The 72,089-nt window shown below is 34.1% G+C and overlaps 3 protein-coding genes and 1 pseudogene across 3 annotated transcripts in view; all 4 read right to left on the reverse strand.

Moving 5' to 3' along the window:
- Positions 1-2,241, reverse strand: part of LOC142630733 (uncharacterized) — a 5,423-nt gene extending 3,182 nt beyond the window's left edge. The window contains exons 1-2 of the mRNA XM_075804772.1: positions 1,948-2,241; positions 1,306-1,624 (exon numbers count right to left, since the gene is read on the reverse strand). Of these exons, the coding sequence (XP_075660887.1) occupies positions 1,306-1,624; positions 1,948-2,127 (499 nt within the window). The 5' untranslated portion in view covers positions 2,128-2,241. The remainder of the gene's footprint in view (positions 1-1,305; positions 1,625-1,947) is intronic.
- Positions 2,242-22,151: 19,910 nt separating this feature from the next.
- Positions 22,152-23,391, reverse strand: LOC142631737 (glutathione S-transferase U9). The gene is made up of 2 exons (XM_075806027.1): positions 23,001-23,391; positions 22,152-22,769 (listed from the first exon to the last, which is right to left on the reverse strand). Exons 1-2 carry the CDS (start codon positions 23,319-23,321, stop codon positions 22,392-22,394), a joined length of 699 nt encoding a protein of 232 aa, XP_075662142.1. The 5' UTR covers positions 23,322-23,391; the 3' UTR covers positions 22,152-22,391.
- An 18,376-nt stretch (positions 23,392-41,767) lies between these two features.
- LOC142632819 (glutathione S-transferase U10-like) lies at positions 41,768-43,032 on the reverse strand (annotated as a pseudogene).
- Positions 43,033-60,969: 17,937 nt separating this feature from the next.
- LOC142630378 (glutathione S-transferase U9-like) lies at positions 60,970-72,065 on the reverse strand. The gene is made up of 3 exons (XM_075804365.1): positions 71,901-72,065; positions 66,829-66,984; positions 60,970-61,491 (listed from the first exon to the last, which is right to left on the reverse strand). The coding sequence occupies exons 1-3, from the start codon at positions 72,063-72,065 to the stop codon at positions 61,117-61,119; spliced, it is 696 nt and encodes a 231-aa protein (XP_075660480.1). The 3' UTR covers positions 60,970-61,116.
- Between the last annotated feature and the right edge of the window lie 24 nt (positions 72,066-72,089).

Raw genomic sequence — 72,089 nt, forward strand, 5'->3', positions numbered from 1 at the left:
ACCTATGGTGTGGGAATCAATCATTGAAAGAGCTTTACATGAAATTATATGCACTTGCAATTAACAAGCATACCTCAGTTAATTCTTACTCAGGTAAGCAGAATGAATGGGGTTCTTGCTCTTCGAATATCAGGTTTATTTTTGCTTATAATGATTGGGAGTTGGAATTAGTAGACTTTGTGTTTAATACTCTGTACTCCAACATTCCAAGTGGTGCATGAGATGGAGGCTGCATGGTACCGTGTTTGATGTCCATTCATATTTAGAGGATTTAGGAGGCTAGTGTGGTGTGTCTTTTCCTTGAAAGACCATTTGGTGCACTAAGGCACCAAGAAAAGTTATATTCTTTGCGTGGATGCCACCATGGGGGAAAATCTTAACAACTGCAACAAAAACAACAACAACAACAACAATCAAGTCTTCATCTCAGGTTTTTGAGGACGTTATAGATTTTTAATAGATTAGTTAGGGTCAGCCCCATCTATTTTTTTCCTTAAGGGAAATCTTATAACTTGGTAGATTAATGTTGTATGTGTTAAAGTGGATGGTGAAATTGGGGTCATATATTGATGCATTGTGATGTGGCCCATGAGTTGTGGTTTTTTGTAATTGCGTTGTTTGGGTTTCATTGGGTAATGCCTAACTCTCCATTTGGATTGAGGGGGAAGGAGGGGGAGTAGAGTAGAGTTGGCCCAAAATTAGCCTATTTTCAGCAAACTCTATTCTTACTCCCCTCCACTCCCCCTCCCTCCCCAGTCCCCCTCAATCCAAATGGGCCCTAAGAGTGTAGTGGTTTACAATTTTGATGGAGAAATAGTTTTGGTAACTAGAAAGGTCATTTGTTTGGTATATAGCCACTTTATGCTTAGCGTGGGTAATATGGAGGGAGGGAAACAATCGAACATTTGATGGAGAGGGTTCGATTGATGGAGTGGAGGTCTCCATTATTGAGATGAAATTTTTATTTGTGATCATTGTTTGAATGGTCATGTGTTCTTGGCTCTAATGAGAATCGCATGCATTGTAAAATTTTTAGACTATCTGTTTCACATTGTAATTCTCGTACAATGTAAAGAGAACTTCCTGCACACACCCTGTGTACACTAGGATCTCCTCCTTATCAATAAAACTTAAAAAATACTATAAATCATGATCTTTGTAATATTTACAGTTAAAAGGTGCATTATTCAACCTTCTATGATAAAAATCTATTGAAAACAAAGGCCAAGCTCTTCAGAAACTGAGAAATGTTTTAAGAAAAGTAAAACATCAGGTGATGAATATCTTCAAAACAGCCATACCAACCTGAATCACTAATTGGGCCATTGGGAGCGTTGATTAAGTCAACAAGGAATTTCTCTAGAACATCGGCATTGTATTCTATCTTCGGCCTATCCGAGTATCCCAGACCAGGCCAATCAACAATAGTGGCTCGCCAATTGACTTCACCGACTCGCTCAACAATGTCTCTAGCCACTGATCTCCATTCTTCAACAGTACTAACATCAGAAATGGTTGGCATCATAAGGATATTCTTAGGAGGATCAGAGCTTTGCCGGTTCACATGTTCCTCATAATATATGTTAATATAATTGTCCTTGAATTTCCACTGCCAATTACTAGTCTGAAACAGAAACACATAATTTGTGATACAAACAGATGGGTAGGACTAGTAGAAATCCTATATTTGTTACAAGCAATGGCAAACAAGAGCAACACTGTTAAATAAGTTTCAGTAACACAGTGAACATATGTTCAAAGACAAATACTTTCATTTCCCAATGGTTTCCACAAATTGTCTAAAACGATTAATTTAAATTCAATCAGCATTATAAACAACTAAATTGGACCTTCATATATATATATATATATATAATACTTTGAGAAAACTAAGAAACAAAGAGAAAACCAATTTCAATTACAGTAAAAGGCATAGTTTGGCCTCACCTTTGATGGGCTGGGAGTCTTATCTCCAACAGAGACCTTGGAGTAATCCAACGTGGTTGAAGCCTTAACTGTTAAGGGTTTAAGAAAATGAACACTCTGAGAGTAAAAGGGTTTGTGAATTTTGCAAGGAAGAGTGAGGGAAGGTGATGAAGATGTGAAGAATGCTGCAGAAATCGCCATGGATTGCGCAGAAATAGAGGGAGGTAAAGGGTGTATGTAACTGTGTCTTGTGTTAGTCCTAGTATTGTAATGTATTGACTGACTCCAATGGTTTGTGTCTCGCAGTTCCCACAGTTCACACGGTCATACAATGTATCTGTGAAAACAAACTGAACCGTCGTCGTTTTTGCCTTCCCACGTAGAAAATCTAGGACCACCACTTTTTTGGCAAAAAAAATCTATGGACATGTACTTGTCCTTCAAAATTTAGCCAGCAAAAATAAGGGTGGGCTCCCCCAACTATTTGTATTAGTCTAGTAATGCTCTTAAAAAAAATTTGGTTTAATAGTTATAGAGACAAAACTTTATTTTTCACAATTTTATTTTTTATTGTAAAATGTGCTCTTATATCTGTTAAATATTTGATAAAATTTGGCACCATACATGTTTGGATCTATCTTTTTCAACATGTTATGTGACGATTAACAAGTCATTAACTTATTAAAAAAAATTTGTCACTAACACTACACATGAAATATCTCTTTAATTACCACATAATAGGTTAGAGCAAGATAGTTTCAAATATGTTTGGAACATACTTATTATTCCACGTTTTAGATCATTCATATTTTTGAAAATTTCATTAGTTCAATTGAATGATTTTCTTACTTACTTTAGTATAAAATTTGATAATTTGTAATAAAAATAAAATTTTTAAGAATTTCACTATGAAAATAGTAAATATGATTTTTATTATGAAAGATCGCCATCAACCATAATTTTGACTGAGAATACTAAAACTCTTTTTTTTTTTTTTTGGTATGTATATATATTCTACTAGCCTTGTCACACGTGCTTCGCGCGTGCGATGAAATTTTTTTTTTAGTGGTCATAACAAAAAAAAAATCTGTGTTTTTTTTTATAGGAAAAAAAAGTAGCAAACGTGGGTTGTTTAACTTATTTTTCAATTTAAAAAAATAAATAAACGTACAGTTACTTTGAAGAAGTGAGTTATTGAAAGTGTGTTTCTATTTTATAGGCAATGTTCTAATGGAAGTTAGAGTTTTATTTTTACCGGATTGTCCTTTAGTTTTGTCTCTACTTAAACATAGGAATGTAAGGGTATTTTAGAACAAAAACAATCTGGATTGTCCTTTAGTTTTATATATATATATTTGTTTTTGGATAAACGTTGGGTGATTAACTTATTTTTCTATTTAAAAAAAAAAAAACAATAAACGTATAGTTACTTTGAAGAAGTGGGTTAGTGGAAAAGTGTTCCTATTTTGTAGGCAATATTTTAGTGCAACTTAGACATGTATTGAGATTACTACATTATAATTTATTGAGATTACTACGCATAATAAGAGTGTTCCTATCTTTGCTTCAGATTTCACTACAAACGACAACAACACCAGCATAGATTTGAGGTAAGCTTTTTCTTAGATCAAATCTCAGCCCTCTCTCTCTCTGATCTCACTTTTTTGTCTTTAATGATGACTGCACGAACTGATTTTGGGCCACATGGAACAGTTTTTATTTTTGTATGCATGAAGTTTGTTTCCCTCATGTTCATTTTTTAAGTCTGATTTTTTTTTTTTTTTTGGGCCACATCGAACAGGTTCTATTATATGTACAGATTTTTTTTTTGCCACCAAGCTTAATGCCTTGCCATCATAGCACTCAGGGTTGAAGGTTGTTTCCCTCAGGTTAGTAACGTTTTTTTTTTTTGAAAGTCTTGGATTATGGTTTAATTTGTAAAAAAAGGGTTGTTTTATCTCCAAAAAAATATATATATATATATATTATCTTATCGTGATTTAGATACTAAAAGGACTCCACTTTGTTAACATTATCATTTTCATATCATTATCTTATCTTTTCTTGTATTTTTTTATTTTTCTTTTCTTTTATTATATCCTTATCTTACCTTATCTTCTCCTTTTTTCTTTTTTTTTTGCTTGAAGTTGCAAAAAAATAGGAAACCAATGTTGATGGATTTTTTTTTTCTTCTATTTTATTTGGACAGTTTGATGGGTGTTTAAGTATTTTCTCTAATTAATGACTATTTTTTAAAGAATAGGAATGATATATATTGATTTGTTTTTTTTTTTTTATCAGGTTTGACTCATTATTTTAGTGTATGTGTTCTAAGTGGTGCCCTCTCTTCCTCTTATTATTTTTGTTTGTTGTTTTTCTTCCATTTAAACCTTACTCTCTCTTTTTTTGTATTTGTTTTAGGGTGACATATCAACAATTTGGTTAGATTGTGTCACAGACACATTGAATGAATTCGGGTGAGCGAAGTGGTATAAATATCCTACCTTATGAAATTTAATATTGTTCTTTTTTGTGCCTTTCATTGCACATTTGATGACTTTGTAAGCAATTTTCATATATGCAAATTTGCTAAAGCAAGAATAATACTGGATAATTTATCTTTAAAGATAAAATTTTAAAATTGTGGTGAAAATTGCCAATATAAATTTGCATCAACTTTTTTTTTTTTTTTAGGGTGGTCAGTCCTTTAACGTTGCTTTCTTATTTTTTTGCAACTTCAAAAAAAAAAAAAAATCCATCAACGTTGGTTTCCTATTTTTTTGCAACTTCAAGCAAAAAAAAAAAAAACCCCTATTTTTTAAGTATTTTAATAATATGCCAGCACTGTTTTACATTTAAATTTTTTTTTAAAATGTTTTAAGTATTTTTATTCCTAAAATTTTGCCTATTATTTAGATACTAGCCTCTGAGCACGCGCTCATACTCGTGCTCAGAGTCTCTTCTAATTTTTGGGTAAGGGTTAATTTTAAACATTTATTATAATTTGGGATCACTACATTTTCCAATTACAAAAAAACCTAGAGGTGTGATGAGTATTATGTGTGGTGAAATAATTTTTCATCACTACATTTTTCAATCACAAAAAAACCTAGAAGTGTGATGAGTATTATGTGTGGCAACAATCCATAGGTTTAAGTAGAGACAAAACTAAAAGATAGTTTGGTAAAAATACATGTCTAAGTTGCACTAAAACCTTGCCTACAAAATAGGAACACTCTTCCACAAACCCACTTCTTCAAAGCAACTATACGTTTATTGCTTTTTTTTAAAATAGAAAAATAAGTTAAACACCACACATTTATCCAAAAACAAATCTAAATATATATAAAAAAAACTAAATAGTTATTAAAAAAAACTAAACTAAATAAATATATACACCTTTTTTTATTATTATATATGCTAGCCTCTGAGCATGCACTTACGCGCGTACTCAGAGACTCTTCTATTTTTTGGGTAATTACGCGCGTACTTAGAGGCTCTTCTATTTTTTTGGGTAAGAGTTAATTTAGAGCATTTATTATAATTTGGGATTACTACATTTTCCAATCACCAAAAAAAAAAAAAAAAAAACCTAGGGGTGTGATGAAAAATTATTTCACCACATATGATACTCATCAAACCCCTATTTTTTTATATTAGAAAATGTAGTAATTCCAAATTATAATAAATGCTTTAAATTAACTCTTACTCAAAAAATAGAAGAGCCTTTGAGCAGCGCGTGCTCAGAGGCTAGTTTAATCTTAAAAGTTAGCTGCTTACTACACATCTATACTAATAGTTAAAAAGAGCTTAAATTTAAAATTTACCAACTATCTTTAAAACCAAGAAAGAAAAGGCTAATAGCCTTCTCAAAAAAAGAAAGAAAAAGAAAAGGCTAATAGTGTTCATTCATCATAATTTGAAGACATTTTCAAATCATAAAATATCAAGGGAGTGTGATGATATTTGTAGCAAAAGATTATTTCACTCGTTGCAAAACTTCCAAATATTTAGACCCAAATTCAATATATTATACAATTCAATAGATTATAGTTAGAGTAAACAAAAGTCATGAAAAAAAAATAGGAATTATGAAAATGAATAACAAAATATTAACCAAACTACAATATGTCTTCAATCAATGCTAGCAAAAAAAAAAACCCTACTAAAAACCATGTTGACGAAACACTTTGTTCCACGAATTCCCACCCATTCAAACAAAAAATGTAAAATACCAAATCCAATGAATGTAAAGGATATAGAAATCTAAACAACATATTAGGGGAAAAAAAGTACTCATCCAATGGGGTATTTTGTTGAATAACTTCCGGGCCTCCTTAATTACAAATAGCAAGTAGTAATCTAAGGAGCCAATAATAACATGAAATTAAAAACAAATAAGAAATGTGCATATATCTTACCCAAAAAAAGAAGAAGAAGAAATGTACATATCTGTTCACAAAATGTACCCACGAAAACCCATTACTATAACAAAAAAAAAAAAAAAAAAATCATACTCAGAGTGAGAGAGATACATTTATTGCAAACCACTTTCTTAATCTCCACTGATGGTGACTCGATGCCCAAAACAGAATCTCCATTGTTGAAGACTAAGGATGACCTTGAAATATTCAATTTTTAAGGAAAAGAGAAGAAAATGAAAAAGGAAGGTGCACTATTGTTCTTGTGCTGTAAATTAATATCACAAAATTGCAAAAAGAATTTCGGAAACAACCCAAATGAATTTTATTAAAAAACTAAAAAAGCACAGATTTTTACAACCCCATATGATATTAAAACACAAACACGTTTTTTAATGTATAACACAGTTTCTTACAACTGAATAAAAAAGAAAAGGTAAACCTTCAAATGGGTAGCAACCTTTTCCTTTTGCAAAAAAACAGTAGTGGACTCAACCACAAAGTCGGCTCCAGCCTGACCCATGGGATCTCTTTCTAGGTTCCTGAAAAATTTGTGTCTTTTAAGCAACAACACTCAAATGGTAAAACCCATTTTCAATCTTCAAACTACAAAATGAAATAAGAAAAGAAATGCAGTGATGGGTTTCTCACGGAAGAGAAGGGTTTGAGTGTGTGTGTGTGCGTGTGTTTTTTTTTTTTAATCTAATTGATAAGTGGATAAAAGCAATTTGAAAACTAATAAGAGAGTGGTCCTATTTTATAGGCAACGTTTTAGTAGGAGTTTGATAAATATTTTTATTAGATTATCCTTTAATTTTGTCTCTACTTAAACTTAGGATATAGTGATCTTTTATATATATATATATATATATATATATATATATATATATATATTTTTTTTTTTTTTTTCTTTTGAATGCCCTTAAAGTATTTGTTAACAGGTTATTTTAGAAAAATTTTAATACTACTTTCATAGAAAATATAAAAAAACTATCCAAAAAATTAGTTACTTTTTTCATAATTAAAAAAAAAATTAATTCATAAACCAATGCCTTAGACATCGGCTAACTTTTCCCTTTATTAATTGCTAGAAGAACTCTCTTAAATTATTCTCTCAATATTCAATAATTGAAAAAATACTTGGAATGTATATCCAAGTGTCACACATAGCATGCAAGTTGGGAGCACAAGATAAGTTAGTATATATAAACTAGCCTCTGAGCACGCGCTCACGTGCATGCTCAGAGGCTATTCTATTTTTTGGGTAAATGTTAATTTAGAGTATTTATTATAATTTGGGATTACTACACTTTCTAATCATAAAAAAACTTAGGGATGTGATGAGTAATATGTGTGTTGAAATAATTTTTTATCACAAAAAAACCTAGGGGTGTGATGAAAAATTATTTTAACACACATTATTTCACCACACAAAATACTCATCACACCCCTAGGTTTTATTGTGATGAAAAATTATTTCAACACACATATTACTCATCACACCCCTAGGTTTTTTTGTGATTAGAAAATGTAATAATCCCAAATTATAATAAATGCTCTAAATTAACCTTTACCCAAAAAATAGAAGAACCTCGCGCGTGCTCAGAGGTTAGTATTCCGTAACTATTATCCATTTTTGCCAATTTTATTTATGCAGTAATCAATGTGTTATTGATTGGAAGATGATGCAATAATTTAGTATTAACCTTTAGGGGGAGGAAAAAAAGATCCTCTGAATAAATCTTATAAATAGTGCATATATTGAAAATGCATAATAAAATTGTAACAATAAAACTACTTACAAAATACATGTGATGACCTTTACAAAAGCTATTATGAAGAAGTTGATGAATCAATGTAGAAAACTAAAATATTTACATCAGGTAAAATTGTAAAATAATGCATTACATCTGAAACATGGAATAGGTGAACTTATTAATATAATGCCGGCTACGGTGGAGAAGTTGGTGGAGCAATGCTATTTGTTCCACATTCTAATTGCTTTCCAGCAGCATTTGCCATGAACCTATGATACAAAATGTGTTGGTTTGTGTTATTAATAAAGACTTTAAAACGTATATAATAATAATAAGCACAATAAATATCAAGCATAAACTTGTAAAATGAAATATTTGAACTAACCTTGTGATGATATTGCATAGCTCTATGTATGTGAAATGGTCTAGTTCAGCTTGGGACTTGAAGAACTATCATTTAATTACCAAACATTTAAAAAAAATTTATATAAAAACTATGTAATTAAGTTTTTTTTTTTTTAAAGTAGACGTGGTAATGATTTGTACCTGCTTTATTATCGCATCGTCCTTGACTCTCATTTTCTGTTTTTCTTTACTATTTTGGGTCTTGAAAATTGCATCGTCTTTGGTTTTTTTTCTTTGTATCTTTTTTTTCTCTTGGATGTTGGAAACCACATTGTCCTTGATTTTCATTCTCCGTTTGTCTCTGTTGGCATGAGTGTTAGAGACCACATCGTCCTTCATTTTTCCTTTGTCTTTATTCTTATGGATGTTGCGCACCTCATTGCTCTTCTTGACATTGATTTGTTGTTTGTCTTTGTTCTTGGAACTTCAAAATGAAGAAAAAAAATTGTTTGTATATTAAGATTATCAATTAGTTATTTTCCTATTTTAAAAAACACCATAACAAACCTTTCCAATTTTTGTGAATCTAAAACTCGTTTCACTTCTTTCCAAAGCTCTTTCTTGTCAACTTGAATAGTGAATCCCCAACCAGGTGAATAAATTTCCAATTTGCGAACCTAACCCATACGCAACATGACATTTTTAATATTAATTTTGATAAAACAATAGAAAGGGATGCTGATTAAAGATTTCATTAAAAAGAAATATACCTTGTTATCAATGGCCTCCATGTTTAATAATGATTGATCATCCTTCCAATTCTCTCAATGAGTAGTAGGAACAACATGCACTCCATTATTTAGCATAGTGGATTCGATCCTCACATTTGAGTTGGGCATCCTTCCTGTTACCAATTAATTGTATACATAAAAAAGATCAAGAAATAAAATATTAAAACGTAGACCGCATAACCATTAAAATTTGTAAATTATTAAAATAAATTTATATGTAAGACAATTCTTTCCCATTGTTAATTAATACCTATGATGAAGGGAACAAAACATCTTTATACACAATATTTCCACAACACTTAAATAACATTACTATAAATTTCTTACCAAATAGACCTTTAGACATTACATTTGATGTTGTTGAGGTGACAAAATAAATCTCGACTTAACAATTTTTTTTTGACAGCATGATAAAGATAAAGTGCATTATATCAAAATACTGTATATGTTATGGCGGCCCCTTAATTAAAACGTTTCAACAGACAAATGTGCAATGAAAACTGAAAAGAGAGTAGAAACTTGTTAAGGCGAAAAATAGTTTCTTTTTGTGGGGACTAATAGAGAAATTGGGCTTTTGCCCTTATTTTTTTTAAAAATCTAGCAATATGTCCTTATTTTGAAACTATTTAGGTATGTGTTCCTGTTTTGAAACTTGATTTTTTCAAAATCGAGTTTCAATATAAAACTCGATTTGTAGAAATCGAGTATAGGCGATCAAACTTTAAAAAAAAAAAAAAATTATGGAACTCGAGCTCCATGAACTCAAGTTCCTTGAATGGAACTCGAGCTCTATGAAATCGAGTTCCACAATTTTTTTTTTTTAATTTTGATTTTGCATAACTCGATTTTCTACACATTGAGTTTTACATTGAAACTCGATTTTGAGAAAATCGAGTTTCAAAATAAGGACATGAACCTAAATAATTTCTAAACAGGGACTTATTGCTAGATTTTTTGCAAAATAAGGGCAAAAACCCAATTTCCCCGAGACTAATTCCATCACGGTTCAGAAAACAAATAAAAAAAAGGGTAAACTACGTATTTGGTCCCTATTCTATACACCATATTTCAATTTGATCTCTAACTTTTTAATTATGTCAATTTGGTCCCTAACCTTTCTTTACCGTGTCAATTTGGTCCCTAACCTTTCTTTACCATGTCAATTTAATCCTTACAGTTATCTTTTGGATGAAAATTAATGACACGTCTAATGACCAAAATAAAAAATTAGTTTCTGTTGATGTGATAATAAACTAAAATTTTATTTTGGCTATTTGCTATGTAAACAATTTTCATCTAATATATAATGGCAAAGACTAAATTGACACGACATTAAAAGGTTAATGACCAAATTGACACAATTGAAAGGTTAAAGACCAAATTGAAATATGGTGTAAAGGCTAGGGACTAAATATGTAGTTTACCCTAAAAAAAATTGCATACCACCACACCTTCAATGGCTATACCTTTGGTCTAAGTTGTTCATGTGATATGATTTTAAATTTCAAGTTTAGGAAAAAATTTTAGATGTTCGAGTTCGAAAATCATTGTCTTTAAAATAAATTAGAGATAATAAGCATGCCTACTCTTTACTCTTCAAAAGTGTACACCGATTAATTAGTAATAACCAAAATTCCCAGTATCATATCAATTTTTGTTAAGTTTTCTTCTTTGGCCACTACATATTGAGTTATACACCCTTCTCTATCACCTACCAGCACTACCCTGAAGGACTACCATCTACGAACTCAAGGTCATTTACCATCTACGAAAGGAATTCTAAAACTCACAATTTTCGTTCTTTATATGTAACTTAGAATTTTGTTCTTAATTTATACATCTAAATTTTTATTACTGATTAGTAGTATGTAATTACAATTTAATTGGAATGAAAGCCAAATGTTATGTATCATTAATTCGTTCAATCACTGATTTGCAGATCAAAATTGTTGTTCTTAATCTATTCACAAGATTTCCCCCCTTATTTCATGTTTATTTATTTTTGATGCATGAAGCAAGTTTAAGAGTGTAAATTCAAAAAATAAAATTTCTTGAATAGTTGAATTTATACTTTTTCTTCTAATTTTTAACTGATTGATTTGGAGGGTGAAATTAATTTGAATTCCAAAATGGTGTGTTGTAAAGTGTGAGAAAAATAAAAAATGCTTGGAACCCTGTTTGGAATTGTTACGCGCATACAACAAGAGGAGGAATTTGAAGGTGGCAGAGAGAGAGAGAGAGAGAGAGAGAGAGCTCTTTGTTATCACTACTTTCATCTCTGGGCTTCAGAATGCTATTAATCTCAAGTGGCTAAGGGTTTTGTTTTTGAAGTTATGGTTTTTTGAGGCTGAACGTGAATGAATTTCCTTGAATTGATAAGGGGCTTTATACTGACCTTTGGGTGTTCTTAGCGACTGGTTTTTGGTTAATGGCTGAGGCTTTGCACCCCCAAAGTGTTGAGCACTGGGTAATCTGCTCTTGGTCTTTGTTTTGGTAAAACAGAGACTTTACTTTTAGCACAATTAGGGAAAATAATTGACTAATTCTAATTGATTGTGTTTTTTTCCCAGTCATCTCAGCTTCTTCGGAAGCTACTCTTTGTGGTAGCCAGTAGCACAAGCTAGCTAAGGTGGCTAGCCATGATTTAGAATCTAAGAGCATAAGAGCGTGCTAAAATTTTTAACTTTTAGCATCTCAAAAAGTCATTTTATTTATTTTAATACATTATTTTACAATACACATAATACTCAATATCAATAGTTCTATTTTTTTTAGCACTTTATTTAAATATTATTATTTTTATTATTTCCTGTCTCTTTTTCTCTCTTGCACTCCGTCTCTCTCCCTTCTCTTCTCTAAGCCCTCATTTGGAAGGAGAGAATAGAATGAAATGAAAAAGAATGAAAGAATAATTTTAGAATATTCATCACTTCCTTTATTTGAGAGTTTTAATGGAGGGAATGGAAAGTTCATTCTGTTATTTGAGAGTTTAAGTGGGAGGGAATGAAATGAGTAGGAGAGAACATTCATTCCCGTTTATTGTCTTAAAACCTCAAATTTTCATTTCCCTCAAAATTGGGAGGAATTGGAGAGAATGAAATTAGATTTAGTGAATTTTTTACTATAACTCCTAAAAGACCCCTATATATTTAACCATTTATTTTAAAATAGAGGTCTAATAGTAATATTGTCATAAAATAATTCCATTCCATTCCCTCTATGTTACTCCCAACAAGATTACTTACATTCCATTCATTTCCATTCCTTTATTTTAAAACATCCAATTAAGATTACTTAATTTCATTACATTCCATTCTTTTCCCTTACTTAAATAAATTACATTCATTTCCATTCTCTTATAATCATTTTATTCAATTCTATTCCATTCCCTTATGAACTCCCAAACAAAGCGTAAAGCAAACCCACACTCATAATACAAATGCAACCTTCCAAAGACACCCGCCCAAAATCAACATAGGCACCATCAACACTATGAAGCAAACATAAGCCCAAATCACCATAATCAACATAAGCCCATGAATCAACATAAGCACCCAGTCTACCAGTTGCAACGAACACCATGAAGCAAAGCCACCCAAATGAAAAACAAAACCCAATAATCCAAAACCAAGCTCAGAAAAATCCAACCCTGACCCAGGAATAAGTCCAAATCAGCCATCAATTTCACAAATGATAAAAAAATCCCACCTTCCTAACGCACCACAAAATCCCACCGTTCAAACCCAAACCCAAACCCAAATCTCCAATCCCTAACAAAATCAAACAAATAAATAGGAAAGAGATAGATTTTTAGCCATAGATAAAACAAAAGAAATAAAAAAAATAACAAAGAGATAGAGATGGAAAACATGATCTTCGGCCCTCTCATGGGTCTTGGTGTTGGTGGTGGTGGAGGCGCCACCACCGCATGTTGCTAGTGGCCCTTTCATAACCAACTGGGTTAAGTCCCAGAGAGAGAGAGAGAGAGAGAGAGAGAGAGAGAGAGAGAGAGAGAGAGAGAGAGAGAGAGAGAGAGAGAGAGAGAGAGAGAGAGAGAGAGAGAGAGAGAGAGAGAGAGAGAGAGAGAGAGAGAGAGAGAGAGACTCAGCAAAGAATGAATAAAAAAAATAATTTTTAGTTTTACCTTGCAGCTACAATGAACTAGTATTGATACCATTTTATTGTAGCTTAGTTGCTAAAAATTTTAACTTTATCACAATCAATTTAACATGTTTTTGGTTGTGTTGATTGCTAAAATTAACAATTTGGTGTTTTAGTACCATCAATACTAATGCTCTAAGAATGAGTTTGTTAGGTTCTAAAACTTTAGGAACTAATGTATTAGAATGACACTTTGTATATGTTGGCAAACCATGATCAAAACAATGAGTCTAAGTTTAAACTTGCTCAAAGTTTGTTTAAGTGTAAGTTTGGAATTGAGTAATTGCTAAAAAGTATTGGCCATATTCTGCAAGGGTCGATCGATAGAAAAAAATATTTAATCGATCGAAACTCGCAGAACAAGAACTTTCTGCAGTATTTTCAAACTAGCCCAAGCTCATATGACGTGTAGGGTTAAGTGTTTCACTTCAAGTATAAAAGGAAAAACCTTAGTTACATTTTAGAAGTCTTTGTTGAATTGTGTGTTGAATTTTTTGTGAGATTTGAGAGGTGTTTGCCTTCATACATACACATAGAGCTATCAATCAAGATTTGCATCAAGAACTTGATGGTTGCTTCAGTTGCTGCATAAAGAACTTTTAAGAAGATTTGAAACCTTTGAAAGGTGTCTCAAAGTCATAAGTAAGAGAACTTCTAATTGCAGCAGATCAAGAAAAGAAGTAATCTGTGGACTCGGAGTTGTCACATGGTTGTGATAGTAAGTTTTCTATACGAGGTAGTTATAGGATGTTAGTGGTCTAAATCTTATTGTACAAATTTCAATTCTTTCATAGTGGATCTGTTTTTACCTTAAGGATAGATAGGTTATATCCTCCTAGGTTTTCTACCGGTTAGGTTATCCTGGGTCATCAGATTTTTTTGTTCTTTACTTTTCGCATTATATCTCATTTACACGTATAACCTAGACTTAATTAACAAACTTGTCAATCAATTTGGCTTAATATTAGGTTCAACATATTGTGTTAAGGGGTCTAAAACTTAACAGAGTTGATTAGGACACTCGAACACATGCAATATTAAAAAAGGCCTCCATTTAGGTAAAGTTTAGGGTACTAGATGCTTACCATGGGCCCTAGGTGTTGCTAGTGTCTCCAACTCACTTGGCAACACACACCATTAAGCTCATGTAAAAGGAAAAGAAAAAAAGAAAAAAGAAGGTCTGCTCGTGCTCTTCAAACCACGTTCCCTCAATTCGCCAATTGGTCGCATGGGATTGAACTATGCATTAAAAAAACAAAAACAAAAACAAAAAAAAATTGGATTAGGCTCATTAGGTAGCGGGGCCTTGTCGAATTGAACTTGAACAAATTAACTTATCTCGAAAGCGACCAACAACAAATCTTATAAATATCCCTAACCAAGAGACATATGACTAAAATTTTTTTTTTCAGACGTTGTCATTCTTATTTGACTCTTCATTAAGGTGTTATCAACTTACTGTTCATATCTCTCGAATGTCATTTTTCTTTTAAACTTAGACCACTATTATATCTTATCCTTTCATGGGTTTTAACTCACATAACTCACTTATTTTGTATGAACTTGCCATTTCACATAACCTTTTAGGTCTGATCTAAAATAAAATTAAAGAAACTTATCCTTTTAGGTCCGTTTAAAAAAAAAAAAAAAATCCTTTCAAGCCTATCAAATCAAGGAAGGAAATTGAACTATATAATATTTTACATAATCATATTTACCACATCATAAACAACAAGTTAAAATACAAACTTTATCTATTAAGACAAAATTTAACTACAAAATTGGTTGTAGCTAAACATTATTACATATTTTAAAAATCTAACCGTTGAATTACATGTTCTTTAAACTCTTAATACATGTCAAATTTTGTACTCTCTCTTCCTCAAAAAAAAAAAAAAACTTATGCTCTCTCTCTTTGTAACGAAATAATATATATTCTATGGGTTCCAGTACTAGTAAAGTCTTTAAAGGTTGTATAAGAGATCTGGGGTTCAATTCTCACGTACACCAAAAACTAATTGGTGTTTTGGTCTGATGATAAAGAGCTATCATTAGGAGTGGACGCTATAAGTTGAAAGTCTCTCAAAAAAAAAAAAAATATATTCTAAATAATGTGATTTACGACCCATTATACATTGTTAAATTTTAAGCATCACTCTCAAGTTTTCTCTCTCTCTCTCTCTCTCTCTCTCTCTCTCTCTCTCTCTCTCTCTCTCATTATTATGTAAGATGTGTGAAGAATTTCCTAATATATATATATATATATATATATTAAAAATTTTGGATTAATTTCATATTTTATACTATGAGGTCACTTGAATTTTGTAACATAAATTATAAAAACCTTAATTTTAACAAGCCTATCAATACGAGCATTCAGTGGAGGCGAGTGGCTTCGATATACCTAGACTTGTAAATAGCTTTTAGAGGCTCATAATTTTTATTTTTATTTTTTTTAAGATTATGATTATGGTCATTTTGAAGAAAATATATCTTATGAAATGGTTTCATGAGACATCACTTTCACAGGATGTAAGGGTCCATTTAGATACCGCTTATTTTGCTGTAAACGGAAAACAATAAAAAAAATAATTAAAAAGTTATTGTTCACGCGCTTGGCACTATTTACATGCCTAAAATCACTGTTCATGGACAATGAACAATGCCAAGCGTGCTTAGCTGGAAAAAAAAAAAAAAAAAAAAAAGAAGAAAAAAGGGCAGAAAACGCGACATGGGAAGTGCAAAACGCGCTTCCCAAATGCTCACTAAGACTCACACATGTTATGAGAGGGATGTCTAATAAAACAATCTAAAAGGATAATTTCAACCAGGTCATTTTTTTTTTTTTTGCTATACTAATCTCTCTTTGGTTCCCGAGAAAATATTTCTAATCCCTAGCTGAAACAAGTCTTCAATGTTGTGTTGCGCTGGAACCTTAAAATTTTGACATTGTAGTTGTTCTGGAAAGAAAAAAAAAAGTTTCAATTGTTGTGTTGCTTTGGGAGTTTTAAGAGTGGAGATTGTAATTGATATGAGTTTGTGAATTACTCTAAGATTGGTTCCCGAGAAAATATTACAAATCCATAGCCAAAACAAGTTTTCAAACGTTTGTGTTGCTTTGGAACCGTGAAAATTTAACATTGTAGTTGTTCTGAGTTTGTGATAATATTACAAACCCTTAGGGAAAAAATAAAAAAGTTTCAATTTTTGTGTTGCTTTGGAACTTTTAAGGGTGGAGATTGTAAATGTTATGAGTTTGTGAATTACTCCGTGTTTGGTTCCCAAGAAAATGTACAATGCCGAGTAAAATTTAGTCAGCTTCGCAGTTGTCTTTCAATATGGAGAACCCCCTTGAAACTGATGCAACCCCTCAGGGCGCTCACAAGATTCAAGATTAAAACTAGTTGAAAGAAGAGCTTGATATCATTTGTGAGAAACTAAGCTATGCTAGAGAGAAAAATCTAGATTCAATGTATCTGAAAAGTATTATTCAACTTAATGATATAAAGTTACAGATAATGAGATATTTATACAAGGGAATTTCCCTAACAAACCCTAACTAATTCCCTAACAAACCCTAACTAACACAGTGGGAAACACTCTTGGAGTAACTGAATCTTTAGCATTCAACCAGTATCAGACACTTGTCATACCAGAACTAACACTCACTAAGCTATAGTCACGTGACTCAATTGCTGCACTAACTCCTCGGTCTACACTAAGCCTACTGTGGCTTTACATCCCCCCTCAAGCTAAGGGGAGGAACTCCCATTAGATTGGTGAGTAGAGCATGAAACCGAGGAGAAGGGAGAGCCTTAGTAAACAAGTTAGCCAACTGATCATGTGTAGAGATAAATTTAACAAGCATATCCTTATTAACAACCTTTTCTCGAACAAAATGGTAGTCCACCTCAATGTGTTTGGACCGAGCATGAAAAACAGGATTAGAGGCCAAAGAAAGAGCTGATACATTATCACACCATAAGATAGGAGGGTGATACAAATAAACTCCCAAATCCTTCAAAAGCATCCTTAACCAGTAGAGCTCAACAACAGTGATAGCAAGAGCTCTATATTCAGCCTCTGTAGAACTTCTAGATATAGTAGTTGTTTCTTGGCTGACCAAGTAATGGGAGAATTACCCAAGAACACAACCATGCCAGTGATAGACCTCTTGTCAATAGGGTCCCCTGCCCAATCAGCATCACTATAGGCAGATAATGCAAGAGAACCTTTTTGAAAATGAATGCCAAGATGTAAAGACCCTTTGATATATCTCAAAATCCGTTTGGCAGCAACAAGATGATGAGAGGTAGGGTGGCTCATAAATTGACAAGCTTGTTGAACAGCATAAGAAAGATCAGGTCGAGTAAAAGTCATATACTGAAGAGCCCCAACTAAACTTCTGTAAATAGTAGGATCAGGTAATAAAGGGCTGCTGTCAGGAATTAAATGGTGAGAAGAAGAACAAGGATTGGAGCAAGGTTTACAATCAAGCAACTTGAACTTGTGGAAAAGGTCCTGAGCATACTTGGATTGATGGACAAAAACACTAGTAGGAGTATATTCAAACTGCAAACCAAGAAAATAGCTCAAAGGACCAAGATCCTTAAGAGCAAAGGCTGCACTAAGCTAATGAATAATGGTAGAAACAAAGGAAGAATTGCTGCCAGTAATGATAATATCATCAACATAGAGTTAAAGGTAAACCACACAAGAAGAGTGGATGAGAATGAACAAGTTACTGTCAGCTCCAAAAGCATGAAAACCAAGATGAAAAAGTTGAGTGGTAAAACTATTAAACCAAGCCCTTGGAGCCTGTTTAAGACCATAGATTGCCTTATGAAGAAGACACACATGATTAGGCCTGGACCGATCTCTAGAGCCAAGAGGTTGAGCCAGGTAAACTTCCTCTTGAAAAACACCATGTAAAAAGGCTTTAGAAATATCTAATTGCCTTAAAGACCACCCAAACTGAACAACCAAAGCCAAAATAATCCTGACAATAGTGGGTTTAACAACAGGACTAAAAGTCTCTCCATAATCCAATCCATACTGCTGAAGATAACCTTTGGCAACCAACCTAGCCTTGTACCTAGCCAGACTGCCATCACTGTGTCTCTGATTTTAAACACCTACTTACAGCCTACCACATTCTTACCAGAAGGTAAAGGAACCAAGGACCAAGTATTCTATTGCAGCAAACTACTGAACTCAGAATCCATAGCTTCAACCCAATGTTTGTGCTTGGAAGCCACAGAAAATGAAGAAGGCTCAATGGTAGTATAATCAGAAGCAACAGCAAGAGCCTTGGGCTTAAATATACCATTTTTGGACCTGGTCACCATAGGATGTATATTGGCAGCAGTGGAAGAAGGCACAGGAACAGAAGAGGGTTGTAAAGAAGGTGAAGAGGAAGTAGAAGAAATAGAATCAGAAGCCAGAGAGGGAAGATTAGTGAGAGGAGGACTAGGCATAGGAGGAACAACAGAAGTGGGACTAGCAGCCATGACAGGACTAACAGAGACCACAGAAGCAGGAGTAGGTAATGTAATACCAACAGACTCAACAGGAAAAGGTAGCAAAGAATTGAACCAAACATTAGTAGAAAGAGGAACTGAAGAAGGCATAGAAGAGACTGAAGAAGCTGACACAGAAGGATAAGTAGGATAAAGTGACTCATGAAAAATAGCCTGACTAGAGATATAAATCTTACCAGAAACAACATCTAAACAAATATAGCCATTGGACATAGGTGGATAACCAAGGAAAATGCATTGATTAGACTTAGGATGAAGTTTATGAGAGGGGTAAGACCTGAGCAAGGGATAGCAGGCACAACCAAAGGATTTTAAAGCCTGCAAGGGTGGTTTCTTATGAAAGAGCTTTTCCCATGGGGAGACAAAATTCAAGACTAAAGAAGGAATCCTATTAATCAAGAAAACAGCAGTGCTAAAGGCATAAGACCAAAAAGACAAAGGAAGATGAGATTGATAAAGCATAGCAAGACCACTCTCAACTAGATGCCTATGTTTCCTCTCAGCAACACCATTCTAATGAGGTGTATATGGACATGAAAACTGGTGCTGAATCCCATTAGACAAACAGAAAGACCTGAATTTATGATTATCATACTCACCACCCCTATCAGACCTCAAAACCTTGATAGTAGTGTTAAGTTGATTCTCAACAAGGGATTTAAAATGAACAAAAACATTGAACACATCAGATTTATGATGAAGTAAAAACATCCATGTGAAACGAGTAAAATCATCCACAGAAAAAGACATAAAACCTATGTCCAAGTTCAGAAATAATAGGAGCAGGACCCCATACATCAGAGTGAATCAATTCTAAAGGAAATGTAGAATCTGATACATGTTTAGGAACAGAAACCTTGTGCATTTTAGCACTTATACAGGCTGGACATTGAGAACAAATGTCATTATTTATAGAAACATGGACAAAATGAAAATTAGATAAAGCAGAATGAAGTATTCTGGAGCAAGGATGACCAAGCCTCTTATGCCAAAGCAAAGCTTGATCAGAGACAGCAACAAAGCCAGTAGAGCTGAATGATGAAGAAGAAAGACTGGACATAGGAGGAATAGGATATACCCCATCCTTACTCAATCCTTGGTAAAGAATTTTTCCCGTAGGTAAATCCTGAATTGAGAACTTGTAGGCATCAAAATAACAAAAAACATTATTTTGAAGGCACAATTTATGAACAGAAAATAAGTTTGATGCAAGGTGAGGAACACAAAGAATATTATCAAGCTTGAAAGCATGAGAGGGAGTAACAAGCTTACCATTGCCAATATGAGTGACTGGTAATTCTTGCCCATTGCCCACTATGACTGAATCATTACCAATAGTTAGCTGTTGATGAAGAGAAAGTTGAGTCAGATCAGGAGTGACATGATCAGATGCCCCAGCATTAGTAAGCCAATGTGAATTCTGAGGAACATTAGCAGCATCAGCCATAGAACTTGCAGCCATTGAAGCAAGCTTGGCTAGAGCATGTCTCCCCTGATAGGAAAAATTCATTCTATGATAACAATCAAGGGCAGTATGACCATTCTTGCCACAGATTTGACAAGTGGGTTGCTGATTCTGTGATGGTAGAGAACTAGACTTAAACTGAAACTATGATGAAGAAGAACTACCAGGAGATCCAAAGAATGAACCTTGACTATTGCCAAAAGATCCATAGACTTGACCATCACCACCAGAAGAAAAATTCCCATGAAATTGAGCATTACCATTACCTCTACCATTACCATGACCTCTTTTACCATTGTTCTTGCCTCTGCCACGATTATTGAAATTATTGGAACCACCATTAAAAGGATTCATAGACATGGCTAGGGATATAGATTCCTTGTAAGCAGAACGCTTCTTGATGGATCTTTCTTTAAAATTCAAAAGAGTATTCAATTCTTCAAGACAACGCACATCATTTCTGGTCCTAATTCCAGAATAGAAAGCATCATTCTCAACAAGAAGTGCTTCAAGTGTTAGATGAATCAGCTTTTCTTCATCTACACAAACAGCAACAGCACTCAATTTGTCACGAATTTCTTTAATCCTCTGAAAGAAAGTATCATTTGTCTCAGGTCCTTTCTTGATACTTATCAACTCATCCCTCAAGCCAAGAATGTGAGAACGAGAGATAGAGGCAAAACGTTTCTCAAGAATCTTCCATACTCCTCTCCCTGATTTCTTCCCCACTGTCAGAACAAGAATTGATGGAGAAAGAGTGGAATTAAGAAACATAAACAGTGCTTGCTCACAATTTTTCCAGTGAACATAATCAGGATTCGCTTCAGTGGTATAATTCCCTGAGCTATCCTTCATGAATGGATCAGGAGCTCCATTTGAATCATCAATGGAGCTGATCAAAGAATAGGCCTCCAAGATTACTTCAATCCGGTGCCTCCAAACCAAGTAGTTATTGAAATCCAGCTTTACAATTACCAATTCGCCATATTAGAGAGAAGCAACAGTGATGGATTGATGCCATGATTAGAAGCAGTAGAACTAGTAGAACTTGAAGTAACAGAGGTTGAACTCGCACTCGCAGAAGACGCCATTAATGGCTCTGATACCATGAGAAACTAAGCTATGCTAGAGAGAAAAATCTAGATTCAATGTATCTGAGAAGTATTATTCAACTCAATGATATAAAGTTACAGATAATGAGATATTTATACAAGGGAATTTCCCTAACAAACCCTAACTAACACAGTGGGAAACACTCTTGGAGTAACCGAATCTTTAGCATTCAACCAGTATTAGACACGTGTCATACCAGAACTAACACTCACTAAGCTATAGTCACGTGACTCAATTGCTGCACTAACTCCTCTGTCTACACTAAGCCTACTGTGGCTTTACAATTTGAAGATATTGCTCATAGCTAGTGACAGATTATAGATGGTCGGTAGTAAAGCTTTGAGTTCTTGAGGGATTAATAATGAAAAGTAAAAGCAATACTAGATATTCGACCAATTTAGGTGTAGTCTCTTATCCACAAACACCATGTAATTACACACAAAAAAAAAAAAAATCTATTTTAGTGGCATCAAAATACTAGTTAGAGGTTTTGAACTCAAGATCTTATAAATCTCGTAGATCTTGAGAACTACTAGACCAAGCACTTGGATTTAGTCTACCTTTTCCATTGCTAGTATATAGTTAGCGGAGATATATATCATCACCAGAAAGAATGTAAATTCTCAAGCAAATTTTTTTGATATTGAAACTAAATTTATTAGACAAAACTCTAAAGTGGCCATATATGCCTTAGAACAACCAGAAAACCGGAAGAAGAGTAGATAAGAAACAAAACAAAACAAAACTCGAAATAGTTTAGTGCTACTAAAACCCAACAACCTACGCAGTTTCTTTGCTGCCACTTAATTGATGCACTTAATGGGCTATAGAGCTAAGAACCAAACCAACATCAATTTGTATTAATTAGAGGGTCAAACTGAAGCAGAGTTGAGAGCATTCTGTCTCATGAATTTGAGAGCTCCCACCACCTTTTCATGAGGGGGGAGTGCCCCTTCCACCACAGGTAACTCAAGAAGAGAATTCAGTCTAGAAAATAGAAGTGGAGAAGTCTTCTCAAGGTCTATAAGCTCCAGACCAAGGACTTCTTCCAGAGCCTTATAGGAGCTAAATGTAGATACTATTACGATGTCCAGGAGTCCCACATTCTCTTGGTCAATGATCGGAATGCCCTCTGGAAAAATGCTCTTAATTCCCTCTTCAAGCAAGCTTAATTTCTCAGACACTTCTTTCACAGCTTTCTCTTGTGCTTCTCCATCAGTTTTGAGTATTAAGACCATGTTCTGAAAAACCTGCGTGCCAGAACTTAGAAGGTTAGTATGTTCCCATATATGGGTCTAGAACAATATATCCTTAAACTGAGTATGTCTGCTTATATACGTAGTTGAAGTAGTCCTATTAAATTTATTGTCACCTCAATTTGTTAACGTTTTGTAATAAAAATTGTATTAACTTTTTATGATATGGAATGGTTATATATACCATATAAAATGGTGAGAATTTAAGCTAACAATTTCACTAACCTGTTGGTGGACAAAGCTAGCCCAGAAGCGAATTTGTGCTCTTTTATATGGATCTTCAGGTAGAAATTGAGGTCCATTCTTCCAGGTTTCGTCAATATATTCGAGGATGACGGGTGACTCAACAATGGGTTTTCCATTATGAACAAGTACTGGCACCTTCTTATGGACAGGGTTATACTTGAGCAACAGTGAGCTCTTATTCTTCAGATCTTCTTCCACGTACTCGTAGGGTATCCCTTTAAATTTGAGGGCTAGTTCCACCCTCCTAACGTAAGGACTAGCAAAAAATCCGTGCAGACTCACTTTGTTTTCTTCTGCCATCTTTCTCTATATGAAAGTTGCTATGTCTATTGTTAACACTGTAAATATCTCTCTCAAACTAATAGTGAGATTCAAAATGTAATGGAGGCTTTATATATAGTTGTTTGTCCCTTCCCCCAAGCTAGCTCCCTTCATCTTTCTTGTACAAAAAGACATTAAAATTAAAATAAAAATAAAAATGGCACGTCATGGATTACATCAGTCACTAGTCAATAGCCTTATACAAACATGTTTTCATTGGCCAAAAGATGCATCTTGTTCTTCAAGAATTCTTTGATCAACCACTTCCTTTTTTCACTTATAAAAATTAAAAAGTAGAGAGAGTCTAACACGGCACCTTAATTTTATGAAATTAAATTGAATGCCTCAATCTACTAAATCATAGCCTAATGAGAATAGTAAAAGTTAAATTTAACTTTTAGAAGGGTTTGGTTTACAATATTTTCACAACAAATTATAGGTGGTTAGTTGTTGTTGGTTCAAATTTGAACTTACCATTTAGATTACTTTTTTACCCCAACAATAACAACCAATAACAACCTGTCACTTAGGCTTTATTGTGAAAATATTTTGGACATAACATTTCTAAAATTTCTACGCAAATTTCACTTCCCCACCCCCTGTTTATAGGAAACCCCTTTATTCATTCATTTATTATTTCCCTTTGTTACTCCCCTGTTTATAGGAAACCTCTTTATTAATTTATTATTTCCCTCTGTTACTGCTTTTAGTTTAAGGAAAAAAATCCATTGTTTCTTATAGTTTGTCAGTAACTATAAGAAATTGACCTTAATAGCCTCTCCACTGTACGAAAAAACAAAAGTCAAGTACTAATGATTTTATGGCAGTCAAGTTAGGCACGAGCAAGCTTATTCCCCTTTATTAACTTATTATTTCCCTCTGTAACTACTTTTAGTTTAAGGAAAAAATCCATTGTTTCTTATAATCTATCAGTAACTATAAGCAATTGACCTTAATAGCCTCTCCACTGTATGAAAAATCACAAGTCAGGTACTAATAATTTTATGGCAGCAGAAAATAAAGTTGACAAGGTGATTTGTTTACGAATGGAGAAAACCTCTAAGACAAAAATCTCACCGAGTGATTTTAAGGTTACCACTCTAGAGAATTCACTATTATCACAACAAGCGGTTACAAGTAAAAGAATCTCAGTACTTATACTAACTTACAGTTGAACCCTTACCCCAATACCCAATTAGAATTGTTCTATAGTGACAATCTCTCCTTTTAATACACGGTTCACAGTACGTGACTAACCAATAGATGCGCGGATTCCAATACGCAACTTAATCACTAACTTAAGAAGGATGTCGGCTGCAAAGTTCATCAGTTTATCACACGATGAAAATCACGAAGCTCCTTGGTCACAAAACCCTACGGTTTACAAACACAGCAACTTCTTCAAAAGAAAGAAAGATTAGGGCAAATTAGATTTCCAGTCACAATTTGCATGAACAACACTTTGCTTCACACTTATGCAACTATGCTCATTGTGACGGCCCTTAAAATAATCCTTATATATGTTTAGGGTTGTGAGAAAAGAATGCCTAAACACATACTCATGGATTGGAATGAAATCAGAACTAAAAATTTGATTTTCATAAATCTTGATAGATACTCTATCTATCGACCAGTGTCGAACATCGGGCTTAAACAACTTTTTAAACCTTGATAAATACTAGCTGTAGAGCTAGCTATCGAGATTTAAAACCTAGCACTTCATCACTAGATTCTTGGACAGACTTGCATGGTTTTAACACTTGAACTTGAAACCTTGTTTCTTGAAGCTTTAAACACATCCTAAATCTACCCAATTATAAGTAAAGTGTATTTTGTCAAAGAATTAGCCAATACATAATGACATATGTTCCAAACATAAATCACATATGTTCTAACAGGAAGGCCCCATAAAGGTCATCTTACCATTTTCAGCCAAACCATGAATTTAATGCTAAATATTTTCCTCCAGTAGAAGATGTCATTTAGATGACACCATCCAGCAGCTACTGCTGTAGAGCTAACATCTCTAACAGTAGCTTCGGCAGTATCAAAGGCTCAAACTTTCTTCTTTTGGCTAAAAAACAAAAGCTCACTAATGAAACCACTTACTTTGTCAAAGACTTTTCCTTATTTGCTAAATTTCCCTTCAACTAATTCTAATCTAGTTATATGCTTGGCTCTATATAAAGAGGTCAAGCCACACAAATATTACAACACTACTACCCATCTCTTCCACACTCTATTATTCTGAAATATCATCATTTAGCTACCCATAAACACATCTCCATCTCTTTCTATATTTCTCTTACAATACCTCTCTTCTTAGAAAGCAACATAGCCCATGACAAAACACAAGAAACCACTTCAGCAGCAACTATAAGCTCATGTATTTACTATATTTAACCTTCATATTATCTATCTCATACTTCCATATATTTTACAAACACTTTCCTCACAAACTAAACATGTATACTTATCACATATATTTCTAATATATCCTACAAACACCATATCTTACAAAACATATATGTTCCTCACCATCCCCATACATCTCAAAAAATACCAATACCTCTTCCAAGAACTTATTACCAAAAACCCTTTCTCATGGAAGGCATATGAACATTAAAGACTAAAAGTTCTTCTCCTAGAAGGCACAATGATCTCATATTAAAGTCATTCTCATGAAAGACATAAATTTCTAATACTAAAAGTCCTTCTTATGGAAGGTAATAACACTTATATTTGATAAAAAACTAAAAGAGTATTACATGAGGAAAATCATTTAAGTGCATGATAAAGGGGATAAACTTACCCAACCTATGCACACAGCTGGAAATATTCTCTCTCCCTCCAGCTGCACTAATTTTTCTCCTTCAATCATGAAGTCACTATGAAAGGACTCATAATATCATATTATACCGCTGGACTCATTTTCTCATACTGCTGAAATGTTAAGTCCACTGATGTCATACGACTAGAGCTACAAACTATGAAGATAAGTCATTATATTTTTATCTCCAAAATTATACTATTGAGTATGTTTTAATTTATTATCATTGTACTGTTGTACTCATATTAATCTACCGCTGGAATGTTATCAGCTCACTAATACCATCCAGCTGGAGTCACAAATCATATGAAAAATAAAGTGATGTTATACGACTGGAGTCAAGAACACACAAGATAAGTCAATATTTCTCTATCTTCAAAATTACATTATTAAGTACATGTTAATTCATTGTTATTGTACCGCTATATGCAAGTTACTTTAATATCATCTCACTATTTAATAAAACATGATCTCACTAATATTTCATTAATGAACATATATATTAATAAATTGATCTACCATCGCTGGACATATTATTCAGACGTAAACCACTGATGGACATATATTATTTGAACATAAATCACCGCCTGGACATATATCATTTGGACATGAACCACGGCTGGATATAAACTATTTGACAAACATAGACCATTGCTAGACATATCTTATTATATTGAACATGAATCATGAACCGCAGCTGGATATGGACTATTTTGGACTCATCCCATTACTAGACATATGACGCTTAATTAATTACTTTCTAATATTGGACATCACTTAATATACATAATAATAACGTTCAACTCACCATTTAATCAAAGCTATTATGTTAAACACATTATTTATTTATTTCAATCATTATCATGATTCTAAGACTTTGGGCTTTATCGATTTTGTAGGCTTAAAAATGCACCGGAAGCCTTCGACCCAATGTCGAGTTCCAGATTGGACTCTCCAAAACAAATCTGAGTCTAGCGAAGTCACATTCCCAACAGAAGACACGAGGCTATGCACAAAATCTGCCCTTGACATTCTGGCAACTTCACTAGGGAGTCATAAAGTATAGCCTTATCATGCCTCTAAAAGTCTAGAATCACATATCATGAACAAGATCTCTACTCCAATATATTACACACTCAATATCTCTTGATCCAGCAACTCACAGAGCTGAGTCATGACATTATTCTGTTCAAGATGTTTGGTGAAATGCCAAGCCACCTATCTCTCAACTATTTGAGCTGCCCTAAGGCTTGTAACCTGCTTATTCTAAGCTTATGGCCCTATGAGGTGAAGAAAAAAAAGAAGCTCTTATCCCTAAAAAAAAAAAAAATTCAAATGTAGCAGCAAAAAAAAGAAGATGTTTAAAGTTCCACAATAGAGTGTCTCATCAACAGAAACCTCACGTTTTGCTGGAATAAATTATTATTATTATCCATTATGCTTGCCACAAGGGGCTCCAGCAGTAGAAACCCAGCTTACCACTGAACATATTTATTTCTCCAGCCACAGAGGGCATCAACAGCAGAAAGCCAGAAACCCCTCTTCTTGTTGGAATAATTTATTATTACCCATTATCCTAGGCACAGGGGGCTCCAGTAGTAGAAACCTCTCTTACTACTGGACATATTTATCTCTCCAGCAGCAAATGGCGTCATTAGCAATAAGCCCTTATGTTGCCAGACAAACACATTGTTATCCATCACTTCAGTATAAAAAAGGGGACCCCATCAACAAAAACCACTCCTATCGCTTGACAATCAATTTTTTTCTCGAGCGGTTCAATCAGATAAATTTCCAACAAAAAACACTTAATCCCCTTCCAAATTATTCCTATCCAATAGTATAAAGATATACACATGCCTATTTGATCCTATTTATCCACTCACCAAAATACTCAAATAGCCCCCATAAATATTTATGATTCCATCACCAAATTAGTCCACAAATATTTACTATCTCATGACCAAATTGGGTCACAATATAAACCATTACCATAAAGCCCAAAAACCACATATCTTGCCCTATTTTTTTTTCTATGCTTGGCAAAGCCCAAAATTGGCCCTATGAGCCCAATGCACATATCTCATTCCTTCAAAGCCCAAGACAACATATACTTGGCAATATTCAAAAAAGCCCATGAGTTTTATCAATGGGATTCAACCCCATAATTAAAGCCCATGATTTAAACCTATGACAATTTATTTATCAAAAACCTAATTCTCATTGGTAACATCAAAAGCCCAAGCTAATTACTTGATACTATCAAAAGCCTAGGCTAACTATTTGGCATTAATTTGTCAAAAACCTAAGCTAAATACTTAGCACTATTTTATCAAAAACCTAAGCTAACTACTTAGCACTATTTTATCAAAAGCCTAAGGTTATTAATACTTGGCAAATATTATATTATAAATATTTTACTAAAAGCTCAAGTATTATTTTTGGCAAACCTTCATTTCAAAAAAATCCAAAATCACTTTACAAAAATATTATATCTTACTCAAAGCCCAAAGTTAAAAACCTTTCACAAAATGGATTTTTCTTTAGCAAACACATTATACTTAAGCTCAATGTTAATAACCTTTGGCAAATTAAATTTCATAGTAAGAATAAGCTCATAAACCTTGACAAATATTTATTCCATATTATCTATCTTATGTAACACCATTCATTTTTCCAAAACTCGTGGCAAACATATATCAAGCCCAGGGAGAAATGTGAGTGTGTGTCAGTAATAATTAAGCCCATAGAAATTATATTAAAAAACTATGGCAATTATATTTATTTTACAAACCCATGGAAAATATTTGTAAAAATCCTTGGAAAATTATATTAATTACTTATTCAATGATTATAATAATCAAAAGCCCATGGTAATCTTAAGCCCCATGGCAATTATTATTTACCTTGATATTGCACAAAAACACTTAAAAGACTCACATAAAATTATATTATTTCATCATGATAATTATTTATCTTATATTACTAACATTTAAAGCCCAAGACCAATAATACTTGGCACCATTTTATCAAAAGCCCAATTGGCAATATTTTAAAAGCACAATATCATTTGGCAAACATTATCGTAAAATCTTAAAAGTCCAAGACTAATAATACTTGGCAAATAAATTATTACAAATATCTTACTAAAGCCCATAACTAATAATATTTGGCAACATAGTTTCTTAACATATATATGTACTTATCTATACCACAAGATTTATATAAAAACATAGTAACTGTTTATCTTATGTAACACTATTCATCTTTCCAAAACTCATGGCAAACATACATCAAGCCCATGGAGAAATATGAACTTGTGTTACTGTAGAGTTTCTTGTAGAGTTTATTTAGACCCCTTAAACCACAATTGGATTAACCTAGTTAACAAGCCAAGTTATTACTTAGTTCAAATTCCAGATCTAGGTTAACACAATCATATAATCATATCAATGCAAAATGCGGAATATAAAAACACAAAGATATGATGACCCATGAAAACCAAACCGGTAAAAAACTTGGGGAGGATTTAACCTAACTATCCTCAAGGTAAACCTGAATCCACTATGAAAGAATCGAAGTTGTACAATAGCGACTTAGACCACTAACATCCTATTGCTACCCACTAGTAGAATTTACTGACACGACCACGTGCAAGCTTTGAGACCACGTGCAAGCTCTGAGACCACGAACTCCTTCTTTCTTGGATTCTTCAGCAAATACAAGCACTCCCGCTTGTATATCTTTAAACTCTTAATGCAGCAACTGAATGATCATCAAGTTCTTGACATAATCTTGATTCTTGATAACCCTAAGTATATGTGATGGCAAACACCTCTAGATCTCACAAGAGATTCACACATACAGCATAAACAAAAAGACTCTAGAGAGCTTTGGGTACAAAACCCTAGATACAAAAAGAGGCACTCTCTTCTCCCTCTTAGAAGTCTTTAAAAACGTGCTTAGGGTTTCCTTTATATAGTGAGAGAAGTAGATCTGAAACCCTAATCCTAAATGGGCTTAAACTGTGTTTGGGCTGACTTAAAATTCTGCAAAAAATTCCTGCTCCACGATTCTCGATCGATCGAGTCTATTCTTCGATTGATCGAGCCGTGCAAAAATAGAACAGTAATTTCCTGCAACTACTCGATTCCAAACTTACATTAAACCAAACTTTGAGCCAGTCTAAACCTAGACTAAATGGTCTTAAAAAAAAACCTAGAATAAATATTTTGATCATGGTTTGCCAACACAATACACATTGAAGTTCTAATACATTAGTCCCTAAGGTCTTAGAACCTAACAATCTCCCCCTTTGGTAATCCGTGACAAAACACATCACAAACATGAAATGCTCAAAGTTACAAAAAGCCCAATCAGATTTTAAAAGCACTAAACTCAATTCAACCTAAGCACTATCTATCAGTTGCAAGTGTAGACAGCAGCACGACTGAATCAACCTGTATATTCCTGTAACACTTAACAAACACATAAACGCATGTGTGGAAAATACAAGTAAACTAATAAGAAACACAATATAAAAAAAAAAGTAAACTAACTCTCCCCCTAAGGTAGATACATCAAAAAGTTTTTATATTCTCCCCTTTCAAAAACAAATTCAACTCCCCCTAAACAAAACAAACAGGATTCCCAAAGACATTTCATCTATTTCTCCCCATTTTTGTCACGAATTGACAAAGACAACTCAATCAAAGAGTAAACAGAAAACATACGCAACAAAAGATAAGAGAAAAAAGAGAATAAAGGGAACACAAAACAATTCAACTCTATAGAAAATAGAGACAAGTCCCCCAATGAAGAGCAACGGTTAAAAACAAGTTTCTCCCCCTATAAAATAGGAAAAACAAAACAAGTTTTGGGAAAAACAGTTTTGGGGAAAATATAGGAGGTGGGGAAAAATAAAAACACACACACCTAACTTTAAAAAATAAAGTTAAGGATACACATGAAGAAAAATATTCTCTCTTTCAATAAATGCAAATTTGACACTATGTGACCTATAAACAGTTGCATGAGTGAGAAAATATTTGTACATTGATTATCCATCATATCTCTTAAGAAAAATATTTTCTGCAATTCACACATAAAAAATAGCATATACTAGAATGTACAAAGGACTCAAAAATTAATCAATCAATTTTTAAATCAAGTTGAGTACCCAATTTAGCAAAGTGTATGCATATTATGTGTGAAAACAATGAGAGATATGACTGCAAAACTGCAAGATGGATACAAAAAACAATGCAATGCATGTGAATCCTAAACACAAATGATGCATGAAAAACAATTTGGTCAAAAACGTAGAAACTGAAAAATTTTCAGTTTCAATCGGTCGAGCATCGATCGAATATCAATCGAGCCAGGCAGAAGCTAACCAAAAATTTTAACGCATTTTCGATCGGTTGAGAAACAGTTTCGATCGATTGAAAATCTGGAAAAATCAAATTTTTTGAAAAACAGAGCATTGTAATGCAAAAACTCCTCAAAGCATAATGTTTCATGAATGAAATGCATAAGTATGAGATTAAAAGTTTTTCAAAAACAATAGAATTCAATCCAGATCTTCAAAACAAAGTTTTTGATCATCAAAAACACAATTTTTTGCCAACTCTTAAACATATTTTACATCAAACACCATGGAAAACATAATCTTGGATGGCCACAACAAGATCACACACAATAACATGTACCAAGTTTAACAAAGAGTAACTTGTGTAGTGTGTGCAACTAACAAAAACTTGAGATACATATGAGGTGATATGTAGATAGTAATCAATCACAATTTCTATAAAATCCATCATATACAGTTAAAAGAGACTATCCCTTAAAGAGTTACATCATATAACTCTCACATCTCCTAGAATAAAAGCTTGCAATCATGTAAGTTTCTTGATTTGCCTCATAATATACACACCAATTTTATTTGATCAGAAACTTATTAAAATAGCCAAGATAATGTATACACCAATTTTAATTTATTGAAATTATTATAGTCCAATAATGTACACACCAATTTTATCATTTAAACTGAGGCTACACCTTATGTTCTTTTTGTGCATGTGCTACACTTTCTCGAGCACAAAATCTTACGATATGCACTAAGGTGTTCTCTCTCCCTCCAGTTGCACCCATTTTTCCCCTTCAATCATGAAGTCACCATGAAAGGACTCATAATATCATATTGTACCGTTGGATTCATTTTTCTCATGCTACTGCAATGTTAAATCCACTGATGTCATACAGTTGGAGTTACAAATTATGAAGATAAGTCATTATATTTTTATCTCCAAAATTATACTATTAAGTATGATTTTAATTTATTATCATTGTACTGTTGCACTCATATTAATCTGCCGCTGGAATGTTTTCAGCTCACTAACACCATCCGGCTGGAGTCACAAATCATATGAAGAATAAAGTGATGCTATACGGCTGGAGTCAGGAACACACAAGATAAGTCAATATTTTTCTATCTTCAAGATTACATTATTAAGTACATGTTAATTCATTGTTATTGTACCGCTAGATGCAAGTTACTTTAATATCATCTCACTATTTAATAAAACATGATCTCTCTAATATTTCATTAATGAACATATATATTAATGAATTGATCTACCATCGCTGGACATATTATTTAGACATAAACCACCGATGGACATATATTATTTGGAAATAAATCATCACTGGACATATATCATTTGGACATGAACCACGGTTGGATATAAACTATTTGACAAACATAGACCATTGCAGGACATACCTTATTGGCGTAAATGCACTTTTGGTCCCTACATTTTGACCTGATTTCTATTTTGGTCCCTACATTTTATTTTTACCATTTTTAGTCCCTAAACCAATTGACGCATGACATTTAAGTCATTACCGTCACCCAACTAACAGAAAATACTGACGTGGCTGATGGCATAGTAAAATAATAATTAAAAAATCTATTTTGGCATTAAAAAATTGCCACGTCAGAATTTAAATTTAAAAAAATCAATTTATTAATTTTAACTAAATGAAAAAAATTAAAAACAAAAAATCAAGCCCACCGATACAGATCAAAACACCACAATCCCAGATCACAACTCTCGGAAACTCTCCTGTCTCAACGGTGCTTGTGGGTTTTGTGTATGATTTTGTTTGTACTTGTTTCTTTTTCTTTCTTTTTTTCTTCTTTCTTTTTCTTTTTCTTCCCCAGATCGGTCTCTCAGTTTCTCCACCTCCATTATTTCCTCTTCTTCTTTCTTTCTTCTTCTTTTTCTTCTTTCTCCCTCTATCTTGGTGCTTAGCCTTCTTGAACTCTCTTTATCTCTTGATTTTGCTCAAACCCAAACCCAAACCCATATGCCTCAAGCTCCTCTCTCAAATCAATGGGTCTTTCTCTTTGAAATTTTTTTTTTGTGGGTTTCTGTGCATATGGTGTTGCCGACTTGCTGTAGTGAGGTGGAGGGCGTGGGTTTATGAGGATCGGCGTGGTGGAGGTATGAGTTTATGGATCGGCGTCATGGATGGTGTGGGTTTGTGGTGATCGGCATTTGTGGTGGAGTTTTGGTGATGGCATAGATCAGGGTTTGGGTCAGTTGATGATGGGTTGCATGATTGTTCGATGGCTGGATTGAAGTTTGGTGGTGGGTTTCAGTGGCTGAGATTGGAGTTTGGTGGTGGGTTTCGGTGATGGCACAGATCGGAGTTTGGTGGTGGGATTCGTTCACAGATTGGAGTTTGGTGATGAGTTTCGTTCTCAGATCGAAGAGGAATGGCGCCTGGACTAGCTGAGTTTTTTTTTTTTTTTTTTTTAATCAGATTTGGGTGGGGTAGTTTGCTCTGATGGGTTTGTGTGGGTAGTGGATGGGTTTATTGTTTTGGATTTGTGGTGGATAGTTGATGGTTTTGTGGCAGATTCCGGTGGATTTGTGGTTGTGATTTGAGGGCAGTCACGAGTCAGGAAAGAAAATTCTGTGTTGAGGTTTGTGTTCTTGAGTTCTTTGATCTGGGTTGGAGTTCTTGTTTTCTTCATGCTCTTCCCGAGTTTTTTTTTTAATTTTTAATTTAGTTAAAATTAATAAATTAATTTTTTTAATTTAAATGTTGATGTGGCAATTTTTTAATGCCAAAATATTTTTTTTTAATTATTATTTTATTGTGCCGTTAGCCACGTCAGCATTTTTTGTTAGTTGGGTGACGGTAAGGACTTAAATGTCACACGTTAATTGGTTTAGGGATTAAAAGTGGTAAAAATAAAATGTAGGGACCAAAATAGAAATCGAGTCAAAATGTAGGGACTAAAAGTGTATTTACCCCTACCTTATTATATTGAACATGGACCATGAACCGCAGCTGGATATGGACTATTTTGAACTCATCCCATTACTGGACATATGACGTTTACTTAATTACTTTCTAATATTGGACATCACTTAATATACATAATAATAACATTCAACTCACCATTTAATCAAAGCTATTATGCTAAACACATTATTTATTTATTTATTTCAATCATTATCATGATTCTAAGACTTTGGGCTTTATCTATTTTGTAGGCTTAAAAATGCACTGGAAGCCATTAGTCTATGCGGCCCAATGTCGAGTTCCGGATTGAACTCCCCAAAACAAATCTGGGTCTAACAAAGTCACACCTCCAACAGAAGACGCGTGGCTATGTGCAAAACTGCCCCCGACTGAGATTAAAGAAGAACCTATTATAGAGAAAGATCTTGAAGTCAAGATGGTAGAAACAATTGAAGAGGAAATTGTCAAGGAGTTTGACAAAATTGAATCAAATGTATCAATATCAAGATTCTTTTATTTTGGTGGTAAGCGATACACCGAAGTTTATTGATTTTATTGGGGTTGATAGATTTGATTCAATTGTCAGTTGTTATTTGATAAATCTCTACAATTACATGATGACCAAGGAAAAAGAAATTTAAGTTGATTTGTTTATTCCATTGATGAGTTGCAAGTATGGAAAGAAGATTAAGGGGCTCAAGTATTTGAAGTAATTGTTTATTTAGAGCAGAAGATTTCAGATTTCAATGATGAACTCAAGGACAAGTTTGTTTCAAGTGGAGGGGTCTGGTGTATGACACAATGTACTATTTAATTCTTGTAATTTATTAATTTTGGTATTTAATTTGTAATTTTCATTATTTTAGGTTTAAGGTTATTATTTCCTTGTTTTTAGGTGCTTTTAATATTTTTCAAGTCAAATTTGGTTCCTGTTATAGTTAGGTATTAATTATGATTTATTTGAGAATATATTTTCTTATTTGTCAAATTTTACAGAGCACATAAATAGGCCCCTAATTTTGTAAACGTTTTCCATATATTATTATTATTAATAAAATATAGACTTGTTGTCGAATTATTTTTTCTAGTGGATTCTAGTTTATTACCTTGTAGATTCAATGAACCCCTTGTAGCACTACAACAAAATGTATTTTTAGTAAGGAAAAAATTCGTCACTAAAAGTCCAATTTTTCGTCACTAAGAACCTTTAGCGACGAAATTGGACTTTTAGTGACGAAACTCATTTCGTCGCTGAAACCCCGTCGCTAAAAGTCCTAGTGACGAAACATGTTTCATCACTAAAAGCATAATTACCAATACCTTTAGCGACGAAATTTTTTTGTCACAAAAAACTAGAACTTTTAGCAACGAAAAAAGTCGTCGCTGTAGATCCATTTTGGTTTCGCACCTGCCCTTTTGCTATGCGCCTCTAATTCAGCATCCCTATAGCAACGAAATCAATTTTTCGTCACTAAAGGTTACCAATTTCTTTTATAAATAGCAACGAAATTTATATTTCGTCGCTATATGGTACTTTTTTGCGACGAAAAAATTTTCCTCACTAAAATTCGTCACTGTAGTTACATTTTGTTGTAGTGTAGATTCGAGATCTACTACCTAAAAACTGATAATTTAGTTTTTATCCATCAAAGAGAGCATCGTGTATTTTTTTTTAGGCTTCTGCAACATCAAGTGACTCTTAATATACTGAGTATACAAACTAATCGTACTGATCCTCTAACTTAAGCACCAGTAACACGTACTGCTAACTTAAGCACCTGTACCACATGCTGTAAAACAATTTTACTGAATCAACACTAGGACTGAAGTATACTATAATGTATAACATGGTGGACTATATATATTAAAGAAGTAACAAATCAAACTTTAATATGTCAAAAAAAAAAACAAATCCATGGAGTTTTAAAAAGTAACATATCAATGTAATTTGAAACTATAAGATTCAATTTGTTACGTCCCTTAAACTATAAAATTTAAAATGTGATTTAAGATTCAATTTCCTCTATAGTTGCTTTATAGTTACTAGTATTTAGTAGACATAATTCTAAAACATTAGACGAACAAAACACTAAGAAGATTATAAATCTGAAATTCTGATATAACAAGGTTAAATACTTATAGAATCATATATGGTTAATGTGATGGAAATTGCTCAAATTGGGGGGGTGTATACATGAATTTATTGATTACTTGAATACCCTCAAAACACCTCAAATTTAACTTATTAGATCTACACCTTCATGGTTGTGTATTTGATTGTCTAGTTTTTTCCACCGAAGGTTCCAATCCTTACCGCGGTGGTTGTTGATGTTGATATTGTTGGAGAATCTCGATCATACACTTCCAACCCGAGAAGGTCTCTAATCACCAGTTCCATCCACTATCCATCAGTTCTCCTAAGGTACTATTTTAGCCCCTACATGCAAATATGATTCACGGTTTCCTATTGTTTGCTTGCGTTCTACTGTTTGCATTAAGCAATTGTGAATTATAGCCCTAATGTCAAAATGGAAAATGAGAGTTTTCTAACTAGTCTGACTAGGATCTAACACAATAATTTTTAAAAGGTAGCAGTATTTTATTATGGGTTGTGTTAACGGGCACGGTGCCCGTTAACAACAACCTTTTACACTTTTCTTTTCTTTTTTACTTTTTATCCTTTTTGATAATTTTTTAGCAATTTTTTTAATATCCTTTTTGGCAATCTTTTTAATAATTTTTTGTCCTTTTTATTGACACAATCTATTAAAGGAAATCTTAACAAGCACCACACGGTGCTTGTTAACATTTCCCTTTTATTATTTGAGAGGACCACTAAGTAAGGGTGACATGTTATCCTCGAGGATTGAATAATTTCTTGAACTCTAGAGAATCCTAGAATAGTTGAAAAAACTAACCCAACTGTAAATGGCAGATTCGTTGGACAAATTGTTTAAGTCATTGTAGAGGAACTACCTGCATATAAATTTAACATTTTCACTAATTGTTTGGTCTCACATTTGTGTGCCCTACAACCAACCTTCAGAGGGATAGATTGAGATTGAAGGTTAAAATTGAATGAAAGAAGAGCTTAATATCATTTGAAGATGTTGTTCATGTGGGCTTAGGCTGCATTTGTTTCAGTGTAAAATATTTTCTGAGTGTAAAATATTTTCAGGTGAAAATACTTTTGAGAAAAGAAAATATTTTCAAGTGTATGGCTGCATTATAAAAATTATTTTAAAAAATATTTTCAAGTATTTGGTTGCATTTTGAAAATGCTATTTTTCTACTAGTTTCTCACATTTTCTCAGCCATTTTCTCAGCTTCCAATCAAATTTCATAATAGAAAATTTCAATGTTTGAACTTAAAAGAAACAAAAATCAAACGGAGAGAGGGAGGAAGAGAGAGTGATCGACGATTGAGGGAAAGGGAGAGGTAGATTGAGAAAGAGAGATCGGGCATGGGTGGGTCATAGGTGTGATCTTGCCGGTGCTAGGGCGTGATCTCAGTGGTGCTTCAGGCGACGCGATCTCGGCGGGGTTTCAGGCGGCGCAATCTCGTCGGTGTTGGGGTGCGACGAGACCGGTGCGATCTGGGGTTAGGGGCGGTGGTGCGATCTGGGAGTGTACGATCTGGGCTGCTCTCTCTCTCTCTCTTTCTCTCTCTCTGTTTTCAGTCTGTAAAATGAGATTTGAAGGTAAAATAAGAACAGAAATAGTTTTACGGGTTAAGAGGCTTATTTTACAATCAATTGTTTTCAGTTTGTAAAATGAGATTTGAAGGTAAAATAAGAACGGAAATAGTTTTACAGGTTAAGAGGCTTATTTTACAGTCAATGAGAAAATAATTTCCGTTTGACCCAATTTTCTGTAGGTACCAAACACATAGGTTGGTGTAAAATAATTTCCCGAAATCCTTTTCAGGCGAAACAAACGCAGCCTTAGTAACAAAAAGCAAAAGAGTACTAGAATATAGATCTAACCAATCTAGGTGTAGTCCCCCACCTACACCACACAAAACATATAATTAAACAGAAAAATCAGTTATAATGATCTTAGGATGCCAATTTGGAGGTTTTGAATCTAAGACCTCATGAATCTCGTTAGACCTTGAGAACTATTAGACCAACCGGGTAGGATTTATTTCAACTTTTCCATTGGTAGTATATGTTGTAAATATAGGTATATACAAGGATATCTAGGTTGTAATAATCATGTTTGAGTTTGAAGAATATGGTTTCATAAAGTGAAAATTCAAGTTTTGGAATTTTCTAAGTGAAAATTCGAAAATTAGTATTTTCAATCGGTCGAAGCTTGGGCTCGATTGATCGAAAATGGTAAGAAAATAATCCTGGAGTCTCTGGATGTTGATCTCTGTTCAATTCCTATTCGACCGATCGAAAAGAGCACTTAATCGATCGAAAGTAATTTTCAACCGATCAAAAATCGTGAAACGAGATTTTCTGCAGAATTTTCTAGTGACTGTTCAAAAAGGTTAAAGATGTTTCAAATCTTGTTAATGGTTTTATGAAACATTTTAACTCTTCATACATGCCTTTTGATGAAACATAACCCTATAGGTACAAATAGAGGCTTACATTTGACAGAAACACAAGAAATCTTGTGGTCATTCTCTAGAATTGCTATCTGTAGAATCCAAAATCTTGGTTGTATCCTGGGACAAATTTGTAATAACCCTTTAGCAACAAAAGTGTGGAGGGCAAATATTGTCTAAGGAAAATGATATAGTGCCTCCAAGTTATCTATTTTCTATTTGTCTTTTGTGTTAACCTTGTTCTTGCATTATTACTTTGTGTAATATCCCCAACAATCTTAGACAATATTTCCTACAATGGAAGGAACAAGTGATGTTTCAACCTTAAAGATTTTGAATCATGAGTTGGTGATATTGGATCGCTTTGATGGAAAAAATTTCTCTCGATGGAAAGACAAGATGAAATTCCTACTTATTGCACTGAAACTTTTCTATATCTTGAACCAGAATTTGATGCATTTTCCTACTACGAGTGATAAAGATACTGATGAGATTAAGGCACAAAGAAATAAACGAGAGGAAGATGAATTGATATGCAAAGGGCACATTCTCAATACTCTTTCAGATCGTCTCTATGATCACTACACATCAATGAAATCACCAAAGGAGATTCGGAATGCTTTGGAGGTAAAGTACAAAACTGAGAAAGTAGGTATGAATAAGTTTATTATTCAAAAGTATTTTGATTATAAAATGCTTGATAATATCTTAGTTTTAGATCAAGTGCATGAGTTACAGATTTTGGTCAATAAACTCCATGATTTGTCAATCAATATTCCTAAATCATTCCAAATGGGTGCAATCATTGCGAAACTCCCACCAAGTTGGAATGATTTTAGGAATAGGCTTGAAAGTGAACAAAAGTGTGAGTGGCTTCAAGAAGAACAACTCCAAGAATCCCAACAAGGACAAGAAGAACCGGGCTTGTTTCCATTGTGGAAAGAAAGGTCATTACATTTGCGAATGTAAACTCTTAAAGAATAAGAAAAAGGATGAAGAAGGCAATGTCATTGAATCAAATGTCATTGAGGACATTGTTGCTATGGTAGGTGACATACATATTGATATGATCACTGAAGTTCATATGGCTGTGATTGCAAATCCTTTTGATTGGTGGTTCGATTCGGGTGCAACGGTGCATGTGTGCAACAACAAAGAGCAATTCAGGACTTATGATGAGTCTTCCATAGAACAACAAGTGCTAATGGGCAACCACAATAAATAGTAACTTTGAGAGAAACACAAGAAATCTTGTGGTCATTCTCCAGAATCGCTATCTGTAGAACCCAACATCTTAATTGTATCCTAGGGACAAATTTGCGATAACTCTTTAGCAACAAAAGTGTAAGGGCAAATATTGTCTAAGGAAAACGATATAGTGCCTCCAAGTTATCTATTTTCTGTTTGTCTTTTGTGTTAACTATTAGGACATATGTGAATCATATTAAGAACATATGTCATTTAGAATTGAATAATCCTATGACAAAACGTACTTTACTTGTAACTGGGTAGATCTAGGATGTGTTTAATACTTCAAGGAATAAGAGTTCAAATCCAAGTATTGAAGCCATGCAAATTTGTCAAAGAAACAAGTGAAGAAGTGTTGGATTTTAAAGCTCAATAGATAGCATCTATCGAGATTTAAAAGGGACCTTCAGCCCGATGCTCGACAGTTACTTGATAGATAACCTATATTTCGAGATTTACGAAAATCGGTTTTTTAGATCTGATTTCACGCATATCCCTGTGTATGTGTTTAGGCTTTCTTTTCTCACAACCCTAAACATATATAAGGATTATTTTAAGGGTTGTCAAAGGTGGTGCAAGTGTGAGACAAAGGTTTTGACCAAGCATATTGTGACCGGAGACATATGTTGTAGTTCATCTTTCTCTTGAAGAAGCTGCTGCATTTGTACTCCGTAAGGTTTTGTAACCAAGGAGCTTCGTGATCTTCATCGTGTTGATGAACTGAAGAAATTTTCAGCCAACATCCTTCTCATGTTGGTGAGTAAGCTGTGTACTGGGATCCGCGCATCGATTGGTTAGTCACGTACTGGGAGCCGTGCATTGAAAATGAGAGATTGTCACTACAGAACAAGTCCAATTGTGTATTAGGGTAAGGGTTCAACTGTAGGTTGGTATAAGGTATTGGGATTCCTTTACTTGTAACCTCTTATTGTGATAACAGTGGATTCTCAGGAGTGGTGACCTTAAAATCACTCGGTAGGGTTTTTGCCTTGGAGGTTTTCCCCCTTCGTAAACAAATCACCATGTCAACTTTATTTTTCGTTGCATTTAACTTAGTTGGTGATTTGTTTGTGCTATCACACTTTTTGCATGTTAATTGAATTAATTAATTAATTTGGCTAAATTAATTGGTTAATTTATTATAAGGGGTCAATACATTCTTGGCCTATCATTAACATTGTTCTTCCCTTATTACTTTATGTAATATCCCCAACAGTATATAGTCAGTGGAGTTATACATTAATTATCACAAGAATGTAAATTTGATAGCAAATTTTTATGATATTGGAACTAAATATATAAGACATAAGTAGCTATATGCCTTAGAACAGCTAGCTTAATTAACAGGAAGAAAGAGTAAATCAGGGGAAAAAAAACTTTAAAAAAAAAAAAACTCTGGAAATAGAAGAATGGTCAGTGAAACCCAACAACCCATCCAGCTCCTTTGCTGCCACTTATTTCATTACAGGGTCAAGCTGAAGTAGATTTGAGAGCCGTCTCTCTCATATGTTTGAGAAACCCCACCACCTTTTCATGAGGGAGGAGTGACTCCTTCACCACAGGTAACTCAAGTAGTGCTGACAGCCAAGAAAATAGAAAGGGGTCTTCTCTGGGTCTATAAGCTTCAGACCAAGGTATTCTTCTCGTGCCTTATAGTAGCCAAATGTAGATACAATTACAAGGTCCAAGAGTCCCACATTCTTCTGATCAATGACTTGAATCCCCTCTGGAAAAATATTCTTAATTTCCTCTTCAAGCTTGATTACTCTCTCGGACACTTCCTTCGCAGCTTTCTCTTGTGCTTCTCTATTGGATTTGAGTACTAACATCATGGTCTCAAATACCTGCATACCATAACTTACAAGCATTAGTTCCTGTACTAACATCGGATTTGAATTCTTTTTTTGAAAATGCGAGATTGCTCATTGTGTTCTGCACTGATTACTGTGTTCCTATAGCTCTAAATTATATATTTTTAAACAAATATTTGTGTTCTTACATATGCATAAGCATGCATCTTGACTAAATAACACAAAAAATCTTCTACACTCTATACTATGAGGTTATACTTAAAACTTGTCCTGATAGTTAAATCAACGTGATTAAATCAATTCCTATGAATCGCAACTTGCAATATTCTATGTTATTTTTTATATACATGTAAAAATTTTAAAAGTAAATATAAATTTTACTTAAATAAATTTACAAATTGATTTGATAAATGTATGCAATTGGTGTCACTTTAATAATATAATAAATAAATGTTATTTGTAAGTGGGGCACTTGAATTTATAAGATTTATATGATAAAAATCGTTTAATATCTCCAATGGTATAAATCCAATCGATAATCCAGGTTATATTTACCATACAAAGAGGCATGAATTCAAAAATGAATTTTTCACTAACGTGTTTATATGAATAAAACTACACCAGAAGCGAAGTTGTGCCCTTTTATATGGATCTTTAGGTAAAAATCGAGGACCATTCTTCCAAGTTTCATCAATATATTCGAGGATGATGAGTGACTCAACAAATGGTTTTCCATTAACAACAAGTACAGGAACCTAGCTCCTTATAGATAGGGTTGTACTTGAGCAGCACTAAGCTGCTGTTCTTCAAATCTTCTTCCACGTACTCATACTGTATACCTTTAATTTCAAGGGCCAGTTTCACAAGTCTAACGAAAGGACTAACCCACGTTCCATGCAGCCTCACTTTGTTTTCCTCCGCCATCTCACTTTCTCTCTGTGATATTGAGATTCAAATTGCAATGGAAGCCTTATTTATAGTTGTTTGTCACCTTCACCAGCTAGCTCTAGTCAACTTTCTTGTAAAAAACGAATAATTAATAAAGAAACCACAATGGTTCGTCATGGATTACATTGGTCAATAGTCCCCTTCTTTCTTTTCTTTTTTTTTTTCTTTTTTTTTTTTTTTTTACAGTACCCAAGCGTAAGGGCGTAAGTAGGAACAAGGATCCTGTGCCATATACTTGTTGTGTGGTGGACTGGGCTTGGTTCATCACAACTATATTGGGTTGATTACGAACCAAGTTGTGCACAAAACATTGATCCTACAACATATGCACATACATACAAAATATATATGTATTGTACAGTAAAGAACAGTAAAGGAGCAGTAAAAAGGCAATTGAAAACGTTAGGTGTAATACCCCAAAATCATAAGCAATAAAATTCTATTTAATCTGAAAAAAAATCCATAAAAATATTAAATAAAAGAATCCAGCAACCTAAAAATTTCATCACAAATGACAGAGCTCTAAATCCACCAAAAATTAAAAGATCCTCAAAATAATTCTCCAGTACAATGTTTAATACCATAAAAATAAAAATAAAATCTTCAGTCCCACAAAATAATTTGTAACTGTTGACTTCCAGGAATCTCTACTCCAATAATTTCTCTTATGTATCTGTAAGGGGAAATAAAGGGGAGTGAGATAACTCAATAAGTGGAATTCACTAACATTGGGGTGTGGGAACAACCTTTCAAAAAAAATAATTCTTTATAGTGTGAGCCATCATAGTGTGTGTGTGTGTGTATCAATACCATCACAAACACAATTTCCTAGGCTTTGCTCATGGTCAATGTTTACGCCCCATTGACAGGGTTATGTTGTCCCCTTTTATTGGACTAGAACCTCCTTTTCATCTTTCTTAAGGATGGCTCCTTTGGAACCTAAAGGTGCACTCCCTTGCTAAGGAGCTTCCTTTTTGGATTCTCAATAGTATACTCCCTTGCTAAAGAGTTATCAAATGTGCACTATCCCTTTTCTGGGACTGTCCCTTGTTAAGGACTAGCTGCAGTATGATTGTCCCTTGCTAAGGACTAATACAATACTGAGCTTTTTAATCACGACTTGCCATAGGTTTTCAAAACATATTCAAGATGCTCACATAAATAATCCATTCAAGATGCTCATATAAAAATATCCCATTCATAATTCTAAAAAATATAAGGATATATTCACACATACAAATTTAAATAAATTTAGGTTGTCCCACAAGTTTTTCATAAAACAAATAATTAATGTGCACATCAAGCAATTATAAAATATCCATTTATATATATAAAATAACAACATATTTTTTTGATATAAAATAGTATAATTAATCAACATTATTTGGGAAAACCCCCAAAATTAGCAAACACCACTTACCTCTTAGTTGCAAATATAAAGGAAATCAACCTCCCTTGAATCACAACAATTCAGTAGAATTAGAACCTAGCAACACCAAAAATAGGTTCATCAATACACAATTTCCCACTTAAAAATCTATTTTCACACTTAAACAGTTTTATATTTTCACGCTTAAATGGTTTTATCCTAGACAATATTGATATATCCAAAATCATTCATTTATTTACTTAACTATCCAATTCACTTTCAGCTTTGATCAGAGTTTTGGACTTAAAAAAATTTATTACTGCCTAATCAGATTTTTCCATTAACGTAATCATAGGTATTCATGAAACTTCAATAGGGCCAAGTAATAAATATCTAACCAACCTGAACGTAACATCCATATTATTTATTCATATCCATTCACTCTAACATTACATCTATCCAATTTAATATTGGAAGCCACGTATAGCCTCAATTTATCCATCTAGTTGCTTAGCATTCCCACTTGATGCTACTGGATATCAATTGACTCTAATATTGGAAGCCACATACAAGCCTTAATTTATCCATCTAGTTGCCTATTGCCCCTTTAAAGCTGCTAGACTACTTTTAGAAAATAATAAAAGGGTGATGGTTGATTCGGTCAACAATGGAGGCTAAGTGTGAATGCATATTAAACAAAAGCACCCTTTTCCCTTTAACATGGTGACAAAGTCCAAGCCTATCACTCTCTTTGGTTCAATTTCAAAGTCTGCTGCTCTTCCTGACATATTGACCATCCTTATCTAATATAATACAATTATAGGAGCTCTTTTCTATTAGTATAATGATAGTCTATGTTCATGACAATTGCTAGCTATTGATTATTCAAACTTCTTAGATTTAGAACAAGACAACCATACCTGAAATTCTGATGCACAGTCGTAGAGAAGAAAAGAGACAACTCAAACGTCTGTTGTGGCTGAAAACAAAAAGGAACCTTCTGATGTATGTACACGTGTAGCTTAAAAGGTGAAAGGCTAAGGTTATTGAGGCCTATATTTTTACTTATGCCACCTCACTTGGGCCTCATATCCCATAGCATTTATCTTATTTTTAATGTCTTAGGCCCAAATCAATTTAATCCATTTAATTTTAGGCCTCCTTTTTAATTTACATATAATAATTAAATAAGTAATAAAATTATGGGTGTTACATCCGCCCGAAGAGGACAATATCATGCACACGGGGGTAGGGTGTGACAGATGGTATCAGAGCTATGCCCTAGCCGGGAGTGTGGGCCCCATATGCGAGGACGCATGTGCCCGTAAGGGGGGTGGATTGTAGTGACCCAATAGGGGGTCTTGCATTTCACATGGAATCCCACATTGCCTAGGGAAGCACATGGGGATGTGCTTATAAGGAATGCCCTCCCTTGTTGTGTATGAGGCATTTTCCCCAGCGCAACCTGGGGAAGAACAAAATCTTGAGGGACTAAGAGAGCCTTCAGGCCGCCCAAAGAGGACAATATCATGCACACGGGGGTGGGGTATGACAGACATATGTAACGACCCAAAGAAAAGCGCTAGCCACATCTGCGCTATACCTCAAAAGGACTAGTCATAATTGAGGCTCCTTGCAGTTGTTAATAAAGCCCAATTCAACCTAGTAAATATCCGATGTGGGACTCATCACACACACACACACATCACACAATCAATCAAATTGGGGCATCACATTAGGGATCCTTAAAATGATAAGTAATACTTCATTATTTCTTGAGTTTTTAAGTAGGCCAAAATGCAAAACTCACCCTTTAAGTTTCATCACTTTTCATTTCAGTCCTCTAAGTTTAGGTTTTGTCATTTCAGTCTTTTAAGTTTCATTCATTCTCAATCAAGTCCTCAGTTAACAATCTGTTAATTGTTGTTGTTATCCCACCCAAACAATACCGTTTTTGCCCTTTATTTAATTTTTAATTAATTATTTATTTATTAAAACAGGTTGATTTAAATTTTTTTTATTTAAAAAAAAAACCCAGAAATTAATGGACGTCGTCCCTCCCATTTGAAAGAGCACAAAATTGCGATCTCACCCACCTGATACCCTAGCCTAGCTCGATACTAAGAGGGAGAAGAAAGACCGAGAGGGAGAAGGAGAGAGAAATAGAGATTGAAGGGGAGAAGTGGGAACTAGAGCCGCCGAATCTGTAGATTCCAAACGGAGTGGAGCCGCCCAAAGTCTTCCCTCTCGGTCTTGGGCACATAGGCCTCCAAGGGCATTAAGTAATCTCCCACTTAAGTTGCTAAATGAGTTGACATGATAGGGTGGCAAGACCGCAAGAAACCTTAACATTGTTTCTATGCACTCTAACATGTAAGGGATAGCAAATCTAAAAGAAAAGCTCTGGAGGAGGAAATCCCCACCAAAAGTTTCTAGGGAATCAATTGCTTTCCACCACCACAATTCTATAATGATCCCACTGCTTTTTTACATACTTAGGATTTGGTTGGATAGAAAATAGAAAACTATGGAAAGAAAATTGGTAGTATTAGGATAGACTAGGGTATAGGTGGGTGGGGTTGCAATTTTGTGTTCTTTTAGATGGGAGGGAGGGGACGACGTTGATTCTTTTTGGTTTTTTATTTTATTTTAACATTTTTTAAATTAATAAATAAATAATAAATATAAAATTAAAAATTAAATAAAGGGAAAAAAATGGTATTTTATGGGTAGGATAACTGCAGCAATTAACAAATTGTTAACAGAGGATTTAATTAAGGATGAATGAAACTTAAAGGATTGAAATGACAAAACCTAAACTTAAAGGACTTAAATGAAAAATGATAAAACTTTAGAGGGTGAGTTTTGCATTTTAGCCTTTTAAGTACATTAGGCCCTCTTTTCACTGAGATGTGTTACAAGGTCCAAATAAGTTCAAAAGTCAAAGACTTAGATAGCTCTTTGAAGCTTCTAAAACTTGTGAGATTTGAATCCCTTTAAATCCAAGTGTATTCTCTAGTGTCTGCCTCAGGATCCCTTACGGAGTTTTCCCTCTTTTTCCTTTTTTTGAATTCTAAAGGGGTTTTCTAAAGGATCTTTTTACTCTAATTCACTATTGCTGAATGGCTTTTGCTAATAACTTCACCCCCTTTTATAGTACCTTCCTAGAGTTTTTGGTGTACCACTGATTCCCTCAATTTGCTGCTCTAAGTACCAGAACCAATGTTATGTCAGCAACATTGGTGGTTGGTCCTTTCCTTATTTTCTCACTATATTCTTCTTTTAAGGTTTCCCTCCAAAAAGTCCCCACCTGACCTTCCTCTTTTAGGGGGTTCTAGGGGCTGACTTTTAACTTCTTTTTTCAAAGCTTCTAAAAAGGCTTTTCAGAACCTCCCTTTTGCATGCCTCATCCTTTGTCTTTTTTCTCTAAATAGACAAATTCCTCATATCAGGTTAAAAGATCTCTAGCCACCTTCCTTTATGGTTCACCTTGCTGCTCTTCCCGAGGTACCAAACTTCCCTTCATAGGTGCTGGGTCCTAAGTTATCAACTGTTTCCAAAGTTTTTTCTTCTAAGTTGCAGGCGGTTGATGGGACATGTCTTTCTTCGTTGCTTATGCCTATGAGCATGCTTCATTGAGCTGTCCAACTACCAACTGATTGTTTCCTACATTTCCCGAGGATCCTGTGGTTCTGACAGTCTCAAGGTATCCTAGTTCAGTCCTTTTCTGGGCTCCTAGAAAACTCTCCTTACAAAGCCTGGACTGAGCTTCGTTTACCTTTTCTTTTCTTTTTAATGCTCCAAAGCTTACCCATTCATAAGCTTGGGCTTCTTTTACCCATTTTAAATGGGCCTTGGCTCATAGATTGGGCTTCTCCTATCCTTGATGGCTCATTAGTTTTTTTTTTTTTCAATACTTGTAATATTTTGGACCTCAGCATTTAGCCCCTCGAGTTCGTGGGTTGCCTGTAGCCCACGCGTGAGTAAAATAAATTGTTCTTGGACACTTTCTCGTTTTGTAGAACCAATGTGTAGAACAAATAATTCTTGAGGGAAACTCCAAAGGAATTGCTACACTTCCTTCAAGGAATGAACTAACATATTGTCAAAGATTAGAATTCACCTTCATGTTAGTATAAAGCTGTAGACTGGTATTCAATTTTCCATAAAACATATCAACTTTGTCAACCGACAATGATATATGCACACACACACAACCAAATTATATTGGCATTGCATTTTATACTAAGAGTATATTTCTAGCATTAGTGTTTGTTTGTAATTCTAAGGTATACCTTTTTTTTTTTAAAGTAGCATACAAAAATAGTGTTGAATGCATATCAAATCTCAGTATAAGATAGCATTGCTTTGTCAACTAGATTTTGTTTGTTTTACAAAATAGGTTGAGTGAGGGAAGCCCCCATGAACTTTGCCAAAAAATATTCTATGCATTGTAGTACATGCTTACTATGGCTAGGGTGAATAACTCCAAGATGTTTGCCACATGAGAATTTTTAGTCCATGGATAGTGACTTACCAATGGGACCATGATATCATAAATCATTGAATCGTATAAACATGCTAATTTAGAATCCAAGAATGTCATATAATTAAGGCTAGCTACTCTTCTCAAAATGTATTAAGAGATTAAAAACTTCCCTGAGGACATGGCTTAGAAGGCTTAAGAACATCCCCACGCCTTGCTTTAGCTACAGACCTTGCTCTTCTGGTGGATGCTCTCGATCTTTGCCTTATACTTTTCCCAGATTGTGAGAGATTGTATAGTATTTTAGATTGCAACAAATTATTCACATATCATGCCACTAGTTATATTGTTGTTGAATTGCTACATACCATATAGTTCATGAGCCAAAGAAAATAATAATGGCTGAACCTATGTACGGTAAAGTTTGCACTAGACTTCCCAATTTTCATTAAGTGAAAGATATATCTAAGGAAAAAAAATTTAATCTTATTTCTGCCCCTGGTGTATGCACTCGAAAAAAGACAACTGCCAAATAAATCATAGCAGTAAGGATTACTTCATGTTTATGAAACCATGTGGGGGTCTCAACCTGTAAGAATTTCAAACTTTGATTTTTTGATAATTGGTCATGTAAGAAGATCAAAATATTAGGATTTTCATTTCAATCTGCATGAATAAATTACTAGTGCATTGTTGATACCTCTTGCTCAACATTTTGTAGTATTTTGATATATTCAAACATGTTATTAATGAGTGAGCTTTCCGAAAGGGTACCTTTCTTTTGTTGAATTGAAGTACCTCCAAGCCTTTAGCGAGTTTGCACCTCGTAGAAGGAGGGAAATATTGCTAGCTGGTTTGCAATGTCATTGATTAATCTTGTTGTATAGAGATTTGCCAAACTATCCATGCCTTTGCGGCTTTGAGTGATGTACTCTTAGAATATTTTTTTTAAGTCACGCCTTCCTTGCTTCCACAAAAATCTTAAGATGATTTCCTCAAGCTCCCTTGAACCGATTCCTTTCAAGGAAATCAATCTTGTACACTTTATACACCCACTTTTGGGTTTTCATACCCACTTGAGGCTCGTTTTCTTTGCACCCCTTGTTGGGCCTTGCTGCGGCTTGCACCCATTACTGGTACATGCTACGGCTTGTACCCATTACTGGGATATGCTTATAATCTGCACCCATTATTGGTACGTACTACGGCTTGTGTCCATTGCTGGGACGTGCTACGTGTTGTACCCACTGTTGGTACATGCTACGAGTTGTACCCATTATTGGTACGTGCTACAGGTTGTACCCATTACTAGGATATGCTTACAATCTGCACCCATTATTGGGGAGTGCTACAACTTGTATCTGTAAACTTTTACTCTTGACCAGTTTCTTGGTCGTACTTGGAAAATTTTGCTCTTGGCCAATTTTTGGGCCATGTACTTGGAAATTTTTGTTCTAGGCCAAGTCTTGGGCCTGGTACATGAAAAATTTTCTCTTTCCAAATCCTAAGTCATGTCACTTGGAAAATTTATTCTGACCAAGTCTTGGGCCAAGTACATGGAAAATTTGCTATTTCCTAAGTCCTGGGCTATGTCACTTGGAAAAATCTGTTCTGGCCAAGTCTTGGGCCAAGTACATGAAAAGTTTGCTCTTTCTAAGTCTTGGGTCATGTCACTTGGAAAAAAAAATTTGTTATGGCCAATTCCTGGGCTAGGTAAATGGAAAATTTTCTCTTCCCAAGTCCTAAGCCATGTCACTTGGAAAATTTGTTCATGGCCATTGAATTCTTCCATCTTCAAAAAGGTTCCTTCATAACCCCTCCATTCTCTAGTAGGGTCACTAAACTGATCTCTTTTCTTTTCTTCAAAGGGTTAAGAATTTGTTTCCTAATCCGAGTATCTTCTAAAATATCCTCTCTTGATTGTGAACAAATCCTTTATAGAAATACTCTTCTTATATGAGTCATCCAAAGTTTCCCTCACTAGTGAACCGGTGGCTAGGAGGAGCTCCACCAAGATGATTCTGTCATAGTATTTTCTTCAGGTGGGGGATCCTCTTATGAGGATCCTAGAAGAGACTTCCTCTAGGCATGCTCATTAGAGGCTAACTTCACAAGCCTCATAGTCTGTTTCTTTCCAAGGATCTCTACCACTACTACTTTTCCAGGGATCTTCTCACTCAATAGATACTCCTCTTCTTCGGGGAACTAGGTCAGTGAGTCTGCTATAGCCTAGCTCTTAACAGCTCTAGGGATCTTTCAGACCTATGTTGTATTGGGAAATTAATATCAGCCACCGAACTATTCTTCAAGATCACAAGGGCTGATGAAGGAGGGCTTTTATTGGACGAGAGCTCGTCACCAATAGGATTTGGTAGGATGAAAAGTAATGATTCAGTTGTTGAGATGTATAACTGCCAAACACGCCATGTTTATGTTGGGATACCACATTTCGGTGTCCTTCAATGCTCTGTATGCTTGGGATCGGGATCCCAGGTACAACAATAGTGATTTTGTCATGGACTAATACCCATAAGGTAGGAAAATGACTCATGATCTGTTGAAATTTTATGAAAGACATTTGGTTGCTCACCTCCCCATATGAAAACATTCCCCTTTTTCAACAGTTTAGATAGTCCACTAGTAACCAAGGCTGGCCTTGGTGTGAACTTCCTAACGTAAGAAACTCTTTCCAAGAAGCTTTTGAGTTCCTTGACCGTGGTATGCTTCTTCATGGTTGATATTGTTGTTGCCTTAGTTGGATCTATGAGGAGATTGATGTTAGGTAAAGGAAATTCATCCTTTAGACATGCCTCTTTTAAATTGTAAATAAATCTTCATATTTCTTCAATAGTTCTTCCAGTTGCTTTTTTTTTTTTTTTTTCCTTGTACTAATATCCAACTATTGATGAGGATAGGGTTTAGGTTCCCTAGGTCAGCCCCCAAGTTCACCTCTTCTAGTTCTTCCTTTGGTAGGATTTGTTCCTCATTTTACATATCCTTAGGTTCCTTCGGGATATCTTCTTAGGCGAGCATGTAAAATGATGGTCTAGGATCCCTCAGCAAGCTACATTCAGGTCCTGCATACTTTCATAAGCAATATTTTGCCCTTCCTCTAGGTTTCTTCTCCTTCTAGGATGGGAGCCCCCCGGGATCCCAGAGATGGGATATTATGATTCATCATATCCCTAAGTTCCTCTAGGATCTCTTCCTGGGCTATCATATAAGATGGTGGTCCGGGATTCTCTTATAGGTTACATTCAAGTCTTGCGTACCTTTCTAAGCGATATTCTGCCTTCCCTCTAGGCTTCTTCTCCGTCTGGGATAGGAGCCCCCCGAGATTCTGGAGATGGGATATTCTTTAGCTAGAGCCGACTCATCATAGAATATGTTTCCCACAAAGTTTACTTCGTGTTGGATAAAAGGACTAGGATTGGCAGCAATTTTTGTGGGCTTCCCATTCAATCCCTCTTTCACGTATCAGTGGTACATTGAGAGGATTAGGCGATACTTATGATGCCATGGTCGGCCCTTAGAGCTAGTTGTAGGTGTCCTTCAATGGGCTCTATAACTCCTCCAAATCTTATTATTTCCTTGGGTGACCCCAATTGTTGAACTGCAATAAATGATAGATGCACCGTATAGTTGTTGAGCTTTCAATAATATTGATTTTAATACTAACTTGCAATATAGTGTTTCTATTGATTTTCTTCATAATATATTCAAGGTCCATCGCACAATAGGCTTTAGCCCCCAGGATATGAGGCAGTTGTTGAATCATGCTTGATCCACCTTCTCTTGATGCTATTGTGGAACTTCTATCCACTTTCGTGATGCCTCCATTTTTTTTTTTGGAACCATTTTACTTTTCTAAATCAGTGGAAGTACTTTGCCTTTGTTGGAACCAAGGAACTATTCCACTTTGCTAGAATCAATGATCCCTTTTGGAAATAAGGATCTGCTCAGCTTTGCTGGAATCAGGGATCTCCTCAGCTTTGCTGGAATCCAGGATCTTCTAGACTTTGCTTTCTTAGAGTCAAGGATCTCCTAGGCTTTACTGGAGTTAAAGATCTGCTAAACTTTGCTAGGATCAAGGATCTCCTAGACTTTGCATTTCTGGAGTCAAGGATCTCCTAAACATTGCTGGAATCTAGGGTGTACTCAGCCTTGCTGGAACAAAGGATCTCCTCAGCTTTTCTGGGATCAAGGATCTCTTAAGCTTTGCTTTCCTAGAGTCAAGGATCTCCTAGTCTTTGCTGGAATTAAGGGTGTACTCAGCCTTGCTGGAATGAAGGATCTCCTCAGCTTTTCTGGAATCAAGGAACTCCTAAGTTTTTCTTTCCTGGAGTCAAGGATCTCCTAGGCTTTACTAGGATCATGGAACTACTCCATTTTGCTAGATCCATGGGCGGAGCCAAAGAACTGGTCCATTTTGCTAACTTGCACCATATGATGTTATTATCAAGTTGCTGCAAAATTCTTTAGCTCCAGAACATGAGGCAATTGTTTTGCTATGTAATTTACATTTTATCAAGCCTCTTTGATTCGCTTACTTCTCCTTTTTTTCTATTTCTTTTTTAAATGAAACAATATTATGAATTTCTTTTAAAATACTTCAACCCCGAAACGTGAGGCAATATTATTTAAATTTTATATCATGACCCTTTTTTTACCCTTATTATCAATATTATTATTTTCTTAAAGAGTAGGGCGATGATCCATTATGCTCACAATATAAAATGGAGAAAATAATGATGCATAAAACTTATCTTGCGTTTGGAAGTTCGCCAAAATTCTATATAGGGTCCCTCGGTGGGAAGTTCTTTGGAGGAACCCGCACTTATGGGATCTTGATGTTGAATGCACTAAGAGGAACAATCCTTGGTGGGTTCCCTTTTTTGGATGGTACCCAAGTCCATTGGTGATGAGGGATCCTGGGCCTCCAAGGGTAGGTGGTTGGACGAGGTCCAGCTCTCCGCGGCCTATTGGGGTCGTTATATGAACCGGTTTGTGCGCAAGTCACATAGAGCTCCTCAAGTAAAAAAAATATGATTTCCTCAAAAGCAATAAAATATTGTTGTAAGTGTTTTAGTGTTGTAAAATAACTTGTTACTTTTACAAAATGAGTAAAATAATTATTCATAATGTTCATGACGAGGAGGAAGTTAAAATAGAATATTTAGGGCTTATCTTTTATTGTGTGAACATTAAAAAAAGATTTCCTTCACTTGGTTCCTCCATGATGTTTCCTTGGGAAAGTGTTGCACTAATTCCTCCACCAGTGGTTCCTCCCCTAGTGAATCCCAGGACGTGGGTCGTGGTTTCGTGAGCGTGATGTCGTGGTACCCCAAACGTGATGTCGTGGTTCCCAGGGGTACTAGGTTTGTAATCCATGGAACCCAGAATCTCTAGTTCCTTGAACTATAGGATCTTACTCTAAGCTTATTATGTAGTGGAGTCCTTTCCCTTTACCTTTATAAGCCATGAATAAGAACAACTATACAATACACATATCTTCAAATAATTGTTACTTCCTTAGATTAGGATATACATTCTAATACTTATACATATATGTAAATGAATTTCATAAGAATGAGTTAGCCACAAGGATCCTGGCCCCAATTCTCACAGACTTAGAGCTTTTGCACAAGACTTGTGGGATTTGGAACTCAAGTCTAAGTAGCTTTGCTTAGGCATGTGTGCATATTAGTACCCTTGTTGTTCCTTAGCCTTAGAGTCATGCTTTGTGAAGGGACTGCTTCTTCACTCTTTTTTGCCCAGTCCCCAGCGAAGTCGCCTTTTAATGTGGGTTCTTTTTTTTACAGTACCCAGGCCCAAGTAGGATTAAGGATCATGGGCTTTATACTTGTTGTTTGGTGGACTGTGCTTGGTTCACCGCAGCTATATTGGGTTGATTACGAACTAAGTTATGCACAAAATATGAATCCTACAACCTATGCACATCCATACATACAAAATATATATGTATTGTACAATAAATAACAGTAAAGGAACAGTAAAAGGGAAATTTAAAACGTTAGGGATCCTTAGAATGATGAGTAATACTTCATTATTTCTTGAATTTTTAAGTACATTAGGCCCTCTTTCCACTAGGATGTGTTACAAGGTCCACATAAGTTCAAAAGTCACAGACTTAGATAGCTCTTTGAGGCTTCTAAGACTTGTGAGGTTTGAATCCCTTTGAATCCAAGTGTATCCTCTAGTGTCTGTCTCAAGATCCCTCACAAAGTTTTCCCTCTTTTTCTCTTTTTTAAAATCTAAAGGGGTTTTCTAAAGGATCTTTTTACTCTAATTCACTATTGCTGAATGGTTTTTGCTTATGGCTTCACCCCCTTTTATAGTACCTTCCTAGGGTTTTTCATGTACCACTGATTCCCTCCATTTGTTGCTCTAGGTACCAGAACCAATGTTGTGTCAACAACATTGGTGGCTGGTCATTTCCTCATTTTCTCACTATATTCTTCTTTTGAGATTCCCTTCCAAAAAATCCCCAACTGACCTTCCTCTTTTGGGGGGTCTTAGGGGCTGACTTTTAACTTCTTTTTTCAAGGCTTCTAAAGAGGTTTTTCAAAACCTCCCTTTTGGCTACCTCATCCTTTGTCTTTTTTCTCTAAATAGGTATATTCCCCCTGTCAGGCTGAAAGATCCTCAGCTACCTTCCTTTATGGTTCACCTTGCTGCTCTTCCCGAGGTACTAGGCTTCCTTTTATAGGTGCTGGTTCCTAAGTCATTAGTTGTTTCCAAAGTCTTTTATTCTAAGTTGCAGGCGGCTAATGGGGCATGTCTTTCTTCATTCCTTATGCCCATGAGCATGCTTTCTTGAGCTATCCAACTCCCAGCTGATTGTTTCCTACATTTCTCGAGGATCCTATGGTTCTAGCAATCCCAACATATCTTGGTTCAGTCCTCTTATGGGCTCCTAGAAAACTCTCCTTACAAAGGCTGGGCTAAGCTTTGTTTTTCCTTTTCCTTTCTTTTCAAGGCCCCAACGCTTACCCATTCATAAGCTTGGGCTTCCTTTTACCCATTTTAAATGGGCTTTGGCTCACAGATTGGGCCTTTCCTATCCTTGAGGGCTCATTAGTTTTTTTTTTATTTTTATTTCAATACTTGTAATATTTTGGACCTCAACATAAAGTCATATAACTATGTTATACACCAAGGCCAGCTGAAGTATAGAAGCAAGTGATGCAATCACCTAAGACCCCCAAATAAAAGAAGGTCCCATTTGTATAAAAAAAATTATATATAGATATATAATATGTATCTATATATTTTAATTAAAAAAATTATATCCTTTATTTCTCAATAGAATGCATTACAAATGGCCTATTGTATTCTAAAATATAAAAGATTAAAAAGAGAAAAACAAAAACAGAAGGCCCCTCTGTACACTACATAACACCACACACATAGCTGATAGCAATAATACACTGCCCATAACATACTAGCACACAACTATATGACCCACAACCTCACATGCTAAAACTAACTTCCCTAAGAAACTAACCCACTTTACTTTATTACTAGTTATCATATCAATTAATAAAATCTTATCTAAGTCTACTAAAATTAAGTGAATTAGACATATTATTAATTGAAAAAGAAATGTCCGAGGAATTTAAAAACAAAAACTTAATTAGTAATTTTACATCTCAAAAAGCAAGAAAAATCGATTTTAAATAAAAATAAAAATATTCAATAAATATAATTTAATTAATATTTAAATATAAAAAAGGCCACTTAAAATTTTTACCTTAGATCCCCAAAGTTGTTGAGCTAGCCCTGTTATACACACAAGGATTTTGTAACAATATATATATATATATATATATATATATATATATATGGCCATGAAGAACAAAATAGTGAAAGCAGCCCTATCAAATAACCAAGCAATCAGTATGTATAATAGTATTAGAACCCAAAAGACAATGTTTCTTTCCTTTATTTTAAAATGAATCAATTGTTTCTCTTTAAAATAAAATATTTTTTTTTGAATGATTATTTTTTTAAAATTAGAACTGGGGGGTGGGGGGATCCAAGTGCAGGTTGAGCTCGGTCTGAGGAGTGTGCTAGCCCAACTACCTATCCCTGATCAACGTAACCTGAGATGAGTTGGAAGAGGAGCTTAAATCACCAGACTTGGATCATCCGAGGAAGTTCCTTGGACGTGGACCACTCGAAGAGAATGAGATAAAGCCCACAACAGGCTGGGAACATGAACCAAGGGAAGCAACAGTAGCAAGTGTGGATAATGGGGGAGGAAGGCTTTCCAGGGAAGCATTCATCACCTTCGCATTAAATGCATTGCACCAACTATGTCAGCCGAGTTAGAGCATCCACATCAGTGGATGTAAAAGTTTCTAAAATAAACATAACTACCAATTTTACACATTTTGAGCAAAAAACCACCCACATCAGTGGGTTTAAAAATGTCTAAAATTTTGTAAATCCATCCCCGAGCTACAATAACTGTGTATATTAACACGATTACTGTAGCTCGTCTATACCATTATTTTATCATTTTCGTTCGCTCCTTTTTTTCTCTCTCCTTTCCGTGCTCAACCAACCCAGCTAAAACTCAACTCCTCATCCTCTTCTTTTTCCTCAGATGCACACAAACACACCCACACACAAACACATCCACACTGAAAATCAACACAGAAACACTTGCTCAAAAAAAAAAAAAAAACATAGATACACAAACACAAATCGGCGCTTGATCGGTGCTTGACTAGATCGGAGCTCGAAGCTCGTGGATCGGAGCGGATCGAAGCCAGGGAGAGTAGATTGGAGCGTGGATCGGAGTGGTCGGAGCTTGGATCGAAGCGGATCGGAGCTAGGGAGAGTAGATCGGAGTATATCGGAGTGGATCGGAGCTCGGAGCGAGTGGATCGGAGCGTATCAGAGTGGATCGGAGCATGTTGGAGTGGATTGGAGCTCGGAGCGAGTGGATCGAAGCGGATCGGGGCAGATCGGAGAGTTGATTGAGAGGGAGAGTGGAGCGTGTCGGAGTGGATTAGAGCTCGAAGCAAGTGGATCGGAGTGGATTGAGGCAGATCGGAGAGTTGATCGAGGGAGAGTTGATCTGGGTAGAGAGAGAGAGAGAGAGAGAGCGAAAGAGAAATGAAGAGAAGGATAGAGAGAGAGAGAGAAATGAATCAGAAATGAAGAGAAGGAGAGAAATGAATCAGAGGCGTGCGTATATGTGTGGTAGTTGAGAGAAATAATAAAAAAGTGAGAAAATTGATTATTTAATTAATAGAGGTGGTAGGATAGATGAACTGATGTGGGTGTTTTGTAAAAGTGAATGTGTAAAATCTTAAAAGTAGGTTTTTTGTGTAAAATAGATGGAATCTTTTAAACGAGCTGATGTGGTTGCTCTTAAAGATTAAATGACACCTGAACAATGTCAAGACAGCCTATAATTCACTCAGCACTTCCACCAAAGGAGGGATGTGATAAGTTTCTAGTGAAAGATTAACCACTTCCATGTGGAAGGTTAGGATGAAAAGGAGACCCTTATAAAAGGGGGATGGATCCCAATGAATAGGGATTGAAAAACAAAGGGTGAGAGAGAGAAACACCGTAACCTGCAATACCCCAAGTGTAAAAGTCATCCTTGGCTAACCGAGGAAATATAAATATATCTGTTTATATTCATTTTTGCTTGTTAATCACTACTTATCATGTGGGCCTGTTAGGTTCTAAGACCTTAGGTACTAATGTATTAGAACTTCAATATATATTATGTTGGCAAACCATGATCAAAGCATAGAGTCTAGGTTTAGGCTTGCTTAAAGTGTGATTAATTGTAAAATTGGAATCAAGTGATTGTAGGATTTATTGGACAAAATTTGCAAGGCTCGATTGATCAAACCACGTGCAGATTTATATTTCTATAGAAATTCCAATTCAACCTAAGCCCGTTTGACGTGTAGGGCTTTATGTTTTACTCCAAGTATAATAGGAAAAACTCTAGATACGTTTTAGATATCTTTGGAGTGTTGTGTGTTGAATCTTTTATGAGATCTAGTGGTGTTTACCTTCAAACACACAAATAGGATTATCAAGATTAAGATTTGTGTCCAAAACTTGATGATCACTTCAGTTGCTGCTTAAAGAACTTAAAGAAGATCTGAAGCCTTTGAATGGAGTCTCAAAGTCACAAGCAAGAGAACTTGTGGTTGTTGCAGATCAAGGAAAGAAGTAGTCAGTGGATTCGGAGTTGTCAAGTGGTCGTGGTAGTAAGTTTTCTACACGAGGTAGCAATAGGATGTTAGTGGTCTAAGTTTTATTGTACAAACTTCAATTCTTTCATAGTGGATCTGTTTTTACCTTGAGAATAGTTAGATTAAATCCTTCCCAGGTTTTTTACCGGTTAAGAGTGTTATCATATTATTGTGTTCTTTATATTTCCGCATTATTTACATGATCTGATTTAAGTGTGTTAACGTAGAATTGAATAATTTATCTAAGTATTCACTTGGCTAAATAACTAGGTTAAACAACTTGTGTTTAAAGGGTTTAAAAACGTACAAGGCCCATTTCTTAACTTCAGCTCATTAGATAAGAAGTCAAGTGTAGGTCGGCTTTGCTATCTCTACAAATTGATTGTGGTGAGCTCTCATTCCAAGCCCATTCTTTCTTTTTGAGCCCTTTCTGGCTATTTTTGCTCCATACAAGGCTAAACAAAGAATTGAAAAGGGAAGTCGTTCTCACATTTTTCTAGTCCAACTAGGGTCAGACTCATGGTTAAACCAATAATGTCATAAATAAATAATTAATAATTATATAATTATAAATAGTAAATAAAAATATAATAATTCATATATTTAAAAATAGATTATCCATAATATATATATATATATATATATATATATATATATATATATATATATATAAACAATCTTAAGTAAGTTTCCATGTCTTATATCCAAAAAGTGGAAAAGAAAGCAACTTAAAAATAACCTGAATAAATTTTTTTTTAAATAATCACAGTAGAGCTTAATTTTTGTCATCTTCTCTAATATAATAGAGAATATATGGATTTAATTAACCTCCTATGCAAAAATTAATAGAGGCCCCTCTTTAGCAGTCTATCAATAATTTTAATTGCTCTTACTAGAATCTGAAACAATAATCTTAAATATATTATTGTATTTTATTGTTTGGGAGGACTACTAGGTAAACATGACATGTTCCCCTGGAAAATTGAATCACTCCTTTAATTCTAGAGAATCTAGATCCCGTTGAAAAGACCAACCCAACCATAAATGTCGGATATATATATATATCATATTTTTGTGCCATATGTTTTTGCTCTTTGAGAAACCAAAGTAGATGGGACCTTTATATAATTTGTAGCTTAATATTCTTTATGCCCCCTGCGCACACTAGGAGGGATAGATTGAGATTAAAGATGGATGTAAGAAGAGCTTAGTATGCGTTGGAGAATCGTTAAAAAATTGTTTTCTTGTCTTAGCTATTTTGCAAACAATCTAGTTTTTTATTTATTTTGTATATGCTATCTCTTAGCTTTTTGTAACACATTTAACTTTAAAATTACCAAAAACTGTATCTTTTTTTATAAACATTATGCAATAAACTACTAGAAATAAGCAATCCTCAAACAAACACTAAATCATTTGAAGATATTGCTCATAGTGGCAGATTATAGATGGTCAGAAATAAAGCTCTATGACTTTAGACTCAATAACAAAAACTGAAGCAATACTATTACTATGTTTAACCAATCTAGGTGTATTCCCCGTCCACCACACGCTGTGTAATTACATGGACGAAACCGTTGCAATGGCCTTAAGATGCTAGCTTAAAGGTTTTGAATTTAAGTTCTCATAAATCTCATTAGACCTTGAGAACTATTAGACCAACCGACTGGGATTTATTCCAAAATTTCCATTGGTATTATATAGTTAATGGAGTTTTATATTATAACAAGAAAGAATGTAAATTTACTAGTAGAATTTTTTTATATATTGAAACTAAATATATTAGTCAAAAATAGCAAGATGTCTTAGAAATTAGTACAAACAGCTAACTGCCGGTACATATAATATTATTCATTGCCGTTTCATAAAACCCTTTTTTATCGAAGTTTGGCCACCAGTTATTTAAAGTACTTGGTCAAAGAGCTAACCCTTTTTATGAACAAAGACTTTATTCAAGCTGAAGTAGATTTGAGAGTCTCCTGTCTCAAATATTTGAGAAACCCCACCACCTTTTCATGATGGGGGAGTGCCTCCTTCACCAAAGGTAACTCAAGTAGAGCTGTCAGCCAAGAAAAAAGAAGGGGAGTCATCTCTGGGTCTATAAGCTTCAGACCAAGGTATTCTTCCTGAGCCTTATAATGGCTCAATGTAGTTACAACTACAAGGTCCAAGAGTCCCACATTTTTCTGATCAATGACTTGAATTCCCTCTGGAAAAATGTTCTTAATTTCCTCTTCAAGCGTGCTTAATCTCTCGAAAAATTCCTTCGCCGCTTTCTCTTGTTCTTCTCCATCGGATGTGAGTACTGACATCATGGTCTCAAATACCTGCATGCCGGAACTTACAAGCGTTAGTTCCTGTATAGCTTAGTTCTTTTGAAAAATGAAAGATTGTTCATTGTGTTCCGCACTGATTACTATGTTCCTATAGCTCTAAATTATATATTTTTAAACAAATATTTGTGTTCTTACATGTGCATAAGCATGCATCTTGACTAAATAACACAAACAATCTTCTACATTACTCTATACTATGAGGTTATAACTTGCCCGGCCTGATAATTAAATCAACGTGATTAAATCATTTCCTATGAATCGCAACTTGCAATATTCTATGTTATTTTATATAGGGTCATGCTAATGAATGCCCTTAGGGCATTGGTTAACAATCCAATTTAGGAAAGTTTTGACACCATTTTTATGGGAAATGAAAAAAACTGTCAAAATATTAATTGTTTTATTTTCTTTTCTCATAAAAACTTTCTTTAAATGGATTATTAACCAATGTCCTAAGGGCATTCATTAGCATTTTCCTTTTATATATGTATGTAAAAATTTAAAGCAAATGTTAGGTTCTAAAAGTTTAGAACAATTAGCAAATCGTGAACACAAACTTATCTAAATATAGATCCTAAAATCTATAGATATTATTAGACAATACTCAAGGTGATACAAGTCAAGATCCAAGAACAAGCAAGCTGCAGAAAAGAAAATTCGAAATTTTTCTGATTCAACCGATCGAGAGACTGCAGGCTCGATCGATCGAAACACGTATCTGCAGAATTTTAAGTTCGGCCCAACACAATTCAATCCCAAAAATGATTAAGGTTTCAGATCTACTTCTTCTAGTATATAAAGGAAACTCTAAGCACGTTTTTATAAGGCTTTTCAGAGAGAGAAGAGTGTCTCTTTTGTATCTAGGGTTTTGTACCCAAAAAGCTCTCTCATATCTTCTACCGGTGTTATTCCTTAAAGAATCTCAAGATCTGGTATTGTAGAAGTTGCTGCCTTCTCTAGTCATCAAAGATTCTAATGATCTAAACATTCAAGGGTGGTCTTGGAGTCACAAACAGGAGAGTTTGTGTTTTTTGTCACAAGTATGGGTGCTTGTATTGCAAAAGCCTAATAGAGAAGGAGTCTGTGCATTCAGAACTTGCACGTGGTCGTGTTAGTAAGTTCTACATGTGATAGCAATAGGATGTTAGTGGTCTAAGTCTTATTGTAAACTTCGATTCTCTATAGTGGATTTGCTTTTTACCCTGAGGATAGTTAGGATTTTTACCGGTTTGGTTTTCCTGGGTCATCATAGCGTTGTGTTCTTTATATTTTCACATTATTTACATGATATGATTTAAATGTGTTAATCTAGAACTAAATTTATCTAAATAATCACTTAGCTAAATAATTAGGTTTAACAACTTGTGTTTAAGAGGTCTAAAAACGTACAAATTGTATCAGAATGAGTTAGCTCTTGATTTAGGTTATTATACCTAGAATTGATCCTTGATCCCTGCTATCATGGACAGGGATCAAGGATAATTTTAAGTGTCTTACTGTTTTTAATTGTGATGATTTGAATAAAAAGGACACTATTGTTTCAATTGATTTTTTTTAGGCTTGTGAAAGAAATTTGCAGGATGTCAGTCTTTCTCAGAAGATTGGTGTAATCCCTCAAATACACTCTGCTTCACATGAATTTTCACCTACAAAGCCGAAGACTCGTGCTATATGAGTGAGAAAAGACTTACTAAGGTGAGTGTTGTTTACTTATCCTAGATTTAATTCTTTCAATTGTTTGTAGACATGTTTAGTTTTTGTTTTTGGTTGTTATGTTTTTTTTTAGGTTGTTTTTTATTAAAAAAAAATCCAAAAACATTGAAAATTTTCAAAAAGACAAATATATTTTATTTTGTGTCTAGTTTTATTTTTCTTAAGGATTACTTGAATTATGATATCTCTCTCTTGATTTAGAACATGCTTGGCATTGTGGAGAAACTTGAATAGTATGTATTGCTCAACTAAATGCATGATTATTTTTAGATAAATATGATTTTATTCATTAAGCATAATGTGTGCCTTTTATTTTTTGTCATAAAATATTTTTTGAAAATCCAAAAATATTTTGTTTTTGTTTGGTATTACACATCATGAATGTGTAGTTAAGGTTGGCCATATGAAGTTTACATTTCATGCATGTGTACCTTGTTTAACTTTGATGAGCTTATTTTTCTACACTTTGCTAGTTTTAGCTCTGTAGTGCATGTTTGTGTGAGTGTTTATAGTTTTTTATCACATGCTCTTGATTTTGAAGTCACATTCTTTTGATTGTAAGGACTAAAAAATCCTAAGAGAAATGCATAAATAACCATCTCACTACTGTTTACTAACCAATCATGAACACCTTAATGTATATCGTAAGATTTTGTACTCGAAAAAGTGTAGCACATGCACAAAAAGAAATCAGGTGTAGTCTTGGAATAATAAATAAATAAATAATTGAAACAAAAATAGTGTGTACACTATAAGGCTAAAATAAATTTTTGAACTAAAAATGGCGTGTAAATTATAAGGCTAAAATAAAAAAAAATTACAAGATTGCAAATTTGTTTTCTAAGAGATGTGGGAGTTATAAGATGTAACTCTTAAGGTAATAGTCACTTTCAAATTTATGTGATGAATAATGCAGAAATTGTGATTAATTGCTATCTACTTATCACCTCACATGTATCTCATGCTGTTACTAGTTGCGCACACTTCACAAGCTATTCATTGCTAAACTTAGTACATGAAATTGTGTGTAAATTTGGTTTGGCCATCCAAGATTATGTTTTTTATGGTGTTTGATGCAAAATATGTTTAAGGGTTGGAAAAAATTATGTTTTTGATGATTAAAAACTTTGATTTGAAGTTCTGGGTTGAAAACTAATATTTTTGAAAAACATTTAAACTCATTCAAATAATTTCATTCATGAAATTATTTGAATTGAGTGTTTTCTGCATAAACTACTTATGTTTTTCAAAAAAAATCCACTTTTCCAGAATTTCAATCAATCGAATGTGATTTTCGACCGATCAAAAATCCCTTGATTTTTAATCATTGTTTTCTGCTTGACTTAAATGGTATTTGATTGTTGCTCGACCGATCCAAACTAAAAAATTTTCAGTTTTTAAGTTTTTGACAAATCTATCTTTTCATGCATCATTTGTGTTTATGATTCACATGCATAGCATTGTTTTTTGTATCCATCTTGCAGTTTTGCAGTTATATCTCTCATTGTTTTCACACATAACATGCATACACTTTGCTAAATTGGGTACTCAACTTGATCTAAAAATTGATTGATTAACTTTTAAGTCCTTTGTACATTTTTGTATATACTATTTTTTATGTGTGAACTTAAGGAAAATATTTTTTTGAGATATGATGGATAATAAATATGTATATATTTTCTCTTCTCATGCATCTATTTGTGGGTCACATAGTGTCAAGTTTGCATTTATTGAAAGAGATAATATTTTTCTTCAAGTGTTTTTAAGTTTGGTTTGTGTGTCTTTATTTTCCCGATCTCCTAAATTTTTCCCAAAACTTGTTTTGTTTTTCCTATTTTTATAGGGGGAGAAACTTGTTTTTAATCTTTGTTGTTCTTAGAAGGAGTTGTTGCTCTTCATAGGGGGAGTTGTTGCTCTTCATAGGGGGAGTTGTCTCTATTTTCTATAGAGCTGAATTGTTTTATGTTCCCTTAATTTTCTATTTTCTTTTATTCTCTATTGCGTATGTTTTCTGCCTACCTTCTAATTGGGTTGTCTTTGTCAATACATGACAAAAATGGGGAGAAATAGATGAAATGTGAGAATCTTGTTTGTTTTGTTTAGGGAGAGTTGAAATTGTTTTTGAAATAGGGAGAATATAAAATGTTTTTTGATGTATCTAACTTAGGGGGAGAGTTAGTTTACTTTTTTTTATATTTGTGTTTCATATTTTATATGTCTTTCTTTCCACACATGCGGTGATGTGTTCTTTTGAGTGTTTCAGGAAAGACAGGTACCTTCTGATTAAGACCTTCTACCTTCTCTTGCAACTTCTAGGTTAGGAGTCTTAGATTGGGATTTGTGATGTATTTGGGCAATTTATTGTATTGGGTAGTCCTTGTATTTAAGCATTTCATTTTGTATGTAAGTTTTGTCACGAATTGTCAAAGTGAGAGATTGTTAGGTTCTAAAAGTTTAGAACAATTGGCAAATTGTAAGCACAAACTTGTCTAGATATAGATCCTAGAGTCTATAGGTATTATTAGACAATGCTTAAAGTGATACAAGTCAAGATCCAAGAACAAGCAAGCTGCAGAAAAGAGAATTTGAAATTTTCCTAGTTCAACCGATCGAGAGACAGGCTCGATCGATCGAAACACATATCTGCAGAATTTTAAGTTCAGCCCAACAACAGTTCAAGCCCAAAAAGGATTAGGGTTTCAAATTTACTTCTTCTAGTATATAAAAGAAACTCTAAGCACGTTTTTATAAGGCTTTTCAGAGAGAGAAGAGTGTGTCTCTTTTGTATCTAGGGTTTTGTACCCAAAAAGCTCTCTCATATCTTCTACCAGTTTTATTCCTTGAAGAATCTCAAGATCTGGTGTTGTAGAAGTTGCTGCCTTCTCTAGTCATCAAAAGTGCTAATGATCTAAACATTCAAGGGTGGTCTTGGAGTCACAAATAGGAGAGTTTGTGTTTTTTGTCACAAGTGTGGGTGCTTGTGTTGCAAAGGCTTAATAGAGAAGGAGTTTGTGGATTCGGAGCTTGCACATGGTCGTGTCAATAAGTTCTACATGTGGTAGCAATAGAATGTAAGTGGTCTAAATCTTATTGTAAATTTTGATTCTTTATAGTGGATTTGCTTTTTACTTTGAGAATAGCTAAGTTAAATCCTCTCCAAGTTTTTTACCAATTTGGTTTTTCTAGGTCATCATATTGTTATGTTCTTTATATTTCTGCATTATTTACATAATATGATTTAAATGTGTTAATCTAGAACTGAATAATTTATCTAAGTAATCACTTAGCCAAATAACTAGGTTAAACAACTTGTATTTAAGGGGTCTAAAAACGTATACTATATATAAATTTTACTAAAAATAAATTTACAAATTGATATGATTTTTTTTTATGAACAATTTACAAATTGATATGATAAATATATAGATTAGTGTCACTTTAATAATATAAGAAATAAATATTGATTTTTTTTTTTGGGTAAGTGAGACACTTGAATATATAAGATTTATAAGATAAAAACGTTTTAATATCTACAACAGTATAAATCCGATCGATTAGCCAGGTTATATTTACCATACAAAGAGGCGTGAATTCAAACATGAATTTTTCACTAACCTGTTTATGGACAAAGCTACACCAGAAGCGAAGTTGTGCTTTTTTATATGGATCTTCAGGTAAAAATCGAGGACCATTCCTCCAGGTTTCATCAATGTATTCGAGGATAATGAGTGACTCAACAAGTGGTTTTCCATTAACAACAAGTACAGGAACCTTCTTATGGATAGGGTTGTACTTGAGCAGCACTAAACTTTTGTTCACCAAATCTTCTTCCACCTACTCGTATTATATACCTTTAATTTCGAGGGTCAGTTTCACAAGCATAACGAAAGGACTAGCCCACATTCATTGCAGCCTCACTTTGTTTTCCTCCGCCATCTCTGTGTGTGATATTGAGTACAATTGCAATGGAAGCCTTGTACATAGTTGTTTGTCAGTTGTCACCTTCCCCAAACCAGCTCTAGTCAACTTTCTTCAAAAATACAAACGAGTAAAGAAATCACAATGCTTGGTCATAGATTACGTCAGTCCAGTGGTGGCGCCACATGGTTGAACCCCCTGAGTAGTGATTTTTTTTTTTTTAACATATAACATTTTAAAATATTTTTGTTTTGAATACCTTAAAAGAAAATTTTGAACCCCTAAAATAAGTCCAAAGAACAAATCAATTCGATACTAAAATTTATCTTGGCCTTCTTAAACAAAAAGAAAAAACCCAACATTAAACCAATTTAATATAGTGTTAGTTTGGATACAAACGCATTTGCGTTTGTGCTAGGGGCTGCATTTTTTGTGTGGGTCCCATGTACTGTTCATAGGATCCATAAGTACAGATTTCAGCAAATTTTTTCTTAAAACTAAGTCTCACGGCACTATTCACACATTTAAAAATTCTTTTGATACAGTATTTTCAGTTTTCCGCAATAAGCGGTATCCAAACAAACCCATAAAATCTCAGGAAAAAAAATAGCAAGTCCAACAATTAATAATTTGTTGATCTTAAATCTCAGAAAAAGACAATTAAATGAGCTGTAAAATGTAAACACTAAAAGAAAATTAAGTGTAAGGTAGTGGAAGTGGGGCATGAGACAGTAGAGAGTGAAGACATTTTTTTTTAATGATTTTATTGTTGTGTTGAATTCTTAATAGAGTAACGTAAAAAACACAACAAAATTCTTCTTAATGAATTACAAAGACCTGTAAGTTGTCACAATTGAGTTCAATTGTTAAATAAAAGAATTGAAGAGAGTAAAAACAAAAACTAATAAATAATTAATTAGAGTATTATTCTAAGTGATAATAATTAAAATTCACTAAACAACAATAATTAATAACTTTATTATAGTAATAGAGAATATATAATTTACAAGATTTAATCTTAGCAATAATAATTAATATCTTCATTATACTAGGAAAACATATGCCCAATGAACTTATAATTTATCTTTAATTCTCTTGTTAATACTATGAATAAATTTTTTATAAGGAAGTCACATATACCGCAAAATTTATCTCCTACCTAAGATTTATTATCTAAAAGAACTCATGTTGACTTAAAAAAATATTCCTTTGAATCATGGGTAACGAAATATCTCATCAATATTATCATAATGATCAAGATGAAAAAAAAAATATTTACTAAGAGGTCCTTATCAAACTCTTTAACACGAATTTAAATGACCCCCTAAAAAATATTCTTGGAGCCGTCACTGCGTCGGTTACTAGTCCCATTTTTATTTTTGGCCATTCACATAATCACATTTGTCATCATTAATCAATAGCTTAATAGACTAATACAACCTTTTTTTTTATAAGTCACACAACTATTTTATACATAAGAAGAATAGAGCAAAATATGTATATGGTCATAAAGAACGGAATAGTGAAAGCAGCCCTCTAAGATAACCAAGCAATCAGTATCTGTAAGTATAATATAATTAGAAGAACCCAAAAGTCACACTCAGCACCAAAAAAAAAAACCCAAAAGTCATTGTTTCTCTTTAAAAAAAAATTAATCAGTAGTTCTTCAACTTGTCCCAGCTAGATCTTCAACTTAAATGACAAGTCATTAAATATAATAATTAAGATAAAAGAGATTATTAATAAATTAAAATTTCTAAAAGTAGACAAATTATCACTAAAATCCATGACAAAAGTTCTAATCAAATAAACCAATGACACGTTAATAGCAAAATATTTGAGAGAAGAAAAGTCATATACTTGAGTAGAAATCTGCGTACACAGCTCCAGTCGAATGTGGAACGGTGACAGTAGGTTCACCGATCGACTCGGGGCGTGGACCGATGTAGATTGCGACGACAGCCTAAGTCCAGGCTAGAGTCATGCATGCAGAGATGTCGTTGCTACAATCGTGGTTGGCAGTATGCACGTGAGACTACCATATTTGGGCATGTTGGGATGCCTAAATCATGCCAATGGCAACCCCTCATGCATGTTGCCAATTCCATGGCATGCCCACGTGTATGCTGGCAAGGGCAGATTGATGCGTTTTGGAGCCTAAGGCTAATACTGAAATTGAGACATTTTATATATTTAAATATAACTTTAAAAAATTAAATATTACTTAAAATTTTATTATTTTATTTTAGATGCAAAATTATTATTAATTAACATGAACCACGTAGAATTGTTTTTTAGAAAGTCTATAAACACAAAAAATTGACAAAACTTTTCACACATGTTGATGTGGCAAATTAATAGTGGAAAGTGAAAGAGTAATGTTAGTGGTGGACTGAGATAAAAACTAGTAAAAGTTTGTCAACTCAATTATTATGAAAAATGTTGTGATTTTTTTTTTTTCTTTGGTGCATTGCTCTCTTCTTCTTCTTCTTCTTCTTCTTTCTTTTTTTTTTTTGATAAATTTTAAATTCACAATATTTTTCACAACAAATCCTAGGTGTTAAGTTGTTACTGATTCTAATTTGAACACACCACTAAAATTATTATTTTACCATTATAACAGTCTGTAACAATCTGTTACTTAAAATTTGTTGTAAAAGTGTTGTGAAAAATATTATAGACGTAGCATTTCTCTTTTTTTATTGTTTTTCATTTGATAAAAAGTTATTATTTTATTTATTGGCTAATATTTCAACTTAATTAATACTTTACAACGAAAGAAATAACTATTTGGGGGCATTTTTTCTTCTTGGAGCCTTAGGCAACTGCCTCAATTGCTTATAGTATAAAGTTAGCACTGCATGCTAGCATGTCCAAATAACCTTATTTTTCCCAAATTATATTCCTAAATTCCTTCTATAATCTTTCTATAATTTTAGGGAGGGTCCCAACAATCGGTTCAACATTTCAAGCATTTTTCTAATTTTTTTTAATTTTTCCTAACTTTCGGCTTTTGAAAATCATAAAAAAAATTTGTTGAATCTGGCTTCAAAGAACATGTATGTGTATGGTTTTTAAACTTGGACCGAACCGTACGATCTAACCGGGTTAATCGTAAACCGTTCATCAAAACGGTTTTTTAAAGTAACAAAACCAGAAATATCAGTTTTTCTGTGAACCTCTCGAATCGCGGTCAAACCGCTCGGTGTTGAAAACCGGACACAGGTTTGGCGGTCTTCCAAGCCAAGATCTCTTACACGACATATCAGATCTGGCGATCTGCCAAGAAAAAAAAAATGTAGTCACTAACTCACTGTCCACCAAATCTAGTAAAGAAAAAGTGAGAGGCGGCAGAGAGAGAGAGAGAAAGATGAGCGGGTGAGAGATAAAGAGGATTTGTTTTGCACCTGGCCTTCAGCTCTGTTTGTTTGAGAACCAATGAAGACCGTGACTAAGAAACAAGGGAGAGAAAGAGACGAAGCCTTACCGTGTTGGCAAAAGTAAACTGAGAAAGAAAAGAAAACAAAAGAGGGTTTTGGTAATATTGATGGCTTGGAAACGTGAGTGGTGTCGGATGTATTGAATTATTTACTTTAAAGCTAAAAGCTATATTTCATGAGATCTCAATGACTCTTGAATTGTTTTTAACTTTTTTATTTTCTCAACTTTTTATCTTGGGGAAACGTAAGTGGGGTGGGGTTTTTATTTTTTACTCTATGAATGGAGGTTACGTACTTGGGTGTTTAATTTTTCAGTTAAATTTTTTAAATCATTTTTAGTTATATTAATTTATTATATTTTAGATATAATTTTGTTAAAATATTTTAAATAGTTAAGAGAGTATCTACTAAATCTATGCAACAAATTATAAGAAATATTATCTTTATCTTTATCTTGAATTAAGATATATTTGAATCTCTATAAATATTGATTTCATCAATATATACATAATTTTACACATTTATTTTAATTATTTTTGTATTAAATAATTATTATATTAATTATGAGATCAGCACGGTTCGACCTCAGTTTAACCTTAAAAACCTTGAATCTCTCTCTATTTTTGTTCTTTGAATGGTCCTAGTTTCAAAATCATGTGTATGAGTACACAAGCTCGAGCATGCGTACGCAAAGAGTTAAGCATGTGTACGCATGCTCGAGCTTGTGCAATAAACTATACACGTGTAGGACTCGGAGCAAACTCGCAAACTGAAACTGTGAATACAAATTATTTATCTCACTTTATTTTATGTTCCACTTTATACTTCACCAATCATAATATGTCATGTGTTTGATTATTTTCCATTTTGAACTTTGGTTATTTTATAAGGAAAGTTCAATGAATACATTGCAAGTTGTGGTTGGTAAAGTATAAAGTGGGATTGAGGATTTGTATTCGAAACTTTAAAAAAAAAATAGTCTTGGAATTAGAGATTAATAAATGAAAAGGAAAAAAAAAACAAAAACAAAAAACTAAGCCAAACTAATTAGTGAGTCTAGCTGATGTATATTAAGAGCATTAGCATTAGCTCACGTAAAAGAAGACCTGAGCATTAGCATTAGGTTATATTTACCTGACGAAGAGGCATGAATTCAAACATGAATTTTTCACTAACCTATTTATAGACAAAACTACACCAGAAGCGAAGTTGAGCTTTTTTATATGGATCTTCGTGTAGAAATCGAGGACCATTCTTCTAGATTTCATCAATATATTCAAGAATGATGAGTGACTCAATAAATGGTTTTCCATTAACAAGTACAGCAACCTTCTTATGGATAGGGTTGTAATTGAGCAGCACTAAGCTTCTGTTCTCCAAATCTTCTTCAACGTACTCAGATTGTATATCTTTAATTTCGAGGGTCAGTTTCACAAGCCTAACGAAAGGACTAGCCCACATTCCATGTAGCCTCACTTTGGTTTCCTCCGCCATCTCTGTGTGTGATATTGAGATTCA

This window comes from Castanea sativa, chromosome 4 (genome assembly GCF_040712315.1).
Source record: "Castanea sativa cultivar Marrone di Chiusa Pesio chromosome 4, ASM4071231v1".
Taxonomy (NCBI): domain Eukaryota; kingdom Viridiplantae; phylum Streptophyta; class Magnoliopsida; order Fagales; family Fagaceae; genus Castanea; species Castanea sativa.

Coding starts and splice junctions, on each gene's coding strand:
- LOC142631737 (XM_075806027.1), bottom strand. CDS start 23,321: ATGGCAGAAGAAAACAAAGTGAGTCTGCACGGATTTTTTGCTAGTCCT. Junction 22,770..23,000: donor CTAGCTTTGTCCACCAACAG/GTTAGTGAAATT, acceptor TCTGGCACGCAG/GTTTTTCAGAACATGGTCTT.
- LOC142630378 (XM_075804365.1), bottom strand. CDS start 72,065: ATGGCGGAGGAAACCAAAGTGAGGCTACATGGAATGTGGGCTAGTCCT. Junction 66,985..71,900: donor ACAACCCTATCCATAAGAAG/GTTGCTGTACTT, acceptor ATCCATAAGAAG/GTTCCTGTACTTGTTGTTAA. Junction 61,492..66,828: donor GTAGCTTTGTCCATAAACAG/GTTAGTGAAAAA, acceptor TCCGGCATGCAG/GTATTTGAGACCATGATGTC.